Raw genomic sequence first — 72,089 nt, 5'->3', positions numbered from 1 at the left:
AAGTTGGTAACACTAGTATTATTTCCTCCTTTATGGCAGGGAATTATAAAAGCCTTTTTCCAGATTTGAGGAACGTGACTTTCTTGGATGGAGCGGTTGATTAGGATACTAATTGGCAGGGCGATAGCATCTGCAGCTATACTGAGGAAGTGTGAGGGGATGTTATTGGGGGCATTGGTGCAAGGTTTTAGCTTTTTCAGGAGTTTTTTGATAGTGGAAGTAGGGATTGGTTCCAGGGAGAATCTAAGTGGTTGGGAGGTAGTAGGATGACAGAGTGGAGGAGGAGGAGGAGTGGGGGGGGGGGGGGAGTTGGAGGTGGATGGTTGGAGGAGAAGAAAGGTTAGTTGGGAAGTGCAGTCAGTGAAGAGAGTTAAACTCGGTGGCAAGGTCATTGTCTTGTACACTTGGGTTGGGGTTTGGGTTTGGGTTTTCAGTTGTACCGGGTTTTAAGAGGGAGGTTATACCTCTCCAGAAGTTTTGTGGGTCATTTTTGTATTTACTTTGAAGAGAAGAGTAATAGTTGTGTCGGTCTGCTGCGATAAGCTTTTTTACTGAGTTACGAAGAGTTTTGTAGTCATTAAGAGTAGTGGGAGATTTGTGCTTCAGATAGCGTGCCCAGGCTTTATCTCTTAGTCGCATGGTCGTTGGTGTATTTTTAGTTAGCCAAGGGGTATTTTTTATTCTTCTGGTTTTTAAGGGAGCATGTGTATCCAACAGGTTTAAGACAGTGGAATTAGAGTGAGTGATAGCACTTTCCAGGGGAACAGTTTTTAGTGGGTACCAGTTAAGGCATTTTAGGGAGTTAGAGAAGGCTTCTGGGTTGAAGTTTTTTTGGTCTCTGAAAGTGATGTAGTTATGAGAAACTTGTAGGGAAGAAGAGAGGCATGTGGCAAAGATGGGAAGGTGGTCGCTTAGGGAGTCAGGAAGAATTCCACTATCAGGGTAATTGTGGGGGTGAGAGACTAATATCCAATCTATAGTACTGCCAGAAGAGAAGCCTTTAGAGGGCCTAGTAGTGGAGTTGATGAGTTGAGTGAAGTTATACAGGTTGTTAATGGAGGGGATATGGGATTGAATGGTGGATCAATTGATGTCAGTGTCTCCCATGATGATGGTTTTGTTAGAAATATTGGAACAGAACCAGGAGAGGATATCTTCCAGTGTGGGGATATTGTCGCCTGGGGGGAATGTAGAGTGAGGCTATGCATATATTTTTGTGTTTATTTAAGTCGAAGTAGGCCTATTATTAATTCTGCATTGTTAAATTGAGGAATAGCTCATCTTACTTAGTGTCGGATAGAGCATGTTTATGAAGCTGGAAATTGATGGTGTAATGATGAATGTTGTTGGTGCATATGCTCCACAAGTTGGGTGTGTGATGGATGAGAAAGAAACATTTTGGAGCGAGTTGGATGAAGTGGTGATGACTGTACCCAAGGGTGAGAGACTGGTGATTGGAGCAGACTTCAATGGGCATGTTGGTGAAGGGAACAAGGGGAATGAGGACATGATGGGTAGGTGTGGTGTTAAGCAAAGGAATGCAAAAGGTCAGATGGTAGTGGATTTTGCAAAAAGGATGGACATAGCTGTGATGAATACGTATTTTAACAAGAGGGAGGAACATAGGATGGTGGTTTGTAGGATGACACTGGTGATCAAGAAGAGGAGGATGAGTGTGAGGGCAGCACCAAGGATCAAATGGTGGAAATTGAAAAAGGGTAATTGTGAGGTGATGTTCAGGGAAGAGTTAAGACAGGCACTGGGTGGCAGTGAAGAGTTACTGAATAGCTGGGTAACTACAGCAGAGCTAGTAAGAGAGATGGCTAGAAAGGAGGACATAAAGACCTGGTGGTGGAATGAAGAAGTACAGGAGAGTATACAGAGAGAGAGGTTGGCGAAGAAGTGGGATTGTCAAAGAGATGAAAAAAGTATACAAGAGTATAAGGAGATGAGGTGCATGGCAAAGAGAGGTGGCGAAGGCCAAGGAGAAGGCATATGAAGAGTTGTATGGACACTAAGGAGGGAGAAAATGACCTGTACCGATAGGCTAGACAGAGGGACTGAGCTAGTAAAGATGTGCAGCAGGTAAGGGTGATAAAAGGATAATGAGAGAAACGTGCTCAAGTGAGGAGTATGTGTTGAGCAGATGGAGAGAGTACTTTAAGGGGTTGATGAATGAAGAGAATGAGAGGGAGAGAAGGTTGGAGGACGTGCAGATAGTGAATCATGAAGTGCAGTGGATTAGCAAGGAGGAAGTAAGGATAGCTATGAAGAGGATGAAGAACGGAAAGGCTGTTGGTCCAGATGACATACCTGTGGAAGCATTGAGGTGTTTAGGTGAATTGGCAGTGGAGTTTTTAACTAGATTGTTTAATGAAATCTTGGAAAGTGAGAGGATGCCTGAGGAATGGAGAAAGTGTTTTGGTACCAATTTTTTAAGAATAAGGGTGATGTGCAGAGCTGTAGTAACTACAGAGGGATTAAACTGATCAGTCACAGCATGAAGTTATGGGAAAGAGTAGTGGAAGCTAGGTTAAGAAGGGAGGTGATTATTAGTGATCAGCAGTATGGTTTCATGCCAGGAAAGAGCACTACAGATGCGATGTTTGCTCCGAGAGAGTGTTGATGGAGAAGTACAGAGAAGGTCAGAAGGAGTTGCATTGGGTCTTTGTGGATTTAGAGAAAGCATATGACAGGGTGCCTAGAGAGTTGTGGTATTGTATGAGGAAGTCGGGAGGGTCAGAGAAGTATGCAAGAGTGGTAGGGTAGTATAACAGCGGTGAGGTCTGCGGTGAGAGTGATGGATGCATTTAAGGTGGAGGTGGGATTATATCAAGGATCAGCTCTGAGCCCTTTCTTATTTGCAATGGTGATGGACAGGTTGACAGATGAGATCACACAGGAGTCCCCGTGGACTATGATGTTTGCAGATGACATTGTGATCTGTAGTGATAGAGAGTAGGGAACAGGTGGAGACGACCCTGGAGAGGTGGAGAGATGCTCTAGAGAGAAGAGGAATGAAGGTCAGCAGGACTAAGACAGAATTTGTGTGTGCGAATGAGAGGGAGGATAGAGCAATGGTGAGGATGCAGGGAGTAGAGGTGGCGAAGGTGGATGAGTTAAAGTACTTGGGATCAACAGTTCAGAGTAATGGTGAGTGTGGAAGAGAGTACAGGCAGGATTGAGTGGGTGGAGAAGAATGTCAGGAGTGATTTGTGACAGACGAGTACCAGTAAGAGTGAAAGGGAAGGTCTACAAGAGGGTAGTGAGACCAGCTATGTTACATGGGTTGGAGACATTGGCAATGACAAAAAGGCAGGAGTCAGAGCCCGACGTGGCAGAGTTGAAGATGTTAGATTTGCACTGAGTGTGAAGAGGATGGACAGGATTAGGAATAAGTACATTAGAGGCTCAGCCCAGGTTGGAAGGTTTGGAGACAAAGCCAGAGAGGCAAGATTACGCTGGTTTAAACATGTGAAGAGGGATGCAGCGTATATTGGGAAAAAGATGCTGAGGATGAAGCTGCCCGGTAACAGGAAAAGAGGGAGGCCTAAGATAAGGTTAATGGAAGTGGTTAGTGTGACAGAGCAAGATGCAGAGGACAGGAAGAAATGGAAACAGCTGATTTGCTGTGGTGACTCCAAACAGGAGCAGCCGAAAGAAGATGATCTTACTTAACATATCCTCGCACAAACAAGTCTAAGAAGGGTGTTTAGAAATAATACATCACTTCAATTTACATTTTAAAATGGATTATACAACGGATGGCAGACAGTCTAACAAAACAAATTCATTATATACACAAGAAAAAAATCAAAACATGTAAACAATACAAAATCTAAACAGTGAAAATCAAGACCACCACTCTACATCTACAGTAAGAAAAGCAGAATGCTAGGACAAATCCACGAAGCCCAGAAAAAAAGCACTGCAATAAGTATCCAATTTCAAAACATATGTGCCAAGAGACATGCAACACACCAAAAAAATGTAAAAAGAAAATAGCAATAACCCAACAAATTGGAGGGAAAAGAATGACAAAGTTGGTAAGGAACAGTAATAAGACAAGGAAAAGCACTATCAGAGGGAGGGAATGAAAGAAAGAAAACTAGTATTTTTAGCTGAGCAGACACGACTAGGTTAAAAAAAGAAAAAAAAAAAGACTTAAAATACCTTATTTTCTCCCTCTAGTTACTTGTTTTCACCTATAATTTTACCAGCAGAAAGTGCAATGTTGAAATTACCAGTAAATACATAAAAGTTTAAAATCTAAAAATTTGATTTTATACTAAAACTACATTTCTTTAAAACACTTTTTTATTATTTTACAGACAACAAAGCTATTCCACTAGTGCTCCTTACACTTTTTCAGTTATGACCTTCCTACAGTAAAGGAGGGAACCTACATACTACATCTCTTATGCATATGAACAGGCATGGGTGTTCTGTTTCTTGCACTGTTAAACACAGTAAAGTGCTATCCTTACACCACAAAGGATGCATTTTAACAACGTGCAAAACATTTGCCTTAGCATAAAATAACAATCAAGTTTCTATATAAAATAAACCTGAATTTGGCATACCCTTGAATGTAGTTTTTTCTTTTTAAGATACCATCCAACACACACCTTGAAAGAATATGAAAATTACTAACATGAACAGCCAATAATATATGAACACAACAGACCAAAGTTTCCTAGTACCCTTTTCAGTTTAAAGATTTGACACGGACACTTGCAAAGACCAACATTAATCTGTAAATCAAAACATCAAGTAGAATTTTCTTTGGGAAGATTGCTTAGTTATTTGACTTGCAGTTAAAGTGAAAAGATGCTACTTAACTCACTTTGAAAAGTATTCCAAGCATCTTGTACCAGACTGTAGGCAGTTTGCAAAGAACGTAGACAAAATATGTAGATGCAAATCAGTACCCATGCATGCCCTCAAAAACAAATCCGTATCATGCATGCCCTCAGAAACAAATCCCTAAGCACCTCAATGGTTCATGCTAAATAAACGTATAATGCCATTTTTAGACCATAAAATGTGTGCAATGAGAACATTCAATGAAAAAAAAAAACCTCATGGAAAGTAGCAGAATACAGACAAAGTTGATGAGTGCCAAGTGAAAGACCAGTTCAATTTTAGTCAAGTCTACAACAGAGCCTGCTATATAAAATGGATAATTAGTAGAATGTATAAAACACTACACGACGCCCACAAGAATCAAGCACAGGAGATAAAAGATAGTAAAAATTGCCTTTTCAGTCTCTCTACCCAAAGGAACAATGGAAGGACATCTGTACGTCTCTCAAGTAAAAAACAAAGTTCATAAGGTTTAGGGTCTTTGTAAAAGTATTTTATACCCCAAACTTCAGAGAATGTTTCCTCAGGTAGACAGGAAATACTGGAGGTGTGAAAGAAAGTGGGAGGCAAATGAGAATACGTTTTTGAGACTAACTTTTTTCTATATGTTAACCTGGGTAGTGCACTGATCTTCGTGAACCTTTTTCAGCCTCAGCCCAGAAACATTGTCTGGTTAAGTGATTTGATCCAAGTCCCAAAGTTAGACAGTGGAGGCAAAGGAAAACAACCCCTGGACCACAGGAAACAGCGTAACAGCTCCTTAATACTCTGTGCCATCTGCCAGATGAAATGATTTGGAACATTTTTAAAAAGTCCCTACAAAACACTGTCACAACTGCAGGGGAATCACATAGCTTTAACCAAGGAAATAAATTATTTTGAATTGGTCATAGTATCACGTCTTTTACCTGATCATAGTACTAGGACTGCCTTAATATCTTTCATAGGTTCATAGGTTCATAGGTTTATACTAGGCTATCTGCCCGAGGGCATTTACAAGCCTAGCCCATCGTTTTGTGGCTTACGCCACCCCTTTAGTATGGGGAACTATACCCATTATTTTGCTGTGCCTCTGTCGAGCAGTGACACTGAGGTAATCCCTGGGGTATATCTGCGATCTCCCATCCATTGGTCAAGATTTCTCTTGAACAAGGCCAGCGAGGTGCTCTGCCTCACATGTACCGGGATTTTGTTCCACAGCATAGTCTTTGGGTAATGAATCTATCCCTCCAGCACGTCCTATTAATAGCCGTGTCGAGGTTTAAGTCTCCGCCCTTGTGGCTCTGATGGATCTAGATTTTTGAGGTGAAGCATATTCATCAAATCTGGGTTTGACATGGCCTTGTATGTTAGGCAAAGGTCACCTCTGAGCAAGCAGTGGCGACTGAATAGAGCTGGAGTTCTTTCAGTCGGGCAGCATAGGACAGATTTTTGAGACCCTTTATCCTTTTGGTGAGGAACTTTGTGGCCTCTCCAGCTGCTGCAGGTGTCGGGTCAGATACATCCCAAATGGGGCATTGTACTCAATCATTGGTCTGATGAGTGATGAGTAAAGGGAGACTATGACCTCCCTTGATCTAGATGAGAATCCCTTCATGATAAGGTGGGCAATGTAGAAAGTCTTCCTAACTACTTTAGCTACATGGGTGTCGAATGACAGACTACTATCAACCTGGGTCCCCAGGTCCCTGATAACTTCTTCTGTGCTCAGTGGATTGCCACCTATTTGGTAGCTAGGGGTAACCTTGTTTTTCCCAAAGGGTATGACTATGCATTTTGGCATTTAACTTCAGGCCGTGGCTCTGGCACCAGTTATCCGTTTCTGTGAGACCCTTCTGAAGGATATCTGTGTCAGATGTGTTTTCTACTATGGCGCCAGTTTGCAGTCATCTGCAAACTTTGTCAGCCATAACCCTCCTGTGTTTGCTTGTACTTGGAAAAGTAGATGCCAAACAAGAGTGGGCCCAGGACTGAGCCCTGTGGGACACCACTTGTGACAGGTTTTGAGTCTGACATGGCGCCAGCAACTCTGACCCTGTGGGTTCTGTCACTCAGCCAGTTTGCAACCCATCTTGTGATGTATGGGTTAACATTTAAGCTGATGAGTTTTTCAATGATACCCGAGTGGGGTATTGTATCGAAGGCCTTAGCCAGATCGAGGTAGGCTGTATGGACTGCCTTTCCTCGTCAATGGCTTTGGTGACTGTTTCAAGAAGTCAACCAAGTTTAAAAGGCATGATCTGCCTTTGACAAAGCCAAACTGGGTTGGATCCAAAGTCTGCAAATTCCCTATGTCTTTATTTATGAGGTCCATTATGATCCTCTCCATGGCTTTGCAGATAAGGCTTGTCAGGCTAATGGGCGGTAATTTCCAGGGTCGGTGGAGGCACCGCCTTTGTGAAGTGGGACCACAGTTGCAGTGCGCCACTCCTGGGTGCGTATCCAGAGGTAAGACTTTGATTAAACAGCTGTCCTAGCTGTGGGTTTAATTCCTCATTGAGTTCGTGGAGCACACAGCCGGGGACACCATCAGGTCCCATGGATGCTGTGTTTGTTGCTTTGGAGAGAGCAGTTCTCACTTGGGCGCTGGAGATGTTTCGGGGCCTGCAATCGTTTGGTGTAGATATCTCTCCTTTTGGGGGAGGGGAGAAGTTTGCACTGAACCTGTCAGCCAGTATGTTGGCAATGCCTGTAGGATCAGTAATCTTCACATCATTTTGAACTAGTTCTGAGCATATCTGGGAGTTTCCTCCTAGGTGTCTAACATAGCTAAAGAAGGCCTTATGATTGTCTTTTGAGTCTTTAGCTATTTTTCTCTCGAAATTTGCTTTGGATGATTTTATGAGAGCTCTTAGTTTTTACTTATAGTGATCAAGGGTGTCTTACCTTTTAAGGATTTTGCTGTATCTTGTAGTAGCTTCCTCCTTTTATTGTAGAGTTTGTTTATGGCTGGGGTCCACCAGACTGGACGCTTGCCTTTGGTACTAAGAGTCTTTGTTTTGTTTGGGATTGCCTTATCCATGCAGTCCTGCAGGTGCTGGTAGAAGGCGTCTGTAAGTGATTCAGCGGCTTGAGTACTGTTTTCCACCAGCTCGGGGGCCTTAAAGGAGACCACACTAGTCTTTAGAAGTGTGAAGTCGGCTTTGAGAAGTTCTTTACTGTGGTCTTTTTATTTCAGGTGGGGTGGGATGAGGACCTCCAGCGAGATTAGTTTGTGATCTGATCTCACCAGTGAGGGTATACTTCGGTGTTGAACATTGTGCTCCCATGTTCGTGATGATGAGATCAAGTATGTTATCTCCTCTTGTGGGGATGGTGACTAGTTGTTCCATGGCATTTGAGTTTATGAATTCCAGGAACTTTTGGGCTAGGGTGTTTGGGCTTGAGTAGTGTTCCCAGTCTATATTAGGGTAATTGAAGTCACCTAGTATGATGGTGTTTGGTGATACATTTATCCCTCTAGTGTTTTCAGGAAGGCCATGTGAGGTTCCTGAGTTTGTGAGGGTGGCCTGTAACATGCTACAATTTGCAGAGCAGTCTTGCCTATGGTTAATTGCACCTGGATGGTCTCCGATGCATCGTGCGTTGCCACCAGTCTTGAGGTGTGGGTGTCCTTAATGAATATGGATACCCCTCCTTTCTTGGTATTGTCCGGATTTTGGGGCCGGGCATGATATGAGGTAAAACCTGATAGCTGGGGTGCTCTCAGGAGCCTTGAACCAGGTTTCTGTCACAGCACAGACATCGATGTTCTCCATACTGAGAAGGGCCTCGAGTGCGTGCATTTTGAGATTGAGACTTCTGGCATTGAGCAGCATTACCCTTAGTTTTTTTCCTTTTGTGTTCTAGGGTGGTAGGTTTAGAATTTGAGCCTTGCCTAAAAAGGCACTATGGGGTGGCAAGAGCCTTTGCCAATATCCGGAATCCCAGGGTGACAGGTGCAAGCCGTCCCTTGCGGCAGCGTGGCTTGTCCAGCATGTCATCCCAGGCAGACAGATACTGGATCCCCTTTGAATGACACCAGTGTTTAAGCCAATTGTTAAAGCTGATCATCTTATCTCTGTATTGTGGCATCACTCTTGGTGAAGGTAGGATACTGCTCAAGGTCAGGGTCATACCTGCCTGGGCTACATAGTCAGAGAGCTCCTCAATGTCTCTTACATGTAGTCCAAGGAGGTACGTCTCAGGTCGTTTACACCAGCGTGGACAATGACTGAGTCATATTTGTACTTGCTGTTGAGAGACCTGAGTGCTTGCGTTATGTGGCGGATTCTAGCGCCCGACAGGCAGCTTACTGTGACCTTCTCCTTACTCAGTCCGGTGAGCGGGACATCAGTGTGTCTGACTATGGAGTCACCAATGACTAGTGTGTCTGGCATTGTGTTTGGCCTTAAGGGCTGTGACTGTTTGACACTCTGACTGTGAGGTCTATGTGTTGCAGGTGTTGTGTTCTGAGGTGGTGGTTGTTTGGGTGTCTGCTTTGGTGGCCTCTGCTGTTTTGGTAGATTTTTGATCAGAGCCTCCGAGTATGTCTTTGTGTGTTTATGTGTATGATTTGAGGTTGTAATGGTGCTATGTGAGACTGGGTCTATAGTGTGTGTGGTAACATTCTCCTCCTGACTGGTCTTGCCAGTCCTGTGTTGAGAGAGCTCAGCCTCCAGTTTGGCCGTATAGTTGCATCTCTCGCATGTATTTGTGTTTTGTGGGAGGAGGAGAGGATTGTCTGTGTACATGAGGCAATTGTAACATTGCCTCAGTATTCCCAGGTTCACCAGCTGAGCAGGAGAGGACACTAGCAACTGATCCTCGACATCCTAGAAGGATAGACAAAAACTTTAAAAAAGATTCAGGGGGACGTGGGTGACCGAGAAATGGGGGGTTACCTTTTTTGGGGTACTATCTATGACAAGAGTGCCGTATCAAGGTAATAAGTACTGTAGGAGCAAGTGCTAGGTTTAACAGATAGAGAATAGTCTACTTGGAGTCAAGTGGAGATGATCTTTTAGTTATAGGATAAGCTGATTAGATCAGTAGTATAGTTCGAGGAAGGTAGTTTTAAGGGAAAATTTGAAGAGTGGACTTTAGGTAGCCGAATAGTTTAAACCTGCCTAACCGGGCTGCCCTAGTGTGCAACAGTGGCAGCTCCGCTAAATCAGCAGCTAGCAGCGTTTACCTTTATACCAGGGGCTGGAAAAAGCTAGAAACTGGCCCAAAACGACCAATAAACTACTAGTTACTGGCTGAAACCTCACAAAACTGGACAAAAGGCAGCTCAATGCTTCCCACTCCCACTGGTAAGCAAGGTAACTTCCTCTGCCCCAAATAAGGCAAGGAAACAGTACACAGGAACTACAACCAAAGCCCAGGAATCAGCAACTCTGAAACTGGACTAAACTAGTAAAGCATGAAAAACAAGAGATATTTTTTTTCTTTTTTTCTTTTTTTCACAGAACAGGCAGAAACAGGTACAGCAAACACTTATAAATGCTATGAATCAGCTACTACAGCTTACACAGAAGAATTTGCTACAAATACAGTCAAATAGTAACAAACAAGGATTCCAAGTGCAATATTAAGTTAAATGCAGTAAAAACAGCTTCAGTGTAACAGAAAGGCAGGCGAAATACAGTCGCTAGGTATTCAGATGTGGAAAGCAACAAAAATTATACTTAGTATCAAGAAGAGTCGCTTATTCAGCTCAGAAGGGCAGAGTCCAGCCTCTCCTCCCACAAGAGTGCAGACCGCAAACATAGATACGGTCAACAAAACCCAAGACTCAGGAAAAAAATCACCTGTTCCTTATTTCTTGACTTATCAAAAGCATTTGATATGGTCTCTCACCCCTTACTTCTAACTCAACTCTCAAATATTGGTTGCCCCCCCCCCCAACTGGTTCTCAAGCTACCTATCAGACAGACAGCAGGATATCAAATGGCAGAACTCCCTCTCTTCATAGGCAGGTACTAGGCTATCGGCCCTAGGGCCTATATAAGCTTATCCAAAAAGGTTCCCTGGCTTTCGCCACCCAAGAAAATTAATTTTCCTGTGCCCCTGTCAAGCAGTACCGCAAAAGTGATCCCCGGTGTGAATTTTCTATTTCCCACCAGTCGTCAAGATATTTCTTAAAGAGGGCCAATGAGGAGCTTTGCTTGACATGAATGGATAGTTTGTTCCAGAGTATGAGAAGTCTCTGGGACTTTGTTTTGTTGAATATTATAATAATACCTATTTTTAATTACTTGTATAAAATTGTTATGATATTTCTCTTATATGTTAAAACAATAAACCTGTTTTGAAAAAAAAAAAAAAAAAGAAGTCTCTGGGACAGGAATCTATTCCTCCAGCAGGTTCCGTTTACTGTGGTGACAAGGTTTAGGTCAGGTCCCTGGAGTGTGTGGTTCAGAGAGATTTGAATTTCTTAAAAGTGTAGCATGTCCAACGTCTCTGGGTTTGACATATCTTCACAACTCTACTGGAGTATCTGAAGTCTCTGTATTGGTTCTTCTCCTACTTAGCATCTTCATATGAACAGTCTTCAGCCTTCATCTAGTCAAGGATCTGTCATACAATATGCAGATGACTAATATTTGTTCTGCTGATTCTCTCTTTCACATTTAACATGTCAAGCAACCAGCCCTTGCCTCCACAGAGACTTGGCTCAGTAACAATCATCTGACACTTCATCCACACAAAAATCAAGCTAAATTATAGTTACTGCAAGGGAAAAAAAAAAAAAAAAACATCTCCTAAACAAAGCCCAGTTCACCATAAAATCTCAAAGTAATACATTAAACTGAAGTTGTTACCTACACTAAATTACTGGGAGTAATAATAGATGAACATCTAAATTACTGGGAGTAACAATAGATGAACATCTAAAATCTGACATGCACATACAACACAATATTAATAACACACACCAGAAACTAGGCACTCTCTACGGCATAAGCACTTTTGTAACCAGTCCACTAAACAAACCTTGGCTAACACTTCTTTACTTCCCTCCCTCATCTACGGTGCCCCATAAAAGTCACTAACCTACAATATGCCCTACAAACTAAGCTTGAAGCATACTATAATAAAATTCCCAAGTTTGCTACAACCATACCCGTAAGCCTAGCCAACAAGGTTCCCTGCCTTACACCACCCAAGAAAGTTATTTTCCTGTGCTACTGTCGAGCAGAGACAGAAATGATCCCTGGGGTGTATTTCCTATTTCCCATCCACTCAAGAGTTTCATGAAGAGTGCTAATGAAAACTTTGCTTGACATAGATGGGTAGCCTGTTCCAGAGTATATACTACCAATCACTGTACAGCTCTGCTCTCCCTAAACTAGTCTGAACGTCAAAACTACCCCTCCTACTTGCGAATGACAACTGCACATAAAATAATCTACAAACTTTACTCTGTCCTGCCCTTAATTCAGTATTTAACAAATACCTATACAAAACATTTCTCAGAAGTGAAAAATCAACAACTTTTGCAGGGGCACAAGCCCAACTTTCCAGCCGGTCAATTTCTATACTCTTGTTCTTCTTTTGCCAGAGCCTGGAATTCTATCCCTTTTACAATTAGAACTAATAAAAACCTGGCATCTTTCAAAACTTCTTTACAACAGTACCTCTTCTTCATCCTGTAACTGCACTTGCACCAAACCTCTATCCTTTAAATCCTGCCTACCTCTACAACATGTATATACTCTGACCTTTCACTCATCTACCATAATATCTTTTATCTATCCCAAATTAATGGTAATCTTCAAAATGTATTTGAGAACTTCATAATTTTTACTGGCATACATTTTATATGTTAGCCTTTTTTTATTATATTTACCTTAACATTTGCCAATTATTTTTTATAGCACTGTTTATTTTTATGCTAACCTATTTATGGAGCTTGCATTGACTGTTAAAACTTGTCTACTGTTATGTTTGTTATGGAGCTACTATCCTAGTATTGCTACTACTGGGAGGTGGGATCTTTAGAACAGGGGAGAGGCAAATTACGTGCAAATAAATGGAATTTATACACACATTTTGTGCTAAATAATGTTCATAAGGATGAGTAAGATTTAAAGGAAGGCAGAACTTGATGAATTTATGTAATGCAGAGATGAATTAAAATTGTTCAAGGAGAAAATGTATACTTTATGAAAATAATGTAAATTTTATGGGCTGGTTTTCTAATACTTTACTAATACCCATACCACTTTCTAAAAATGTCGTGTTTACTATAGATGTTTAAAAAAATCGTGGAAAGTAGTACAGCAATGAAATTATTTGTGAAGAGGAGGCCTCAGATACGGTTATACTTGAAGTTCAAGTGAGCAGTGTCGATCTAACACCACCACTCCACGCAGAAGTCAGCTATAGGCTCATTCAAGTTTAACTTTGGGAGAAAAAAATGCACAAAATTGCATCATAAAAGTTAGTCTATATATACACAAAACAATAAACTTATCAAGTGATTTTAGGCAAAAAAAGCCTAACATAATAAAGTGCTCAGTACTACCCACACCACACAACTGCTCTCTAGACCATCAAAAGGATATCAAATTGCACATCAAATCACATTCTTGTGCTACAGTTTTCACTGTAAGTCTCCTAGAATAATATAGCCTCACATTTTTCAGTTGTTCATACAAGAATAAAAAAGGAACAGGCAGCTGTAAACATACAGATGCTTACTACTGGCTGATGGCAAGCACACACCACTGCAACCTCCTAAAGAGCCTCATATGGCTTCCAGTTCCAAGCAGGGTCAACCCCGTCACCCTTTGCTTAACTTCTTTACTATTCAAAATAATAAAACTGAATTATTACCCACCACTAAGAGTTAGGCTTCATTAAAATAAATAAATAAATAAAATGCTCTCAAAAATAGTCAAAAGAACATACTCAAGCTAGCCCAGCTTCATTTCAGAAAGCCTACCTAAGACAAAGGCCTTTTCAATAAGGCACACCATATGCTACCTTACAGTACCACCTCCCAAACTAAAGGAAAAGACAGCAAACCATGGAAACCTTAAAAGAATGACAGAAAGAAGCCACATGCTTTTGTGATAGACAGTTGAGCAAGGAAACCATATACACCAACATAATAGTACATTTCCTTCAGATATCTACATATAAATTGAAATGTACATTTTTTAATGTATTAATTGCATATTTTGTGTTACATTGCACTTTTACTTTCGAACATGTAAAAAGTACAGAGTACCACACTGCTACAGTCTCCATACCATGTACTCAGTCTACAAGTACACTGTCAAAAGCAGGCTTAGTTTATATTATTTTACACTTGTTTAACAGGAAAGTCCGATTGGGCAAGAAGCCCATTTTCAGCAGAGGCCCAGGTTGAAAAGCTCCACTGAAATGTACTTAAGAATACTTACCACAATAATTATTAACCAACAATAGAAAAATAAGTAATGTTAAAGGAATAAATAAAATTTACACAGGAATAAGGAAAATTACACACTGGAACAAAAATACAGCACAGCATGAAAGGTCAATACTACATGCATTATTATATAATCCACAGACTGTTTTCACAGTAAAATCCATCACTGTTACTATCCTAAAAAAAGACGTTTCACCAAATAGTCCATTTCGGGAGTACTTCAGAATAGAGTACAGTAGTAATACCTAGGCTAAACTTAAGAGGGAGAGAGAAAATATAATGCACAGAAAGAAAAGCAGTGAGTTGTTTAGAAGGTGTAGAGAGATTAAGTATTGAAAGGTCATCCTTGCGTAGTGCAGGAGCATTGCCAGTTTGTTAGGTGTTCCTAAGAAGTGGTATTTTGAATATGTTGAGGAATGGAATTACATTTTTTGGGATATCTGGTTAGAAAAGCGAGAATCCCCAAAGCTATTATTCTTACAGACTTTTAGAAGAAGCCTGTCAGAAGATCTCTGTATTCTTACGTTACTGTATTCACGGATTAAGTTTGAGTGCAATGCAGTTATTCGGTTTATGAACTATGGAGCAGGCAAAAATTAGTTGGGTCAGGGACAACAGATTAGGTAGTTTGCGCCAGATTAGTTCGCGAAGGGCTTCTAAAATTGTAAAGGGAGTGAAAATAGTCAGCAGCCTAGTAAACAGACATCAGGGAAAAGCATACTGCTTTGTAATTCACAAAAAAAGTCTGCTATTAACTGCTCTAAACACATCTGCTACATACGTTTTCAAGCAACATTTCTAAATTACTCCCTCCCAAACACAACTCTGTATGAACTCCTGGTGTGGGTACCAGGACAAAATGTTATGGGGGGAAAAAAAGCATCCTTTCCATACAGGAAAATACAATACAAGGTTCTAGGAATCCATAAACATTATGTCTACACCATAAGCACACACAGGCCCTCTCAACTTGGACTTTTTTCTAATCAAATGTTTTACTATAATCCTAAGTTTCTGTACCAAAGTCTCCAAATAAGTCTTCACAGGCACGTAAACACAAAACTTTGGCAATTTATATTGCAGTATCCTGTTAACTACAATGTCTCGATCAACTAAAAAAAAAAAAAAAAAAAACTTGCAGAACACTTCTGATTCTATAGCTGACTTTAAAGTACATAATCCATACTCCTTTCAACTAAAAACACACTTCACTCTATCTTTAACAAAGTCAATATGACTGTTACAATTATTTTACCACCACCCCTGCAAGTCTGTTTAACGGATATATGCCCCAAAACTACCCAATCAGCATAATGCAAACAACAACCCCTGTGTTTACTTAAACAATCCGAAAAGTTTAATAAATCAGTATGAAATGCATCTTAACTATAAACCAGCTATAGAATGTGTCTACAAAAGAAAAAATTAAAAGAATACCTAAAAATCCTTCACGTTTGGCTGAAGTTTGCAAAACAGAAGATTTTTAGAAAACGCCCAAGTTCCAAATTTATTACAAAACGAACCATAAATCAAACACAACATAAACTGAAACTGTTCAGAGCTGAAGGCTTTTCAGTCGAAGTAAACCATCAAGTGTTTTTTTCTCATTTTGGCATGTTACTTGACTTCAAAGTCAGTTCCCTAATCAAAGGGCCTGCAACAACGACCCTAAACCCCTGTCCTCTCTGAACAGGAACCGCTTCAAACACTCCGGCAACAGCAACAGAAGCAACACCAGCACCCACCTCATTGACACTCAACAGCTTTTACTTCGAAAACAAAAATCGATTACTTTACTCCCACACAGAGATTCAATGAAACGGAAACTCCCTCTAGTCAGTGCGCTTCTCACTTGGTTAATCTCCTTGATTCCAAAAAGTTTCCAAATTTTCCTTTATGTTTTTCTTCTTTTTTTCCGAAACAGGCCACTAAGCCATCTCTCCGCCATTCGATGGAGCGTCACCCCGGTCACACTGAACCTTTACCCAATAGCAAAAGAAGATTCTCAACCAACCACAAAATAGTGCGCATACTCAGAGAAGTACACAATGTCATTGGACAAGACTAAAAGGGCGGAGTAGGAAGGGTGAAAGGTTCTGTCGTAAAATTGTTATGGAGGTGGGGAAATCTTAGAAGTTTATCCGGAAAATGTGTGGTGTAGGATAGTTGTTGAAAGTTATGGGTGAAGAAGTGTTTGTGTACATTTTGGTGATTTTTTTGGGATTGTTAGTGTATCGGATAATAGTAGGAGTGGTTTTGGTTGATATATTATGTTTTCTCCGAAGTAAATTTATCTGCTTACATTTTTCTAGTGAGATCTTATATAAACGAAACTGACGTGCATACGTAATGCATGTACTGATAAAAGCTGTTTTGCGTTTTTTGGGGGGGTTTTTGTAATTCGTATTAATAGTTTACGTATGTTTAATGGGTTACATACCTCTCAAGTGTACCTCATTTGGGGTTTTAAAAAGTTCATGCTCCTCGAAGTTCCCTCAAACTCCCACATTGAAAGATTCTGTCACACATTCAGTATTAGTAATTAAGTTAAATCCATTATAAATGGAAATGGATCATATTAATTCATTAAAAGATCATCTTTATAAGTAAAACCAGCATATTTTAACCATCGTGTGACCTTCCTAGTTGAAGTTGTTAGTAAGTCATTAGTATGTGTTACATATTTTGCCCATTTGTTCCACATTATGAGGGCTAGTGTTCCTCATTTTGGACATGATAGGTTGAGATCTATGGTGGGTTACGATCTCTTCTTTTTCTCGGTTGTTTTAAATGTTTCCGTGTTATAGGTAATCTCTCCTTAATATGTAGAATACGGCTGGCTTTACCCTTAAATGTATTGAGAAGAACCGTGAACGTTTGTTTAAACACGTTATTTGTTACGGGCACGTGAGTAGTATTTAGTGCTGGTGTGATGAGCATAATTAAGGTGATAAGTTTTGTGGTGGTCCCTGTTCTTTATTAATCCTTCTATGTAGTTTCTCAGGGGCGACCCCTAGTGGTAAGTAAACAGCTAATTCGTTCAGATTACGTCTTTAATATATGTGTGTGTGTGTATGTATATGTGTGTATATATATATATACATATATATAGATATATATAGATATATAAATTGTGTGTATTTATGTAAATTTATTAACGTCACTGTTTATGCAACTCCTAAACAACTGGGTGTTTCTGTTGAGGGCAGTAGTATTATTGATAATAAATCCAGGGATCGTCTTATTAGTCAAAGCAGCGGTAAATTATTGATTGACGAGGGTGAAAGCTTTATTATTATTTTTTTTTTTACACGCGAGGGAATACGTCGTAAATATTTAATGTCCGCATAGCTGTTGTATGAATATTTCTAAAGTAGGTAGGACTTTCTGCGGTTGGAGGAGAGGCTTGGCTAATGTGGAGCGAACCTTGGGCGGGGTTTACCGTTACGCATTTGGTGTGACTTTTCTTGAAATAAGGCTAGTACTTTCAAATGTTTCTTGGTAGCAGTAGCTGGTGGGAAAGCGGAGTTTAAGTGAAAGGCGAATTACAGTCGTTATTTATCGCATCCGTGTATTTCAACATGTGAGCATCCAATTTTATAGTAACGGGCTTTATTTATAGTAGGGGTGACTCTAGGGTTGCCACCTTTTCAAATGTCCAAAGTGGGACAATTGTGGTAGAAGCATCAGATTTTGCAGGCCAAAACGTACCCACGGCCAGTACAAAGGACAGAACTTCACTTTTTCTGCCTAAATAAAAGCTTATTCTTGTAGCATTTTAGTTGCTTTTTCTGTTTTTAATAACATTTGTGTTTCAGATACAAGATAACTGTTTTATGCAACTATTACATAAAATATAAGAAATTATTTTGCCCTAATATCGCAGGACATTTGCCAGTTTTACATTTTTTTGCAGGACGCAACTGCCCAAAGAGGGACAGGTGGTAACCCTAACTGGGGGTCAGAAAGCGGAGTTCGTTGCACAATTAGAAAGTTTGTTTGTTTGATCCTATATAGTTAGTACAAAGGAAGTATGTGTAAATAAGTTTCAACCTCTTAGCGCACAAAAATGGGGACCAATAATTAAATGTTGGTTTTAAAAAGTTGCTTGAATAAATCTTTTGTGTTGTCATGCATTTTCCGAAGGATTTGAAGTCTGCAACTTGTTTGATGAAACCAGTCTCGGAGATTTCCCTCAAAAGTCCCGAAAATCACAATTTTTGAGGAACCTACCTAAAATTAGGTGAAAATCTGTACAGTTGAGAAGTATGTTGTAAAAGAGTTTTCTTAGTGCTATACGTACCTTTTTATCTGCTTAACACTTAACGATATTATTGTTTTGGAAGCGTTCTTTCTGACGGCTGAAATAAACCATGAATTAACTACATCGTAAATAGGCCAGGCCCTCTTCCCCACTGGAATTTACACATCCCATTGTGAGTAAGTAGGCTATATTTCATTGGCTGAAAGGACTAGGCCCCTTCAAGCAAGGGATTCTATCCACGACCATTAGCTGCGTATTTGCACTTAAAACTCCTGCTCTGTAGTTGAATTTTGCTTCTCGAGAAATGTTATTTGGTGCCCTCTGCTGGGCAAACTAAACATGTTGTAACTTGGTATGTTTGAAACTTTAAGGGGTGAGGCAAACTAGCACCACATACTGTTTACCACGCAAATTTGTGGCGTGTCTTCCAGTTACTGACATTGGGAGACGTACAGTCATTGGAAATTTCGTACTGTTGATTGGAACGGAACCAAAAGCGAATCGTGGTATAGTGTATACTGTTGTACGTTATCACTGTGGTAGGTGGTAATATTAAAGCTGGGGGTAATTGGAAAGGGGGAGGGGGTGATGTTACATTATTCACAACGGTGATTAAGCAGTGCCACTCTGCCATATCTTCTTTATGCATACTGTCTTTGATTTTAAATCTTTTTTCTCTAACTCTCCTAAAACAAATCTTTATTTCTCTTGCAGATTACTGAGGATTAGGTACTAATACCAGACATTAGTTTCGTATTGCGTTTATTTAATCATGTAGATGCAAAACCTGTTCAGTTGACTCTCTTGTATGACTTTGAATAATATCTAAAAATTGTGCCTGTTTGGCCACCCTCCCCTCCATTACTTTTTGGCATTGTCCAGAATTACTGATCAAAAAGTTTGAGGTGGAGATATGGTTTAAGCAATGTGATGGATCTTTCACACACAAAAAATATATATATATACATACACACACACACAGGTGCTGAGTCCTGTAGCGAACGGCATCCGCTCTAATACGATGTGCAACACCATTTGGCAGGTGCGCGAGATTAACTCTCCCTGAATATGGAACATGTTTCATTTTCTGCGACTGTGCGATCTCGGAGTTAGTATGTATAATTAGCAGGGGGTGTGCTTGCAGAAACACGGTGTTAGCTTAGTCCGCTCCGTAATCCCCGAGCATGTGCAGAGTGTGTTAGCGTACACTTCGATGATATGGCGTCAATCTACTGAAAAAAAGTATAAATTTTTTATGTATTGTCTCAGGTGCCTCACTGCACTTAATTGGTTAGCCTTTGATTAAAAAAAAAAAAATCTTTGTGGGGCAATGGGTGTTGTGTACGAGTCCTCCTGCATTCCCGTGATCCTTCTCCCCTCCAATTTGTTCCCATCCCATACAAGTTTTTTGTTTGGCATTTCCCATTTAATACTTTAACTGGTCGAGACTGCATTGCAGGGGTGGCGGCAGTAAATTAATTAACTCATGGATTGTCTCCCTGAAGTAGTTGTTTTCCAGACGCCTTCGGGTTCATTTTGCATATTTTCCCAACTTTTTGAGGTAGTCATGGCCTGGCCTGAGTAAAAATCATGAATAGAGAAAAACTCTCAATTTCCTTGTAAATGAAATCACAAGCTGTGGACAAAAATGTAATGTTTATGTTCAAAAGTTTAAAAGATAGTAGTCCCCAAAAATGAGTACACATGCTTGTTTGCAAGGATATAACTATTTTATAGTGTAATATGCCTGCCTTCTTTGTTCAATAAGAGTCGATTTTTTTTGTATTATCTGATGATGGACTGCAAAATAAAGAACCTGTATGCATTGTATGGGTGAGGGAGGAATGCAGAACATCTAGATGACCCCCTCAGAGGTGGGGGTGCATACAGATTCCACACAGAAGGAATCTTATCCAGAAATTCACTCGGATGATGTGAGATGGTAGTGCTAGTTGTTGCACCACCATGCCAGTGATAGTTGCTTGCGCGCACACTGCCTCCTTATTGTGTACAATATGGTTTTCTGGGATGAAAAGTGTAAGAAATTACATGAAACTTGTTGCCTTTAGGTTTGTATACACTACAATACCTTCCCCCACAAAACCTCACTTTCTCTTCTAGTGGCAGTACCTTATAGCCCGTAATTGTTTCCTTGACTTTGCAGACTTCACTGTGACTACTTCAAACACCTATGAAGGTAGAACAAGTGTATTTCAGGCAGAATTGGGCATTTAGAGTAAAACAAGCACGAGAAGCATGTTGGGCATAATAAAGGGCTTAAACAAGCAACAAGAATATAAGGAAAGAGAAAAGAGCACAGTAAGCAAAAATAAAGCAAGGTGACTGCTTGTATTTCAGCAAAGTGCTGTATTTGGGCATAACTATGACTTCGTACTGTATCAAGGGCACAATTAAAGTTATTAAAAGTATGTGTGAAATTGCTTACAGTGCATGCTTATTACTGTGCATGTATTTGAGTTTACTGTATGCAGAGTGCATCTATCTCATAAAATTGAGTTGGAGTATAGTTCGAAGAAAAGTTCTTGTGCTTGTTGTGTCTATTTGCAAAGTGCTTGTAAGGAGTTTCATAGTAAGGTATCGCCATTTTGGGGACATTTCAGTGTACTGCATATGGTTGTTTGCCAGGTGCAAATACTTCAAAAGAGATTGAATTTGGGCAACAGAAGTTTATTGCATTGTACAATTGCTTGATATGTTTCTTGCATTGATAAAAGGTCTTTTTACAAAAGATTCCAAGAGTATTACAGTGCTCGTCAGTGGCTCAGTTGCAATTTAAAGTTCTCTGTTTCTTAGAGGCGACTTTAGCAATAGTGGTATGTAACTGTAGCATTCATCAATAAAGTCCCAAACATTTACTTAAGCATTTCAGTCTTTTACTGATTCCGAAAGTAAATGACTTTGGCATTTCTCCCTTTACTGATTCTGCAAGCATGGCCTGTGGTGGATAAATGATTTTAGCATTTTGCCTTTGCCGAAGGCAGAGAAATTATTCCACAAATCTCCGTAAAGTATCAAAGTTCAACGAGGTATTCTCTCGATGCTTTATGAAATTTTACAGATTATCAAAGTTCAACGAGGTATTCTCTCGATGCTTTATGAAATTTTACAGATTATCAAAGTTCAACGAGGTATTCTCTCGATGCTTTATGAAATTTTACAGATTTACACTTATTTTGCAAAGTACAGTAAAGCATGGAGAAATCTAAACGTTTATTTCACAAAGTCCAGTTATTCGAGAGTACAATGAAGTTGTTCATTTGCATAATTCCAATAATCTTAAAGAGAAAGTACAAAAGCATTGCACAAATAATGTTTGTGCCAATTATTTATGAACGTATGTGAGCATGTATTTGTGCTTGATTGCAAGACCCTTTACTGGAATGTGTTAATATGGCTGACTGATTTCGAAAACCTCAACCACTTCTATTTGATTAGAATATTGCAGAGAACTGGACAATATTTGAACAATATTTTCCTACAAGCAGCTTATGAAGATTGAGATGCATGTACCAGGGCATTCATTTTGCTAAATCTGGCAGGATCTGAGGCCATAGAAAGGCACCGTTCATTTGTGTATGTACCAGCAATGTATGAATATGAAGGTACAAGACCGCCTTATTGTTGTGCAAGCTGAGTCAGGGGAAGAACCCAAGCTTTTGAAGCACAAGTTGAGTGCTGTCCAACCACCCAGATGAATATTGCATTACAGAAGCATTTGTTATACACAAGGAATCTGAAACCAGGGGAAACATTTGCAGCTTATTTAATTGACCTGAGAAACAAAGCTAAAACATTGTTGGTTTGGTTATTTGAAAGATGAGCTAATAAAGGGCAGATTTGTGTGTGGTATTAATAGTGCTGCAGTGATTTTACTTCGTGGCCGTGATTTGACATTAAGTAAAGCAATAGAGATTTGTCAGATCCATGAGGTGACAGGCATACTAGTATGCTTATGAGTGACAAAAGCTTGGTTTCGATGAGCTCCACAGCAAACAGTACGCAACATGTGGCTAACAGGCCTAAGAAAGGGGCAGGCACAGGGTTTCCAAAGAAGGTTCCAAGCTTTCTAGAAAGTGCAAGCTCTGCTGCCAGCTCGGTGCAACACAAACTTGAGTCAGCAAAACTCAAGTCTAGCTTTAACTGTCGCAATTGAGGTGCAAATCATGAGTCTAAAAGAGAGATGTGTTTAACATTTTGGCAGCCATGCCACAAGGGAACCATTTCCAAAAGTTTTGCAAGTCGGGCAAACCTCACTCAGTTGTAAAGAGAGGGCGCACAAAAAATCAAGTTGATCAAGTAGAGCTGAAACAGTCAGCTTTCTACGTTTGGGAAAGGTTTGATGCAGTAAACTTGTTAACAAGGAGTGAAGTGTTTTGCACAGTCTGGGTTGATGGAAAATCCAGAGCTCAAAAGCAGACACTGGATCAAAGTTGACTGTTATGTCAGCAGACACATTTGCAAAAGTGAGAACTAACAACTCAATGTAACCAGAAGCGTGAGACTTGTGTATGGAGGTGAAGGAATTCAAACTGAAGGTTCAGTAATACTTTCCTATCAAACACAAATCCCCTGAATCTGGAAAAAAAGTAACCAACGATAAAACTATAATGTTCATTAAAGCCACCAACTCGTTGGAATACACACGGCAAAACAACACTTTAATAAAAAAATAGTAAAAATATATAAAACATGTGAGCGCTTTCAGAGTCCTCTCTGCTTCCTCAGACATACTCCAGTAACTGCTGCTCTTATTTAAATAATGATACATTTGTGTCAAATCCAATCAGTTGACAGTATCTTGAAATAAAAATTAAAAAGACATACACTATATAAACAAATCGTAAAAATAGTGGACTAAAATGTATGTAAAAACTTGCTTTACAAAGTTAGATAGTGTTAAAACTGTAGAATATATGTATAGATGTGAAAAGATGTGACTGAACATAATAATCAATGTTTCAAAGCCCTGTTCAACTGAGAAAAGGTTTCAGTGAAACCTTACTATTTAGTCCAGGTGGTCTGTCAGCCTGAAATCTAATTATCCATTCCTGTTCGGAGGCTTCGGTCTTATTGTTCATCTTCCCACTTCTTTTATTTTCTTGTATAATGCGTAACACTAGAAATTTGAAGGTGTGTGTGGCTCCCTTCTTTATAACATGCATCGCTAATGCACTTGTCTCTTTTTTATTTTTAATGTCCCTTACATGTTCTAGGACTCTTATCTTTGAGCAACCAATTAGTTTTGCCTACATAGTAGGCTAGGCATTTTGTATGGAGACCAAAATATACAACATTCTTACTATGACAGTCTGTATAAAAGCGTTGTTCAATGCTGAACTTTCTAGTCTGGTGTGTATACAGGCCCCCTCCAAATATGAAGGGGCAGGCTGTACACCTTCTACACGGAAAGGTACCTAGCCTATCAGACCTTGCATAGTGGTCTCCATCAAACTTCTTGTAGCACAACTGTCTTTAATGACATCATGTTTTTAAAGGTAAAAGATGGTGTAGCCCGTATAACACCTTCTAGTTCATCCACATTTAACAATATGCCCCAATTATTTTTAATTATATCACAGACTGTACTGATATTACTTGCAAATGTTAATGGGATATGTAATGCATCATTCTCTAGGTTACTGTGGTACTGGTGGCATAGTTACTTTGGTTATCTTGGCTGATTCTCGTCCTGTCATAATAGGGCCTGCCTTCTCTCATTCCAAGCCACTTTAATTTGTTTGTCTATCTCTCTGGCTTTATATCCCCTTTCAATAAATTCATGTTTTAACAGGGTAAGTGCCTGAGACAAACTCATCATCATTATATAGCCTCATGCATCTAACTATCTGTCCTTTGATCACATTGGTTTTAGTGTAGTTAGGATGCATACTACTACTATGTAGGACATTGTTCTTTCTAATGGGTTTCCTATACATGGAGGTATGAACATAATTAAGTGTGTCTATTGTAACCTTTACATCTAAAAACTCTATTTCACTATTTGAGTATTTGTATGTGAAATTCAAAAAGGGAGTAACGGTATTAATGAAATTTAAAAATTGCTGCAAATTATCTTCGTTATCATGCCGCAACAGAAAAATATCGTCCACAAAACGCTTGTACTATATAATAGACTTAGCAAACACGTTGCCTGTCAAAAATATTCTCAGTTTCTCATTGTACAAGTGCTAGGTTGACGTAGCTATTGGCACAGGCAGTGCCTATAGCCATGCCAACCTTTTGTATATAAAACTTGTCACCAAATACAAAGGTATTATTTTTAAGATGATCTCAATGAAGGGTTGGTATTTTCTATTCCTTTTCTGTTGAGTAGTTCCCTTACATTATCTATACCCCAAGAATGGGGAATAACTGTAAAAATGGACTCTCTGTCGAGAGTAACAAGCCAACATTGGTCATCTATACCCTCCAAATGTACACTTGGGTCTCTCAAAAAATCTTTAGTGTCCAGTAAGACAGTAGTACATTCCTTAAGTATAGGATGCAGGTTTTTCTCAACTCTATCCCTTTCTCAAATATCATTCAATATGCAGACGATTCTACTATTATCTGCTCTGCAACATCCCTTCCTATGCTACAAAAGCTAACACCAGACGCATTCTCTATCACAGAACAATGGATGAATCACAATCACTTTGCACTAAATGCTTCCAAAACCAAATTAATGATATTCACTCCCTCCAAAAACACCTCTATCAGTTCTAACACTTTTTTTCTATCACTAGTCATAACAACACATCTTTGGAATTGGTATCTTGAGACCAAATTACTTGGGGTACAAATTGATAATAATCTTAAATTCAACTCCCACCTACAACTAAATATAAAAAAACCCATAAAAAATTAGGCATGCTCTACAGACATAATCACTATCTCACACCATCCACTAAAATCACTCTCGCTACCTCATTTCTTATCCCCTCCCTTCTCTATGGAGCTGCACTCTTAACTAACCTTAAATCTTCCCTTAAAACTCAACTTTCCACATGCTACAACAAAATAGCTAAATTCGCTACTAGCCACAAGTCATCTAGTCACCACTGCTCTTCCCTCCACAAACTAAAATGGCTAGAACTATCCAATCATCTCACCTACACTCAACTAACTCTTGCACATAAACTCTCAACCCCCTTACTGTGTCCATCCCTATTCTCTGCCTTTAAAATGCACCTACCTAACAGAACACTAAGATCTAACAACCAAAATCTAATAGAATTATACAAACCAAGTCGTCCCTCTGGAAAGAATCTCCTATCTTATGGTCTAGCTCGTCTCTGGAACTCTCTTCCACCACTCATTCGTACCATCTCCAATCACTCTACCTTCAAAACATCTCTTCACTCTTACCTATTATCTAAGTGGGAACGCTCCTGTTCTTACCTATTATCTAAGTGGGAACGCTCCTGTTCTCACCTATTATCCAGGTGGGAACGCTCCTGTTCTCACCTATTATCCAGGTGGGAACGCTCCTGTTCTCACCTATTATCCAGGTGGGAACGCTCCTGTTCTCACCTATTATCCAGGTGGGAACGCTCCTGTTCTCACCTATTATCCAGGTGGGAACGCTCCTGTTCTCACCTATTATCCAGGTGGGAACGCTCCTGTTCTCACCTATTATCCAGGTGGGAACGCTCCTGTTCTCACCTATTATCCAGGTGGGAACGCTCCTGTTCTCACCTGACATAATCTTCACCAGCAAACTTATTCTCCACCTCTCTGGCCACTTCCATTCTACCTCTCCTACCACAATCTTTCTCTGCTCGTACTAACTGTACATCCTCTCTAAACTGTACCTTTATGTGTCATGTTTTAAAGTTTCATAAAAACTAATAATCCTCTGAATACTATATTAAACAGTTGAAATAATTGTATTCAAACTAAAACCTATTTGTAATCTGATACTAGAACTGTTCTAGTACACTAAATTGTATCACTTGTAAATTTTGTATCTTAACCAAAAACCTATTCAACCTGGTTTCTGGAACTACATTACTTGTTATGTCACTTGTAAATATTGTAATTATAATGTATAACCTATTGTAACTTGTTACTGGAGCTTTTCTTCCCAGGACTCCATTGAAAACGGGTTCATCTTGGCCCAGTGGACTATCCTGGTAAACCAACTGCAAATAAATAAATAAAATAAATATCGACAGTGGTTCTGTTGCCCACCCCCGACTAGATACTATAGGTTGCATGGGTGAACTTTCCATGTTTTTATGGGCTTTTAGTAGGCCATACATAATTGGAGTCACTGGGTACTCTATATTGAAGTATTCAAAAAGTGGCTCGGAAATCGTGCCTGTTATTAACATATCCAACAAAAAAACTTGCAGTCTGTGTAATGGCTTTAACATGAGTTGCAGAAATCTCACAATAGGTATCGGTGTTACTTAAATGTACTAACATACTTGCAATATATTTATCTCTATTTAAAATAACAATTCCTCCACCTTTATATGCTGGGCGTATTTCAACACTTTTAAAGCATTTTAAGTAATTTAACGCTTTCCTGTTTAGCTGAGAAGTATTAAAAAAAATGATTCTACGTAGTCTGGCCAGTGCAATCTGCTTTCTTTTGCTGAAGTGGCTCATGTGAGTGCAGTTCCCAGTTCAAGTTTTTCTGAGGTCATTTTCTCCGCGTATGCTGTTTTTGATGACAAGTTGGACAAACTCCCAGTTGTGGGCTCCATGAAGTTAGACCCAGAGGTCACACCAGTAGTCAGACCAGCAGGAAGAGTTCTGATTGCAGTGCAAGATGAAGTTAAAGCTCAGTTGGGCAAGATGGTGCAACAAAGTGTGATTTTTGTCTAGTCACAGAACCAACTGTATGGGTGTCTGTGATAGCTTCCCACAAGAAAGGCTCAGACAAAATCAGAATATGCATAAATCCTAGATATTTGAGCAAAGCATTAAAAAGACCATGCCATCCAATGCTCACAGTTGTAAGTTGTAGCTCTAATACCGAAGGCCACGTTTTTTTTTTTGGATGCAAAGAGTTCATTTTGGCAAGTGATGCTTGATCGCAAATCTTCATTTCTCACTACTTTTGGTACTCTGTTTGGAGATGCAGGTTTTGTAAGGATGCCATTTGGAATAAATTCAAGGAAAGACTTTCAGCATGCGATGGAACAAATTTTTTCAGGTTATTCTTGTGCCATAATAGTGGATGATCTATTAGTTGGAGGCAGTGGTAAAGCAGGGCATGACAGAAACCTGTTCTAGATAGAGCATGTGAAGTTAAATTTGAAGTTAAATCCTTTGAAGTGCAAATTCAGACTTAACAAGTGACCTATGTAAGACACTTGTTCTCAAGTAGAGGCTTAAAACCTGACCCTGCTGAACAGCAATTCTAGAGATGTCAGCACTGGACAATGTGCAAAGTTTACAGCATTTTCTGGGCATGGTCAGCTATTTAGGCAAACTTATCCCAGGCTTCAGTGAGTTGACAGCACCTTTGAGAGAGCTAACCTGAACAAATGTTGTATGGTCATGGTTAGAACGTCATCAGAAGACGTTTGACTTTAAGGAGAAAATTGCCACCCCACCTATGTTAAGGTACAATGATGTCAACAAACCAGGTGTTTTTTCCTGTGGTGTTTCAAAATGTAGTCGTGGTGCAGTTATTAAAGAGGTTAGACCAGTAGCCTATGCATCTAGGACATTAACTCAGGCTGAGATGCATTATGCACAAGTTGAGAAGGCACATGCAAAAATTATTGCCAAAGGCTCTAAAGTTTCATGATTATATTTATGGTTGGGCTAGCCAGACTGAAACAGATCATGCCCTTGTTACTATTCTAAAGAAGCCTATGTGTTCCACACCAGCGAGGTTACAAAGAATGATGCTCAAGTTGCAAAAGTACAATTTCAGAATGGTGTGCACTAAAGTCTAATTGCTCTGGCTGATGCCTTATTCAGATCGCCTAGAAATACCACAGAACCGCTTGCTGCTGAAGCTTTTGACTTTGATGTAATGTTGGTGCATAATTTTTCCACCACTAAACTTGATGAGTTGAGATCATTCTGATTAATCCTGTTTCACAAAAGCTTAATCACTACATGAATGTCAGATGGTAGTCAAAGCAATCATCTTTTCCTTACCGAGATGAATTGTTGATAGAAGATGGTATTATTTACAAAGGTCCTAAAATTGTTCCTGCTTTCTTACAGCAAGAATATGTTCAGATTTTGCATCATGGTCACCCAGGTTTGTTATTCACTAAGAAGAGCAAGAGAATTAGTATTTTGGCCTTCATTAGCCAGGGACATTTATAGAGTTCTTCTTGTTCAATATGTAATTGTACCATAGTGCATTTGCAAAGAGAACCACTTCAGGTGAATCCAGTTCCTGAACTACCTTGGGTCTACTGTAGCTATTGATATCTTTGAGTGGAACAGTCAAAGCTATTTGGTTTTGGTAGACTCTTTCTTAAATTAGTTTCAGATTGATCTGCCACCGAAATTGATCTCAACAGCTGTTATTACAAAGTTGAAATGTCATTTCTCATCATGGTAATCCACACAAGCTTTATTCTGACAATGGTACTCAATTTACTGGCCAGTTGTTTCAGAAATTTGTGAGAAATGGAACTTTGTACATGTCACTAGTAGTCCTGAATATCTGCAGTCCAGTGGTCTAGCTGAACGAGCTATACAGAGTGCAAAGCAATTACTTGAAGTTGAAGCGTGACATTACCAGTGTAGTCTTGAATTTACTTGGTCTCAGAAGCATTCCTCATGATGATAATCTTGACTCGCCTGCTCAGGGACTACTTTCCAGACAAACTAGAACTGCACTACCTATTTCATCCAGTTTGAAGCCTAATTCTAAGAACAATAAAACCATCAAGGCTCAGTTGTTTTAAGAAGTGTAATATCCAGAAAACTCATTATGACAAATCAAGCAGATTACTTCTTTGAGGGAGAGACTGTGAATCTAAACAATGAAAGGTTTTGATGGAATAGGACCAAAAGCAGGCATCTGTGCCAAGCCAAGATCCTATTTGCTAAGCTCTGAGGGTGTGGAGTATCGGAGGAATTGCAGTCCTCTTCTTCCTGTGCCAGAACCAGCATCATCATTGCAATCACAACATTGTATCTGTGATGCAAACTGAATCAAAGAAAGAGTCAGGCTTTGTTTCCAGATTAGAATGTGTTCAAAAGTCTGATTCTGTCCCAGAAAGTAATTTGAACATGCCACAGGTCAGCCATTTTGCAGAAACTCTTCCAGTTGCTAAATCTAATTCCCAGTTTTATGTCGCACTATATGAACTAGTGTCTAATCCTAGTGTGAAATAACACTGCAACGTGGACATGTCTTTAAGAGGCTTGCAAGCCTGTGTGCACGTATAAATTCCAGACGTGCAGTCCCTAGTGCCATTTTGTAGAAACAGCCAGTGAGTGAGCATCTATAATCACAGTAGTTTGTATACAAGTTAAGTCTTAGTCAATAAGCCTTCACAGTGATGTTTGTATAGAATAAAGCTGTTTAAACAGAACCCACGCAGACTTGTTTATACATGTACCAACACAAAAGTTACTGAGCATCACATGAAAACTGCTGTGCCCACACATGTATGTGTACTGTCAGTTTTTATTTAAATTTGAACAAACCTTCATATTGGATAGCTGCCATGTGTATAGTGCTTCTTGACTTGCTGCCATATTTCATATCTGTGGGTCTGTCCATTAGTTTCTTTTTTCATTTTTATTTCAGGGTGCTCCTTCACCTGAGGAAGTCGAGTCCATTGCAAGCTCTCCTTGCTGCTTCATGCAGCAACCCAGTTAATCATTTTGTGAAACCTGTTTCTGCAAATAGTAGGAAGGACCTGTGAGGTAACGCAAAATTATCAACCATGGGCTAGTTAAGGCTGATCTAAAACCAAAACTGGGTAAATTAATTGAAGCATCAAAAGGGAAAATGGCTAGATTTCAAGTGGGCCGCTGGCGTAGTACTTGCATATAAGGTGTAATCGCCTTATTTTTCTTTCAGAGTAGGTGTAATGCCTAGCTGTTTGGAAAACAAGTCTAAGGAGCAGACTAAGGTACTTAATTTATTAGTTGTTTTTGATTAAAGAACTTTTGATTTCAGAACATAACGTAGATCTTCTGCCTGGAGTCAAAGCTTCAAAAATGTATTGCTGACATGGAAAACGTGTGTATTATAGGACTGTAGGAAATGCGAGAAAACTGAGTTGTGGGACCATTGTCATCTTGTCGGTATGCAACTTTATACCATACAAAACCCCTGTATCAAGCAGGGTTAGGCAGGTCGAGCCTGGGATGAATTTATAACTGCTCCTCCTAGCTGAAGGAGAATAGTGTTATGCAGCTTAATTTGAAGGATAATTTGTTCTGGAGACAAACCTGTCTCTACATAATGTCTTATTTACCTGCTGGTTCTCGTATTAATAGGGTAATTTGATTTGTGGCGATACAGGCGAACCAGATCCACTGGGTCCCTAGTGACACGGAAGGCAAGGCATAGCTTATCTCTTGGGTGTCTAAAAGATAAAGAACTAAGGGATGGTGTTTCATGTCTTTTTTTTTTTGTTGTATTTGAGTTTTTAGGTGCTGGACGACTTTGGGAACTTCTGTAATCCTTCTAATGAGGTACATCCAGAAGGGGACATTTTATTCATTTGACCTAATTGATGAGAACTGTGATCCCCTTACACTTGGGTTTAGTCCTCAAATGATAGCTTAATCACTCCTCCTCTGGGTATATTCCAGGGTCCCAAGCAACATTCTTATTTTGAGATGAGGTGCTATATGCTGAAGAGAGGGGCTCTACCAATTATAACAATATTGCACTGTTTTGCATTTAGTTTGATCACACTTGGTATACCACGTTTATACAAATATAAATCCTTCCTGAAGGGTTTGAGTATTGGAGGAAGACTTGACAAACTCCCAGTTTGCATTCACTAAAACTTTAACCAGAGGTCTTCCTTCATTGTTATAGGTTCATAGGTAAGTACTAGGTTAGCTGCCCTTGCAGGCCATTTTAAGTCTAGCCAGTTTCCCTTTTTATTCTTGAAATAAGCTATTCCATTTGGTTATAGACTGGCCTTGCCTATCCCATGGTTGATAATTTATATGCTGCCCCTAAATGAGAAATACTGGTATCATACCGTAGATCATTGGAGATTATAGCATTAATAATTAGTGTGGAGATCAGAAAAGTAAGTACTGAACAGGAAGTAGTACTAACAATGATCTGTGTAGGACACCACTAGTCAATGTTCTCTGTCCGGAGATGCATTCTTGTGCTGTGTAATATCTTTTATCCAATTTTCATACTATAAATATGCTTATTTTTAAAGCTTTAAGCTTACCAGGTATGCTGATGTGGGGGAATGGTTTTGAATGCCTTGTCTAGATTGAGATGCAGCATGTGGATAAGATGAATGTTGTCAATGGCCTGTACTATTATTTTTATGACATTTCCTAAATTCAGTAGTCAGGATTTACTGTTGACAAAGTCAAACTGCAGTGGATTTAGTTTGAGATATTTTTATATGGTAGTTTAACAGGTCAGTTTATAGGTTCATAAGCCAGGCCCATAGAAGTGCCCTGACATGCTGCCATTAGTTTCCGGTGCCTCTCAAGTAGAGCCACTGGAGTGATCCTTGGGTTGAACTTTATATTTCCCATCCACTCATCAAGATTTCTCTTGAAAAGGGCCAGTGAGGTGTTCTGCTTGATATGTATGGGAAGTCTATTCCAGAGCATAGGCAGTCTCTGGGTTATGAACCTGTCCCTCCAGCATGTTCCTGTTGATTGTGGTAATGAGGTTGAGGTCCCTGGAGCGTGTAGTGCGGAGGGATTGGGACTTCTTTTCTAACAGGACTGGGTTAGACATGGCTTTAAGTCAAGCATAGATCACCTCTTAATAGACTACATAAGACCGAGAAAAGCTGGAGTTTGTGTCCATGTAGGGCATGTGTTAAAGGCCTAGGATCCTCGTCATGAGGTACTTTTGTGGCCTTTCCAGCTGTTGCAGGTAGTGAGATGCATGCCAAATGGGGCATTATACTCTGGTCTAATGAGGGAAGAGTAAAGAGAGAGATGATTAACTCTTTTTTTTTTCCTGGATGCAAAACCCTTGGTAATGAGATGTGCTACATAGGATTTTCTGACCACAGTGGCAATGTGGTGGTCGAAGGAGAGGTTGCTGTCAACGTGTGTCCTCAGATCTCTTATAATGTTTTCAGTGTTCAATGGGCTACCATCAGTGTGGTAATTGGTGGGAACAGAGCTTTTCCCAAAGGGAATGACTATGCCTTTTTTGGCAGTAAGCTTAAGGCCATGTTTTCGACACCGGTTGTTGGTCACAGTGAGGCCTTTCTGTAGGAAGTTTACATCACTTGGGGAGTTAATGACTCCTAGGTTGCAGTCATGGGTGAATTTGGTCAGCCAGAGTCTCTCTGTGTTGACCTGGACTTCTGAAAAGTAGATGCCAAACAGAGGACCTAGGACAGATTCTTGTGGGACTACACTCGTGACTGGTCGGCAGGCTGACTTGGAGTCTGCTACTTTCACACTGTGGGTTCTATCTGTGAGCCAATTTGCAGCCCACCTAGTGATGTAGGGGTTGATTCCTAGTTTAGTGAGTCTATCAGTAATTCCTGAGTGGAGAATTGTATCAAAGGCCTTGGCCTCATCCACAGCTCTGGTGACTTACTCAAAAGTCAGAGAGGTTGAGCAGGCATAATTTACCCTTTACAAAACCAAATTGCATAGGATCTGGAGTTTGGAGATTCCCTATAACCATGTTAATTAAGCCCGTGGTGATTCACTCTAGCCTTACATATCAGACTCATCATGCTAATGTGGTGATAATTCCCATGGTCTGTAGTCGCTCCCCCTTTATGGAGAAGGATGACTGTAGCAGTGTGCCATTCTTTAGGTACAAAGCCTGAGATGAGGCTGTGATTGAACAGAGCACACAGGTGCGGTGCTAGTTCACTTTGTAGTTCATGTAGAACACAGCCAGGGATATTGTCTGGTCCCATGGAAGCTGTATTCTTGTCCTTGGACAATGCAGCTTTAAGCTGTGCTGCAGTAATTCTGGGTGCCTGGCATTCTTCCAGTATTGTGATTGGTCCTTTTAGGGGGGAGAGCGGGGTAAAGTTGGCACTGAATCTGTCTGCCAATATCTGTTGGCTCAGTATAGGAGGTACCATTGTGTAGTAACTCTGAGCAAATCTGGGTAGTGTCGTGGAGATTCTTGATATAACTGTAAAAGGTTTTGTGGTTGTCTTAGTGTCTGCCACAGTTCTGCCTTCATAACTAGCGTTAGATGTTTTGATGAGGGATGTAACTTTTTGTTGAGGATAACGGAGTTTTGGGGACACCTTTTTCCTGCAACAGTTTCTTCCTTCTGTTATTTTGTTTAATGTCAGGGGACCACCAGATTGGCTTCTTTTTCTTGGAGAAGAGCATCTTGGTTCTGTTGGGTATGGCTAGTTCCATGCATTTATGTAAGCGTTCGTACTGTGCATTGGTGTATGATTCGGTGGTCATGCCCCATTTTCCATTTGCATGGGTGCCATGAAGTTAGCCACCTCTGTTTTTTAGGACCCCAAAGTCAGCTTTGGAGAAGTTTTTCATGGCGGTTACCTTCGCTGGTGGTGTGGGTGAGATGTGGATTTCCATGGTAACTAGTTTGTGGTCTGATCTAACCATGGAGGAATTGACTATTGGTGTTGAGCAACTGTTGCCCATGTTAGTAATAACCAGGTCAAGGATGTTGCTTTCTCTAATGCAGATAAGAATGAACTGGTCCAGCACATTGGAATTAATGAAGTCCAAGAAGCGTTGGGCAAGTGTATTGGTGCACGAGTAGTTTTCCCAGTTGATGGAGGGGTAGTTGAAGTCACCCAGTATGAGTGTTGGGTTGGACCGTAATAGTTTCCTGGGTGCTTAGGAATGTGGAATGAGTCTTGGGATATGGTTGGGGACATATAGCAGGCTACGACCTGAATCGCCGTCTTACCCACTGTTAGTTGTACCTGAAGTATCTCTGCGTTATGCTGGGCTACTAGTCTGGGGGCCTCCACATCCTTTATGAATATGGAGACACCACCACTTTTGGAGCTTTGGTGCATTTTCTGGGGCTGAAAGGTGTGGAATGAGTTATAGCCTGGTAGCGCAGGGGTGCTTTCGGCTGCCTTAAACCAGGTCTCCGTTACAGCACAAATGTCTATGCTGTCCATTTTGAGGAGTGCTTTGAGCGAGTGCATCTTGAGATTTAGACCTAGCATTGAACAGCATGACTCTCGATTGCATTTATTTATAGCCTTTTACGGTAGTAATTTGGTCTTTGGAACACTGCCTAAAAATGTCACTATAGGGGTGATGAGCCTTCGCCAGTATCCAGAAACCTAGGGGTGACAGATGCAGGCCATCTTTGGCAAAGCATCAAGGTCTGTCAGTTGTGCCATCCCAAGAAGACAGATGCTGAATCCCCTTAGAATGACACCAGAAACTTAGCCAATTGTTGAAGTCAGTCATTTTTTTTCTGCTTGTACTGCGGTATCCTTCTGGGTGACGGTAGGATGTTGCTCAGGGCTAGGGTCATACCTGCTTAGGCCACATAATCCAAGAGCTCCTCCGTATCTCTTTTTTTTTCTGTCTCCTCATGTAGTCCAGGGAGGTACATCTCTCATTCACACCCACATGGACAATGACAGAGTCATACTTGTACTTGTTGTAGAGTGACCTGAGTGCGCGTGTTGTGTCTGATCCTAACAGCTGACTGTTACCATCTCCTTATTCAACCTAGCAAGTGGGACATCGGTGTGCCTCACTATTGTCACCTATGATTGGTGTATTGGGCAAGCTGTTTTGTCTTGGGGCTTAGGTTGAGGGGCACACTGTGTAGGTGAGCTTTCTCTTGTGATTTGTGCTATGTTGTGGTAGTAGAGTGTGTTTCTGATTTGGAGGTCTCTGCTGTTTGGGTAGATTTCTTTTGGGAGCCTCTGCAAAGGTGGGTGTGGTTTGTGTTTTTGAGAGAGCTGTGATTGTAGGTGTTCTGGAGGGCTATGTGTTCCATGTGGTGTGGTGCAGGTGTTGACCTTATTTTGACCAGCTATTGCAGTCTTGGCTGGAGAGTGCATGTCTTCCAGTTTGGATATACAAGTGCATCTCTCACAAGTCTGAGTGTTGGGAGGTAAGAGGAGAGGATTCTGTGTACATGAGACTGTTGCTACACTGCTTTAGAATGCCCAAGTTCACCAAAGCACAGGGAACTGACCTTTAGACATGCCAGGAGGGATGGTCATTAAGTACTGGAGCAGTTTCCTTATAGGACATTTAAATCTGTTAGCACTTGTATACTACAGTAATTGCTACAAGAAACCAGATGAAGTGCTAGCGAATAAGCTAGTTTAAATGCAAGAGAAGAGAACTAGCAAGATCTTAGGGAAAAATTAAAGACCAGACTTTCTGGCACCAGTAATACTGTACCCTAGCATAGTGGCGTTGCACGGTGTGCAAACACAGGGTTTTAAAGCAGAAAGTTGAAGGAGAGCTAGAAACCACTCCTCTTGTGGTAGATGGGCTACCTAGTGCGTAACACTCCCACTGATAAGCAGAGAGGCTCCCCTCTAACACAGAAATGTCTGGGGAACTCAAACTACAATACAGTCCTGAATACAGCAAATCTGTATCTGGACTACTCCTAGTTGATTTGTTCCTGGCTTTGCAAATGAGACTTGCCAGACTAATGGTCCTGTAATTCCCACTGTTGGTGGTAGGGCACCCTTGTGGAGTGGCATTGCTGCTACTAAGTGATGCATCTTGGGGGCAAAGCTTATAGCCAAGTTCAGGTTAAGTAGTTTATGGAGTGGTTCTGACAGGATTTGTTTAGCATTGCTTATTGAGCATCTTAAGGATGTTATCAGTTCTCATGGCGGAAGTATTTTTGTCTTGAAAAGTACAAATTATGTAGTTCTGAAAGTGGGGTTGATAGATTATGGCTGTGTCTGTGGTAGTGTGTGCATTGAGTTGGTTTGTTAGCTATGCTTATTGGATCATAATAGGTGGCGACATTTAGAATTTGAGTTCAAAGTAGTTTCTTATGATGGTTAAAGACATGTAATTTTAATTAGTTTCAGATGCTAACCTAAGTTCTTGGTTTGCTTTAATAGACCTAATGGTATTTTTTCAAGTTTTAAGTTAATATTTCTTTTATCATCGCCATTTTTAATTTATCTACTTTCTTTTTAAAGGAGATGTTTTAGCCTTGCAGTTTATTTGTTAGACCATTCTGTTAAACTTTTTGATGAATTTCCCAGTATTTTTATTTCTGGTTGGGACTTAAAGTGCTATACTTTGAAGCTAGATGGGAGTAGCACACCTTTGTGAAACTCCTACTGTTCTAGTGTTACAGGTGATCCTGCTATAAGTGAATTTTGAAAATTCGTTATAAAAGTTGAGGAGACTAATACTTTTGAAATCCTTTAATTCCAAGATTAGATTCAAGGTGTTTAGAGATTTTTACGGTAAACATCTTTGCGCTTGTATCAGCTCAGCAAGATCCTGCCCAGGTGTACTGCAGAGTCCTACAGCACCAGAGAGAGAATTGAGAGACTTTGGAGTGTTTAAGTACCTTTTTTTCTGTTTTTTCTTGCTGTTTGTTAATTTCGCCTAAACACTCTTTCTTGCATTTACTGATACTCTAGAAGCTCGTTTTCAACTCCATTTGTACTTATTTACTGCCTGCACTTTAAAAAAGTCGTTGTTGTGTTGTATTGCATTATTTAATTGTATTTGGCTTCACACTCAAGTGCAATAGCTGTTTCTGTACTTTAAAAGTGTTTTTTTCTGTTTGTATTTCTTATATTTTTGAAAAAAAAGCCTTTCTAAGCTAGAAAAGTCCAGTTTTCAGATATTTGCTGGTACCTGGACTGTGTTTAAGCTTCTGTGTTGCCCATACCTTACTTGGATAGAAGGAAGTTACTTTGTTCACCAGTGAGAGTGGGGAGCTTTGAACAGCCTACCTGTCCTTGGAGGTGTGGTTTCAGCCCAGAAATTGTAGTTTTATTTGCCATTTTGGGCTAATTTCTATCTGTTTTTATCTTTCTGATATAAAAAAACGCATTTGTGCGGTTTTGCTCATAGCGCAGCAGCTAGTTAGCTAGGGTTAAACTATCTGCTCCACAGAGTCTGCTTTTCAGTTTTTCCCTTAGTACTAGCCAGTTCTTTCAGTTTTAGCACTCAGATGAGCACTTTCAGACCCACACTTGCTCAAGAAGTGACAGAAGCACTAATAAACTACAGTAATCGATCCCCCACATTTGTTGCAGGGAACAGTCAAACTATTCGTTCCTCAACCCATTCAGACAAACTAGAAAAAGTTCCTCAACCCATTCAGGCAAGTCCAAAGGCCAGTTCCCAGTATATTCTCCTGTCCACCTGATGAATCTGGGCATCCTGAGGCAACCTCACAACTGCCTCATGTACACAGACGACCTCTCCTCCTACCACATGACACCAAAATCTGCGAGAGATGCACTTACACAGCCAAACTTGAGGCAAAGCTCTCTCCAGCCACGACTGAAATAGACAGTCAAGAGGAGAAGGTAACCTGCAATACTACACATAGACCCACCACACCTGCAATTGCAAATCCTACACATAGATACACAAAGACATACTCAGAGGCTCTAAATAAAAATCTGCGGAAACAGAGACCTCCAAAGCAGACACGCAAGCAACCTCCACCCACAAACACCGCAACTGACACATAACCTCCAAAACCAGTGTGCTACACAACCACAGCCCATAAGGCATAACATCATACCTAACACACTTGTAATAGGGGACTCCATAGTCGGGCACAATGATGTCCCACTCACCAGGCTGGACAAAGAGAAGGTTACTGTCAGCCGCCTGTCGGGTGCCAGAATCTGCCACATCACTCAGGTCACTCCATAACAAGTACAAATATGACACTGTCATAATCCATGTTGGTGTGAAGGACCGGAGATGTACCTTCCTGGACTACATGAAAAGAGACATGGAAGAACTCTCTGATCATGTAACCAAGGCAAGTATGACCCTAGCCCTGAGTAGCATCTTACAGTCACCAAGAATGATACCTCAGTACAAGGAAAAAATTATACATTTCTACAGTTGGCTAAGCTTCTGGTGTCAAAGGGGATCCAGTATCTGTCTGCCTGGGGTGATATGCTCTACAAGCCACAATGCTTCGCCAGAGATGGCTTGCACCTGTCACCCCTGGGATTCAGGATACTGGCCAGGGCTCTTGCCACCCCCATAGTGCCTTTTTTAGGCAAGGCTCAAAAGAGAAACCCACCACCGTTATAAGTTCCAGTGACAAAAAACTGAGAGTAATGCTGCTCGACGCCAGGAGTTTAAACCTCAAAATGCACTCACTCGAGGCTCTTCTCAAAATGGAGGACATCGATATTTGTGCAATAACAGAGACCTGGTTCAAGGCTCAAGAGAGCACCCCAGCGATTCTAGGCTACAACTCATACCACACATTTCGGCCACAAAACCTGGACCGAAACACTAAGGGAGGTGGCTTATCCATATTCATCAAGGATAACCACATCTCCAGACTAGTTGCAAAGTACAATGCCTCAGAGATCATCCAATTGCAACTGACAATGGGCAAAACTGCAATCCAGATTGTAGCTTGCTACAGACCACCTTCCCTGCCCCAAGACCCCCACTCCTTGTTCCTCGAGGTACTGGAAAACAGAGTCCAACCAAATGCCCCAATACTAGGTGACTTTAATTACCCAAACATCAACTGGGAAAACTACTCTAGCACAAATACCTTTGCCCAACGCTTCCTGGAATATATTAACTCAAATGCCCTGAACCAGCTTATCAACACCCCCACAAGGGGCAACAATGTACTGGATCTGGTCATCACCAACATGGGGGACAAGTGCTCCATACCTGAAGTAAATTTCTTGTTGGTTATTTCAGACCATAAAGTCATCGCCCTCTATATCCACATACCACCCCCCCCCCCCCGGAAACCACAGTGAAAAACTTTTCCAAAGCAAACTTTATGCTACTTAAGACAGAGGTGGCAAACTTCGTTACTCCCATGCAGAATGACAACTTGTTTGAATCTGCTGTAGCCTACACAGAAGCAATCTGCAAGCACTTCCATGAGTGCATGGACCGTGCTATCCCGAACAAAACCAAGACCCATTCTTCCAAAAAAAAAGGAAACCAGTCTGGTGGACCCCGGCCATAAACAAGCTCTCTAATAGAAGGAAGAAATTATTACAAAGAGTAAAAACCCAGGAAGGAAAGGGCTTCCTGACCAACCTCAGCAAAAAGCTAAGATTCCTTATTAAATCTTCAAAGGTGAGCTTTGAAAGAAAAATCACAACAGTCACAAAGGACAACCACAAAGCATTTTTTAGCTTAGTCAAGAACCTAAATGGCAACTCTCAGGTCTACTCTGGGCTACAACACAACGGTTCAAAATTCACTGAACCAACTGATATCGCCAATATACTGGCAGATAGGTTAATTGCAAACTTTACCCCTCACTCACCCCCTAAAGGGCCCATATCTATACCAGAAGATTGCATTGCCCCCATAATCTCAGTCACCCAGGTGAGAACGGCACTTTCTAAAGCAAAAAACACAGCATCCATGGGACCAGACAGCATGAACTCCAAAACGAATTAATCCCTCACCTAAGTGCCATGTTCAACCACAACTTCGCCTCAGGCTATGTGCCCACTGAGTGGCGCATGGCAACAGTTGTCCCACTTCACAAGGGAGGAGCCACCACCGACCCCGGGAACTATCGCCCCATCAGCCAGACGAGCCTCGTCTGCAAGGCCATGGAGCACATTGTCATGGAACTCGTAACATTGGGAACCTACAGACCCTGGACCCTACTCAGTTTGGTTTCGTAAAGGGCAGGTTAAGTCTTCTAAACCTGGTTGACTTCTTCGAGACAGTCACCAAAGCAATTGAGGGAAAGGTGGTCAACATGTCATACCTTGACCTTGCGAAAGCATTTGATACCATTCCCCACTCAGGAATTAGACAAACTCACTAACCTAAATATAAACCCCTACATTACAAGATGGGTTGCTAACTGGCTCATGGGCAAAACCCATACAGTAAAAATAGGAAATGCTAGGTCCGACTCCAAACCGGTGACAAGTGGAGTACCCCAGGGCTCAGTCTTGGGACCTCTCCTGTTCGGTATTTACTTCTAGGTACAAGCAAACACAGGGGGACTATGGCTAACAAAGTTCACAGACAACTGCAAACTGGGTGTCATAATCGAGACTCCTGTGATGTAGATATCCTTCAAAAGGGTCTCACTGAAACGGATACATGGTGCCAAAATCATGCCCTCAAGCTAAATGCCAAAAAGTGCATTGTCATCCCCTTCGGGGAAAAAAACAAGTACCTTCGAATTACCACATAGGTGGCATCTCAATTTACACAGAGAGTGTGATAAGAGACCTAGGAACCCAGGTGGACTTTAACCTCTCCTTCGATAACCACATCGCTAAGGGTTAGAAAATCCTTCTACATGGCCCACCTTATCACAAAGGGGTTTGCATCTAGAAAAAAGGAAGTTATTGGCCCCCTGTACTCGCTCATTAGACCCATTATTGAGTATGATGCCCTATTTGGGATGTACCTTACTAGACACCTGCAACAACTGGAAAGGCCTCAAAAATACCTCACCAAGAGGATAATGGGCCTAAAACAGATGCCCTATGCCACCAGGCTAAAAAAACTTCAACTGTATTGGTTTGCATACCGGCTGGTCGGAGGTGATCTTTGCCTGACATACAAGACTATGTCAAACCCCGAATTGCTGGAAATGCTTCACCTAAGGAAAACCCATTCTACCTGAGCTACACACTCTAGGGACCTTAACCTGACCTTTACAATAAACAGGACTCGGAGGGACAAATTTGTGTCCCAGAGACTCCCCCTGCTCTGGAATAAGGTCCCCATATATATGTGTGAGGCAGAGCCCCTCATTAGCACTCTTCAAGAAGAATCTTGAGTGGATGGGGAACAGGAAATTTACCTTGGGAATCACTTCTGTGGCCCTGCTCGACAGAGGCACAGGTAACGAAATCACATGGGAAGTGCATGCCAAAACATTTTGGCTAGGCTTAATTATGCCGTAGGGCCAATAGCCTAGTACCTACCAATAAACCTATCTCTAGGTTATGATTAGACTTCCCTGGGGAAGGGGAATAGCGCATGAAGTGGGTATATGTTTAAGGGCCAGATCTGGAATTTTCTCTAGTGTTAACCAATCTGGTCCAGTGAATTTCTGTTTAACTTCTAAGAAGTTTTGGGCATATCATTGCTCATTGCATAGGTATTCTAGTTTTTTAAGAGGTAGTTTAAGTCCCCAAAGTAGTTAAGTACTTGTTAATAGGGAGTTCTTGTACTAGTTGGAGCACTGCTTAATTTTCTGGGGACATGGAGTGAGTTTTGTAACAGGCTGTGAGCCGGTATTTGTTCTGTTTTACTGTGATTTTGAAGTTCAGCAAGTTCTTGAAATCTGTCATCTCTCTGCTCTCATTTTGAGAGGGAGAAGTCCATTCATGTCCATTGTCTTGTCTGGATTTGTGATGTACAAGGAGAGACATGGGACACGGCCCTGAGGGATATGCTAAGACAAGTCTTCAACCATGTCGTAGCTGGGTTCGTTTTGTGAAAAGGTCTTAATAGCTCTTGACATATCACGGCTCCTGGCACCAGAGGGGAAATAAAATAAGGCTATGATTCCTTCCTGGGTGGGGGGGGTACAGCTCAGCAACAAGTTGCATGTCCCCATGTTTTCATAGTTAATTGTGTAGTAACGAAATGACAGTTTACCATTGTCTTCTTTTTTAGTATTGCCTAATTATGATGCCAGAGTCCAGCAAGGATGCTACCTGCCAGACAGCCCCTGCTGTAAAAGGGAACCTTTTAAGTAACAGTTTCACAATATTTAAAAAAAAAATATGGATGAAACTGCATTGTAGACTTTCTATTTTTTTCTAGTCTTTTGTATATTATATGGAGACAGTGTATGCTTGTCATTTCAAACTCTGGGTGTAATTAATATAAATGTATGGGTTGAGTTTGCTGTGCTCCTTGACATCCTTGTGTTTAGTGATGATATCTCAAATTCATAAACGAAATTCCATCATTGTATTGTAGAGTTGCAAGAACAAATGGTTATTAGTCTTGCTGTGTGTTTCACCAAAGTGGTTCTTTCTAGGCAGATGCATAGACGTATTGCTAATTAAAACACCTACATTGTAGTGCATATGCCCTTCACAGGTGGTGGTCATATAGTTCCTTAACACATCATTGAGGTTCATTTGGCACATGCTGCTTTTCATTGCTTCAGTAAATCTCCTGCCAAGTGTGTGCGTTTGACTTGAGGGGAAGAGCAGTGATGGTGGATGTCTTTTCCTGAGTTGTACAGGGAGTATTATTGCTAATGGATGGGGGTGAAACAGTACATAATAGAATCTTAACTGGAACAGTAGCTGCTTGGCTCTGATCATAAGAAGTTCATGACTAAGTCTTGTGACTATTATGCCTTGCCAGTTCCCACTCTAGACTGTACCACCCTTTCCAGGAAGGGCTAGGCATGTCATGCCTGAGGTGTAAACTTGTACCCATCTTATTATCTGGTTTCTGTTTGAAGGAACAGAGTGAGTATATCGCTTCTTTATCTGCAGGGAGAGTTTATTCTAGAAGTGAGGGAGATGCTGAGTAACATCTGTTTTATTGACATGTTATTAGTGGGACTCTCTTGTGAAAGTACAAGAGATCTTGGACTTTCCTTACATTGCTCAGAGGGCAAGGCAAAGATTTCCAAGCAGCGTGTAAGACTCCAAAACAGGGATTGTGCTAGTGTCTTCTAGTAGCGTAATGGTTTTAAGCCTATGATCCTCTGTTGGAACTTCTGGAAGCTTTTCAGTTGTTTGACATATCTGAGGTACATCTCAGAGGAGTATTGACCTACAACTGGTCTGATTTTTTGTATTGACTTTTGAGGGAGAATGAACATCTTGGATATGGGTGATATTCCCTTGATCAATTCTATCAGGTGCAAGAATTACCTGAATGCTGTTGCCATGCTATTGTCTGTACCAATCACTGGGCATGCCAGAAACACTTAATGTTGCTAGTCTGGTGAGGGGGTAAGCCAAGGACCTGTACAAACAATTTGCACTGTTAGAAGTTAACTGTTATATTTATTAGTGATCACCCTGCTTGGATACTGTACAGTTAATTTTAATCAGGGTGTGTGAACTTAACTTTATCTTCTAAGGAAGACTGATGTGTATGAACTGGGGGACGGGGGGGGGTCACACTAAACAGTTGTGAAACAATAGCTTGAAATGTAATGTAGGTGCTCATCCTCCCTACTTGTTAGTATGTCTTGCCCCCAAGCCTGCTACTTTTATAGTCCCACGTTGAAGTTGCCCAGTTTTGGAACAAGTGAAATTTGGGCTACAGCTAATCACTGTTGTAGGTTCTTGGGTAGTTACAAGGTATGTTATACAGTAGACCATTGATGAGACTGTCCCTATTTTCAATTCCCCTGGTTAAGTGACACATTAGGTAACTCTCTTGTGTTTTGCAGCTTTGTGGGAATCTTGATGTAGTAGGTGATGTGGGGGAGCAGTCCTTCATATTGGGGCTGGAAGGTGTTTTGGCTCCCCCATTGGTGTGCCATATTTCTTTTTTCAAGCTTTATGCACTTGGCTGTCCTTTCTCTTGCATATTAATGAGATTTCCAGTGATGGAAAGGAGCTTGCACAAGACATTAAGATGGTTGTGTCTGTTCAGACAAGCTTGCACAAGACATTGTTAAAATGGTTGTGTCTGTTCAGGCAAGTGCACTGTATTTCATTGTTTGGCTGAGGAACATAATGCAGATTTGAGGAGGTCTGCCTATACCTCTTGTATTTTGGACAGCAGGCCATTCATACAAGGACTTCACCAGTACTTCTAGGAGCTGGAAGCCATCTCTGTGATGACATTGGTAAAACACTTGAGGCCCTTTGATTCCCTAAGGCATAGCTGAAATCCACAAAGAAGAGGGGGTGGGTACCTATCACTGGGATGGAGTATGATTACTTCAGTGGGTCCAGTTTAGGTTAATTTCATGAAAGATGCTTTGCAGAAAAGTGTAGAGGGAGGAATTTGTTTCTCTACGTGATCCTTGGACCTTCTACTGGAATGAAACAATAGGCAAAATAAGTATGAAGGAGAAAAGAAAAGAAAACTTTTTTTTTTCATTTTCTATGTGACTATAACTGAAAAGTGAAAGCAATGGAAACCAAACTTCCTGGACAAAATATGCAGGGGCTCTTATGGGATAGATGGTGACTTGTATAAGTTACTAAAGTTTTATCTTTAACTGCAGAGAAGCTGGATTCCTAATCATTTAACTGAATAAGGCTCAGTTGTTTTGCAGTGTATTGCACTTTGTCTTGACTACATAACCTTGTGACTTTGCAGAAAAGTAACACCATTTCCATAGGTTGTCGCAAGACAAAGCATGGCAGTTTATTGCTGCCTGTTTTGAACTAGGGTTTTAAGACTTCATAGAGAAGCCCCTCAGCTTCCTGTTGATTTACTGTAGCCCCCACTTCCCATTATGTTGTGGCTCAGCTGTCATATGCTAGTCTCCAAATGCAGTGCCCTTGCAGTCACCCCAACTTAAAGAATATGGGAATTTGTTTTTCCCTTGTTTGAGTTTGTTCAGTATTGGAGGTAAATTATGTTGTCTCCTAGATGCCAAGCTCACCCTATGGTACATCATGAGTGCGACCTTCCTCATGGCTAACTAGGCCTCAGAATACTAGTTACAAGTTTAGTGTGCGTAACACTTTTTCAATGCTGTGGTCTTGTAGTAGTTAAATACTGTATGTTGTATTTCCCACCCATAGTAAATTGTCGTATGCTACTGATTTGGAATTTGTTATGAAAATTGCCAGACTCCAGCCAGCCGCTTCACCCTGAAACAGACAAATTCAAGTAACATTGTTTAGCTAAAACAGACAAGCATGCCTCGTCTGTGCCATCTCTGTTACACTTTTTTATAAATTCAAGTGACTAAAAGCATGGGATAAATTAATACATTTTCTCTAGCTAACCATTTCAAGTTATCCATTCAGTAAAGTGAAATTACGATCGAGCAATACAACAATGTAGTTTTGTCATTGGCATTCATGAGGCACTAATTTGTCTGTTTGAAGAGCTTGAGCTGCTAACAAGTGCATATGGATACCAAGCTTAGAAAAAGCCACATGCAGACTGAATTAGTTATGCCCCAGTTGCTACATACTGAGATAGTTGAATAAAACCTGTAAAATAACTCTAGTCAGTGTTTATGGTATGAGAAACTTAAGAAAATGTGGATTTTGTATGGCAGTTGGGAAAAAAAATACTTGTACAACTGACATGCTCTGTCTGGGTCTATAACTGAGAATACATTAAGTACAGCGAACCAATGGGGAAATATCAGTTACACCTGCATCCAGCAAGAAGGGAAACATTTGTTTGACTGCATTGGCCTCCGTGGAAGCGAGAATATTGTACATGCTGAGTTTAGTTTATCTTTGACTGGTATCTCTTGGGCTGAAGCACCAATGCTTATTTTGTGGGTAAAATGTCATGCTTATCTACATTGAATTTCTTATTTATGTGGTTGTGATTGCAAAGCTATACAAAATGTTAATGTACTGACTAGTATACATGCATCCTGTTTAAGTATTGTGTGTTAGGCTGAATATGAATAGCTCTGGGATATGTCTGCTGCAGTATTGTGAAAGTATTTGAGGAGTAATGCCAATAAACTGTTAATGGAAAATGTCCTGCATGAGTTGAGAACCAAAACTGGCTACTGTGCAGTGACTCCGTTAGATGGAGTAAGTATGGAATAACTTTCCTTAGTACACAGGAAGTGCTAGCGTGCTTCTGTGCTCCAAAGCTACCAACAATGCACTTTGTGCTCAGCCCCACTCCAGCCTTCTTTTATTTGACCAAACTCCTTCGCCCCATCTTTCTACAAAGTCTCAGTAAAGGGTAACAATGTTTTTTGCATGTGGTATTTAATTGGGTGGGCTGCTTTCTCCATCCAGCAACAATAGTGTCTGCTCTGAGTGATACATCCATGAAAAATAATTATGCTCTTGATGTTAATGCATGTAATTATGGGATTATACTGAGCATGAGGTTTTTATGAACTTTACTCCAGCATGTAAAAATAAAAAAGTGCAATATTTGTTGTGGCCTTGACGATCTACAACCAGTGACTAGGTAAAATCTACATTGGATCAGTGGGCTGAAGTATTTAATGCTTGTTAAGTGTGTTGGGGGGGCTGGTCAGATGCTTTCAGTTCTTAACTGGCTCACAAGGGCATGGATAAATTATGTAGGGATAATTTGTGTAGCCATGAATAAATATATGTAGGAATAGTTTAGTGTAGCTGAATAATTTTCATACTTCTTGATTGTGAGAGTAAACTTTGTGTACCTGGGGAGCAGCATGGAGAGCATGCTTAACTACATGAGGTGATGAAGTCAGAATTGAATTCTGGACCAAATCAAAGGAATGTTGAACTAATAGCCACCTGGAGGTGGCATTTTGCTCGAAATTGTACAGACAGTGCAATAACCTTAATACTCTATGCTAGTTACATTTGCAATTAACATGCTGACAAATCCTCTCTTAAGGTATGAGTGAAATCAAATTCATTGATAAATATTTTGACTTTACAAATAGAACATGCACTGCAGTAAATGATATACCTAGGAAATATAAGAATACTGTTCTTTAATGACCAAAGTTGTGGAACAGTAGATTCTGTTAATAAATTCTGTGGATGTTCTTTGTTTCACTGTTGCAGTCATCACACTTGGGTTATCTGCCTGCAGGTAGCCCTTTGTCGGCCCGAATACCAGAGTCTTAGGATTTCTGTGTCGGTTGCTGTCACTACTTCTATGACATCAGGGGTATAAAACAGACAGCCGACGCCATTACATCAGCTTTTCTTGCTCAGTGGGAGCCCGAACCAGAAGCAGTTCACAAGTGCCAGTCGGCCACTACCTGAAATTTTCGAGTTTGTAATCCTGAAGTCTTCTAAAGCTAAGTACCCAATTGGTGATCCTTTTTTTCTTGCTCTAACCAATGTCAGAAAAAGTTAACAATCATCTTGCCTGTGGAAGGCAAATACTTCTCAGAGATTTTCATTCTTACTGCATCACCTGTCTAGGCCCAGACCACGACGTTCCTTGCTGTCTGTTTTGTGCATTGTTTAATGCCCGAACTATTCATCATCGGGCTATCTTTGTCGCTAAATTCTTTCGCTCTTGTTCTTTGTATTCCAAAATGGCTTTGATAAGCCATCCAACTACTAATCTTCTGAAAAAATGTAAAGATAAAGACATCAGTCCAAAACTGCCGACGACTCTTCAGTTAAGATAGTTGCAAGTCTGTCGGTACTCGGTGAGGTGCCTTCATAGGCCTCTGCTGAGACCCATTTGGAGTCTGGTATGCCGCGAGATGCTTCAACTATGGAACCTGCGGATGTCTCTACCTTGGATGGATCTAGAGCCGCTGTGCAGGCACCGGCTTCTGAGGGTGTATTGTGACCTACCGATGTTCAAATTAAACTGACAACCTTATTTTTAGCTAAAACTACTGAGTTTCTGGGGCCCAGAGTATGCACTACGCCTAGAAAACTGATGTCCAAAGTGCATGCTTAAGCTCCCATGCCACAAAAATAAATGCTTAGAATGGTTAAAGACTTTATTACCCTAATTAGGGGAAGCCAGCCTTCCCCTGCTAAGAGACCAAGAATTGAGTTACTTTCTGATTCTACAGACCAGAAGTCCAATGACTCTGACCCTTCTGATGATCAGGACATGCCCTTATCAACCTATGAGGATTCTGATGCAGAGGAGTCCATTCCCTCTGTCTCCCCTCCAGAGGACTTTTCTTTTGGTGTAACCATGCATACTTTAAGAGAGCATTTCTGCTGGGAATGCCAGGACTACCCTCAGTCCAAAAAGAGACTTAGAGCATTTTTAGAGCTGCCTCAGCACAGGCCTCTAGCTATACCCCCTGTCCTGGATGTGGTAGATGTCTTTATGGATTCCAGTCTTACTCCAGATACTTTAGCCCCAGCCCCTAGGAAACCTGACAGGTACTACAGAGTACCAGATTCCCACAAATTTCTGTTGCTGCGGATCCAGGGACCATTGCCCAGGGACCTAAAGGTATTAAGACTACTACAGCCAAAAATCCTACCCCTTCACACAGGGATTCTAGAGCTTTTAGACAGATGGGGTAAAAAGGTTTATACTTCTGCTACTCTTACCATCAGAGCATTGAATTGCCAGTTTCACATGTTGAAGTACCAGCAGCATATTATGGAACTAATTAAACAAAAAATGGTGTTACTTTCAGATGGTGCAGATAATAAAGATTTACAAGAGCTAATGCATTCTGCAAACCAAGTAAGCAAGCATAATTTGAAGTGTGGCTTTTATGTCCTAGAAGCATCTTGCAGGGCTGCAGTCACTGGGTCTGTACTGAGAAGGCATGCTTGGCTGAAGGAACAGACCTTGCCAGATCATGTCAAATCCAAATTACTAGTCTTTTGGCTTTTCCCGGTTAGGGGTCGCCACAGTGGAACTCCAGTCCACTCATGATTGGCAGTGGATGTTACTGTGCCAAGTTGCCAACCCAACCTTCAACGAAGGCACGCCCATTACGCTCGCACCTACCTGCATGTCTCTAATGTCACTCAACCATGGGGAAGACATGCAGACTCCACGCAGAAGGTGCTCCAGCTGAGAATCAAATGAGAGAACCTCTTGCTGTGAGGTGCGAATGTTAACCACTACACCACTGTGGCTTTTTTCAAATCCAAATTACCAGATGCTCCTTTAAATAAGGACTGTTTATTTGGCACCAAAGCAGAAGAGGTTCTTAAAAAGATGGAAGAAAAAGCTAAATCCATGCAAACTGTAAAAGAATTCTTACAAGTGCAACCACCTAGATTCAGTAGGCATTGACCTTCTAAAAACTGGTCCTTTCCAGCCCCTTTCAGGCCTTCTCAGACCAAACTGTGGGGAAGCAGGCCACCCAGAGTACTGTCTCTGGGTATGCAGAGATCTAAACAACAATGAAGTGTTCCAACCTCAAAAACAAGGAGTGGTAAGCCGCCCCTTATGGAAAAAGTTCACAATGACTTTTCAATTATCCTTCCCAGCCCTGCCCAATTACCTGTGTCCTTATGAGGAAAACTTGCCCTTCATGCAAAAAACTGGATGTCCATTACGCAGGACAGATGGGTCCTAAACATTGTACTCCAGAGGTACAGATTCTACTTCCATACTCTGCAGGATTCCAGACCTTCCTCCAAATCAGTGGGCAGAGGCTCAAAAGCAAGTACTTTCCCTGCTCAACATCAAAGCTATTCAGCCTGTTCCAGTAGAACAAAGGGGCAGGGTTTCTATTCCAGACTTTTTCTGGTGCCCAGAAAAGAGGGCTCTTGGTGCCCAATCCTGGATCTATCAACTCAACACCTTTCTGGTAGTCCCAAAATTCAAGATGCTTACCCTGAAACAACCTCTCCCCATGGTAGCTAAGGATGCATGTTTAGTCACTCTAGACTTACAAGCTTATCTGCACATCCCCATAAGGGAGTCTTGTAGAAAATATCTTTGCTTCAGGGCAGGCTTGATGCAGTTCTCTGCACTTCCCCTTGGCTTATCTACTGCGCCTAGAGTATTCACAAAGTGCCTGGCTCCAGCCATTGCATACTGCAGGCAGAGAAATATCCAAATGTTCCCGTACTTGGACGACTGCCTGATTCAGGTGGACAGTCAGGAGTTGCTACTTTAGCACCTGGCATTTGTAAAACACCTTCACACTTCATTGGGGTACACAATCAATGAAAAGAAATCACAACTGGTACCCAGTCAAAAGATTGTATTCCTGGGAGCAAGCTTGGACACAACTTCCCAGGTGGCATTTCTCACCTCAGAAAAATAGGTCTGTCTGACAAACTACTTCAAACAAATGGCCACCAGAACCCAGCTGTCTGCAAGACAAATACTAGTCTTTGGTGCAAACATTCTCAGGACCTGGAAACAGTCATTCCAGTCATACTTTGTCTAATGGCAGAGTTCATTTGGTGGGCAGAAGCATGCAACCACAACAAGGGACTGCTTTTCACTTAACCCCTTGCTGCGCAAACCCCGACAGCAAACTCGTTAAGACTATGCATGGGGAGTTCACATGGCAGAAAAATACATTCAGGGACAGTGGAGCCCAGGCAGATTCTCCTGCACATCAATTAAAAAGAGATGCTAGCTGTACAGAATGCTCTGACAGCCTTCACATACCTAATCCTCCCAGGACAACTGCTCATAAAAACAGACACCACCACAGTTATGTCGTACATAAACAAGTAGGGGGAACCAACTCTTACCTACTCTGCAGGTTAGCCATGGCCCTGTGGAACACAGCCTTGAGCAACCAAGTGCATGTACAAGCTCAATTCCTGCCAGGAAAGCAAAATTCACTGGCAGACTTAAGCAGAAATCTCCTGGACCCACATGAGTGGAAATTGGAGCCCAACACCTTCAACTTCTGATCCAGAGGGGGATACTGGAGGTTGACCTATTTGCCTCCCCTGAGAAGCACCAGTTGAGCAAATTCTGCACCGGAAACCCTCACAGCAGGACCTGGAAGGTGGATGCCTTATCCTTTTAATGGGAAAACCTTGCAATTTATGCCTTTACCCTATCTGCCCCTCCTCTCAAAAAGTACTACTCAAGATAAAACGGGACAGGCCAAGGGAAATTCTTATTGCCCCAGACTGGCTACACCAGCACTGGTACCCACTCTTGTGCAGTCTGACAAGTGCCACACTGGCACCTTCACCAGACTCCTACCCTGCTCTCACAGCAGGAGGGACAGATTTTGCATCCACAATTGCAATCCCTACAACTAGCAGCCTGGCTTATCCCCTGAATACTCCACCAGCAACCCTCAGCAAACAGCTGCTGGACATCATTCTTAGGTTCATAGGTTCATACTAGGCTATCTGCCCAAGGGCATTTATAAGCCTAGCCCATAGTTATGTGGCTTTCGCCACCCCTTTAGTTTGAATAAAAACTATGCCTATCATTTTTCTGTGCCTCTGTCAAGCAGTGACACTGAAGTAATCCCTGGGGTATATCTGCGATCTCCCATCCATTGGTCAAGATTCCTCTTGAACAAGGCCAGCGAGGTGCTCTGCCTCACATGTACCGGGATTTTGTTCCACAGCATAGGGAGTCTCTGGGTGATGAATCTGTCCCTCCAGCACGTTCTATTTATAACCGTGTCAAGGTTTAAGTCTCCGCCCTTGTGGTTCTGAGGGATCTAGATTTTTGAGGTGAAGCATATTCATCAAATCTGGGTTTGACATGGCCTTATATGTCAGGCACAGGTCACCTCTGAGCAAGCGGTATGAGACTGAATAAAGCTGGAGTTCTTTCAGTCGGGCAGCATAAGACATATTTTTGAGACCCTTTATCCTTTTGGTGAGGAACTTTTGGGGCCTTTCAAGCTGCATCAGGTGTCTGGTCAGATACATTCGAGCGGGCATTGTACTCAATCATAGGTCTAATGAGTGATGAGTACAGGGGCGATGACCTCCCTTGATCTAGATGTGAATCCCTTCATGATCAGGTGGGCGATATAGAAGGTTTTCCTAACTACTTTAGCAACATGAGTGTCAAGCGAAGACTACTGTCAACTTGGGTCCCCAGATCCCTGATGACTTTTTCTGTGCTCAGTGGATTGTCACCTATATGGTAGCTAGGGGTAACCTTGTTTTTCCCGAAGGGTATGACTATGCATTTTTGGCGTTTAACTTCAGGCCATGGCTCTGGCACCAGTTATCCGTTTCTGTGAGGCCCTTCTGGAGGATATCTGTGTCAGATGTGTTTTCGACTATGGCGCCCAGTTTGCAGTCATCTGCAAACTTTGTCAGCCATAACCCTCCTGTGTTTGCTTGTACTTCAGAAAAGTAGATGCCGAACAAGAGTGGACCCAGGACTGAGCCCTGTGGGACACCACTTGTGACAGGCTTTGAGTCTGACATGGCTCCAGCAACTCTGACCCTGTGGGTTCTGTCGCTTAGCCAGTTTGCAACCCATCTTGTGATGTATGGGTTTACATTCAAGCTGATGAGTTTTTCGATGATACCTGAGTGGGGTATTGTGTGAAGGCCTTTGCCAGGTCGAGGTAGGCTGTATGGACTGCCTTTCCCTCATCAATGGCCTTGGTGACTGTCTCGAAAAAGTCAACCAAGTTTAAGAGGCAGGATCTGCCTTTGACAAAGCCAAACTGGGTTGGATCCAAAGTCTGCAAGTTCCCTATGTCTTTATTTATGAGTTCCATTATGATCCTCTCCATGGCTTTGCAGATAAGGCTTGTCAAGCTAATGGGCGGTAATTTCCAGGGTCTGTGGAGGCACCGCCCTTATGAAGTGGGACCACAGTCGCCGTCGCCACTCCTTGGAGTGTATCCTGAGGTGAGGCTAAGATTAAACAGCTGTCCTAACTGTGGGTTTAATTCCTCGTTGAGTTCATGAAGCACACAGCCGGGGACACCATCCGGTCCCATGGATGCGGTGTTTTTTGCCTTAGTGAGGGCAGTTCTCACCTGGGCGTTGGAGATGTTTGGGGGCTACAATCCTCTGGAATAGATATCTCTCCTTTTGGGGGGGGAGAAGTTTGCACTGAACCTGTCAGCCAGTATGTTAGCAATGTGTGTAGGTTCAGTAATTTTCACATCATTTTGAACTAATTCTGAGCATATCTGGGAGTTTCCTCCTAGGTTTCTAACATGGCTAAAGAAGGCCTTATGATTGTCTTTAGAGTCCTTGGCGATTTTCTCTCAAAATTTGCCTTGGATGATTTTATGAGAGCTCTTTTTTAGTTATAATGATCAAAGGTGTCTTACCTTTCAAGGATTTTGCTCTATCTTGTAGTAGCTTCCTCCTTTTGTTGTAGAGCTTGTTTATGGCTGGGGTCCACCAGACTGGACGCTTGCCTTTGGTACAGAGAGTCTTAGTTTTGTTTGGGATTGCCTGATCCATGCAGTCCTGTAGGTGCTGGTAGAAGGCATTTGTAAGTGATTCAGCGGTTTGAGTAATGTTTACCACTGGCTCAGGGGCCTTAAAGGAGACCACACTAGTTTTTAGAAGTGTGAAATCGGCTTTTGAGAAGTTTTTCACTGTGGTCTTTTTGTTTCAGGTGGGGCGGGATGAGGACCTCCAGCGAGATTAGTTTATGATCTGATCTCACCAGTGAGGGGTATACTTCCGGTGTTGAACATTTTGATCCCATGTTCGTGATGATGAGATCAAGTATGTTTTCACCTCTTGTGGGGATGGTGACTAGTTGTTCCATGGCATTTGAGTTTATGAACTCCAGGAATCTTTGGGTTAGAGTGTTCGGGCTTGAGTAGTGTTCCCAGTCTATATTAGGGTAGTTGAAGTCACCTAGTATGATGGTGTTTGGAGATACATTTATCCCTCCAATGATTTCAGGAAGGCCATGTGAGGTTCCTGAGTTTGAGAGGGTGGCCTGTAACATGCTACAAATTGCAGAGCAGTCTTGCCTATGGTTAATTGCACCTGGATGGTCTCCGATGCATCGTGCGTTGCCACCAACCTTGAGGTGTGGGTGTCCTTTATGAATATGGACACCCCCCCTCCTTTCTTGGTGTTGTCCGGATTTTGGGGCGGACGTATGATATGAGGTGAAACCTGTTAGTGCTGGGGTGCTCTCAGGAGCCTTGAACCAGGTTTCTGTCACAGCACAGACATCAATGTTCTCCATATTGAGAAGGGCCTCGAGTGCGTGCATCTTGAGATTGAGACTTCTGGCATTGAGCAGCATTACCCTTAGCTTTTTCCTTTTTGGTGTTCTAGGGTGGTAGGTTTAGAATTTGAGCCTTGCCTAAAAAGGCACTATGGGGGTGGCAAGAGCCTTTGCCAATATCCGGAAGCCCAGGGGTGACAGGTGCAAGCCGTCCCTTGCGAAGCAGCGTGGCTTGTCCAGCATGTCATCCCAGGCAGACAGACATTGGATCCCCTTTGAATGACACCAGAATTTAAGCCAATTATTAAAGCTGATCATCTTATCACTGTATTGTGGCATCATTCTAGGTGAAGGTAGGATACTGCTCAAGGTCAGGGTCATACCTGCCTGGGCTACATAATCAGAGAGCTCCTCGGTGTCCCTTTTCATGTAGTCCAAGGAGGTGCGTCTCAGGTCGTTGACACCAGCGTGGACAATGACTGAGTCGTACTTGTACCTGCTGTTGAGAGACCTGAGTGCTTGCGTTATGTGGCGGATTCTAGCGCCCGACAGGCAGCTTACTGTGACCTTCTCCTTACTCAGTCTGGTGAGCGGGACGTCAGTGTGTCTGACTATGGAATCACCAATGACAAGTGTGTCTGGCATTTTGTTTGGCCTTAAGGGCTGTGACTGTTTGACACTCTGACTGTGTGGTCTATGTGTTGCATGTGTTGGGTCGTGAGGTGGTAGTTGTTTGGGTGTCTGCTTTGGTGGCCTCTGCTGTTTTGGTAAATTTTTGACCAGAGCCTCCGAGTATGTCTTTGTGTGAGTATGTGTATGATTTGAAGTTGTGATGGTACCATGTGTGACTGGGTATGTATTGTGTGTGGTTGCCTTCTCCTCCTGTCTGGTCTTGCCAGTCCTATGTTGAGAGAGCTCAGCCTCCAGTTTGGCCGTATAGTTGCATCTCGCATGTATTTGTGTTTTGTGGGAGAAGGAGAGGATTGTCTGTGTACATGAGGCAATTGTAACATTGCCTCAATATTCCCAGGTTCACCAGTTGAGCTGGAGAGGACACTAGCAACTGATCCCTCGACATACTAGAAGTAGTAGATAAAGAACTTTCAAAGGACTCCGGGGGAAGTGGGTTTTGGGCTGGTGGGGTACTATCTATAATAAGAGTGCTTTATCAAGGTGCAAGTACTGTAAGAGTAAGTGCTAGGTTTTACAGATAGAGAATAGTCTACTTGGGAATCAAGTAGAGATGAACTTTTCAGTTATAGGATATGCTGGTTAGATCAGCAGTACAGTTTAGCGTGTTTTATAGCAGGGGGCTGAAGGGAGCTAGGAATTGGCCCAAAACAACCAATGGACTACTAGTTTCTGGCTGAAACTTCACCAAATTGGACAAAAAGGCCGCTCAGTGCTTCCCACTGGTAAGCAAAGAAACTTCCCTCCTTCCTAATAAGGCAATGGATCAGTAACAGGAACTAAAAACAAAGCCCAGGGATCAGCAACTCTGAAACTGGACTACTCTAGTTCAGTAAAGTGGGAAAACAAGAGATTTTTTTGTTTTATTACAGAGATAAGGAAAAAAACAGACAGTAAATGCTATAAATGCTGTAAATCGGCTAGCGCACTTTAGTGTGTAGCCTACAGAAACAATTTGCAACAATTAGTAACTTAAAGTGCAATAAACAGTGTAAAATGCAGAAATCACTTAAAGTAGCAGTAAAACAGGCGAAATGCAGTCGCTAGCTTAACAGTGGGAAAGCCACAAAAAATACTTATATCTGGTAGAAAGTCACTCTTTTAGCTCTCTGCTGCTTGGATCACTCTGCAGGCCACCACAAGGATCTGTGCAGAGTTGGTACAAGCTGGAAAACACGTGTTTAGCGTGTTTTATAGCAGGGGGCTGAAAGGAGCTAGGAATTGGCCCAAAACGACCAATAGACTACTAGTTTCTGGCTGAAACTTCACCAATTCGGACAAAAAGGCTGCTCAGTGCTTCCCACTCCCACTGGTAAGCAAAGAAACTTCCCTCCTTCCTAATAAGGCAATGGATCAGTAACAGGAACTAAAAACAAAGCCCAGGGATCAGCAACTCTGAAACTGGACTACTCTAGTTCAGTAAGGTGGGAAAACGAGATTTTTTTTTTTTTTTGTTTACAGAGACAAGGAAAAAAAACAGACAGTAAATGCTATAAATGCTTTTAAGTAGCTAGCACACTCGAGTGTGTTAGCCTACAGGTAAAACTAAGCAACAAATAACTTTTAAGAGTGCAAAACAGTTAATCAACACAAAAACAGTTTAAATAGAATGCAGAGCTGTATAAACAGGCTAAGATGCAGTCGCTAAGCAGTAAATATTCAAAAGCCAGAAAAAATACTTAAATCAGTTATAGCAAATACAATTATAACAAATGCTCTGAAATATACTGTATATTTCCAATATGTTTGAGAAGGACAGTCAGAACACAAGAAGGTTCAGGCGAAGAAGAAAAAAAAGTTTTGTTTTACTTTTTGAAAAGGTAAAAGGAGGAACAGAAGGCCTTATCAAATGTTCTCTCTGTATTAAGAAGAATGAGCTAATGACACTAGACTGGGAGGTGTGTCACAGTAGGGGCGGGCAACTGCAAAGCCACCAAGTATAAGAGCAAGACACCAACAGGGAGGGACGGTGGGACAAAATAGCCTAAGACAACAAGCTATGAAAGTTTTTAAACAGAAAAAGATTTCTGAAGATTCTGAATAGACAAAGTGCTTTATATATATTAAATTATAAAAACAGTAATCTGTTAAAATAATCAAAAAATACTTATATTTTGTAGCTCAGTTGCGGTCAAACAACTTCTCCAGCCTGCACCAAAGACCAGAACAACAACTTTTTTTTTACAAGAACACAAAAGAACCAGCCCCCACTAGCCAAGAGATAATTACACAGAGTAAATGTTTCAGTTTATACAATAGCCTAAGACAACAAGCTATGAAAGTTTTTAAACAGAAAAAGATTTCTGAAGATTCTGAATAGACAAAGTGCTTTATATATATTAAATTATAAAAACAGTAATCTGTTAAAATAATCAAAAAATACTTATATTTTGTAGCTCAGTTGCGGTCAAACAACTTCTCCAGCCTGCATGGAAAGGATATTGTTCTTGGAATCTGTCTCAAGGGAAGGACACAGCTGTGCCCTCCTTACCTCTATTCCTGGATTACCTAGCAGAGCTACTCAACAGAGGCATATCCTTCTCCATTAAGATGCATGTCTCTGCCATCTCAGCTCATTATAATACTGAGCCACCTCTATTTTCTCACCCTCTCATCAAACAGTTGCTGAGAGGGGCTAGCAACTTAAGGCCCCCTAGGAGAGCACCCACCCCTGCCTGGGACCTTAACTTTGTACTGGAAAAGCTCACGCTACCACCTTTTGAACCTGCAACTTCAGCAGAGTTAAAATTCCTCTCTTGGAAAACAGCCTTGCTTTTAGCCATAACTTCAGCAAGAAGAGTGACCGAGTTACAGGTACTAATGGCTGTGGAACCCTTCAATGTTAAGTTGTCTATCTCGCCTTCATTCTTGCTGGTTGGGTTTGGAACCGATCCTCGGCTCCGACTCGGCCATCTTCAAAAGCTCGGGAGCTGCTTACTGGCTCGAGGCCACCCCCTGTCCCATGATGCCTGGCGCTAGATACCCAGATCTCATTTGCCGCTTCTGCTGCGAGGTTGTTCTGCTGGCTCAGGTTGTATAAAACTTATTACTAGTTTTTTCTGTCATAAAAACTGTTAGTTTAGTGTAGAATTCCCTTTTTAATTATAACTATTGTATTTTAGTGTTTTCAGACATCCTTGAGATGCTTAGGCAGAGGGGGAACTGGACTACCCTAGCCCCTTCTGAGGACGAGTCGGTATTCCTGGATGCGTTTGGCTCCCAACCTTCCACCTCCTGGGTGTCTCTGCCATTTGACCCACTGATGGCTGTTGTGGCTCGAAGGGCGTGGTCAGCTCCAGATTCCATGGAACCAACCCCTAGGAGACCTGCTAAATTCATAACGGCTCCAGAGGACAAACAATTTTTGATGAAGGGCATCCCCGTTGATGCCATGGTGGTTGCAGCGGCCACGAAAAAGGAGTTAGCTGAAACTTCTTCATCTGTTCATCCTCCTAATAAGGAGTCTAGGACGATGGACAGATACGTGAAGCGGATGTTCGCTTCAGCGACCTTCTCCATGAGGTCCCTGAATTATTTGTGCCACTTCACCTGTCTTCAGAGGGATCTCCTTAAAGAGCTTGGAGATGCCCTACACGATCCATCAGCTGAGGGGGCTCAGGCTAAGATGGCTTCCCAGCTGGTGACTCTAAATTCAGTGGTGAACTCCTCCATGAGGCTCATATCTTATGCTGCCAATGGTGCGAGTAGAGCCGCAGGCACAGGCGTTGCCCTGAGGAGGCACGCTTGGATGCAGCTATGTAACTTTGCGGAACCTTTAAGAGCGTCTTTCACCAATACCTCCTTTGATGGATCCGCCCTTTTTGGATCACAGGTGAAGGATACCCTTACAAGGTATGAGCAGGAAGGCAAGACTCTCTCTCTGCCATGGGAGTCCGTTTTTTCCACTCTGTCCAGACCCTATCCCAAAGGTCAGAAGAGTGGAAAGATCTGGTTCCAGAAATCCCAGGGAGCCTTGCCGGACACACATGGTGAGTTCCCGTCCAGGGGCAGAGGAGGGAACAATAACGGACGCTGCCCCCATGGCAGAGGGGGTCCGCAAAACCAGGGCAGCAGAGAATCCTTCTGTGACTAGCCCTTTCAGCATCACTGAAGGGTTGCCAGGCTGCCCACCTCTGGAGGCAGTCAGGGGAAGATTATCACTGTACCCAAAAGCCTGGCAAGAGATAACTTGAGACAAGTGGGTACAGTTCCTTTTATCCGGAGGCTACAAAATCCCTTTCCTGTGCCCTCCCTTACTGTCAAACAAGTCCCTTCCAGATGTTCCACCCAGTCTAAGGGATCAAGCAGTTCAAGAAATTTCAAAACTGCTAAGAAAGAGTCATCCAGGAAGTCCCAGCAGACCAGCTAGGATCCGGAACTTACTCAAGGTTCTTTTTGGTACCAAAAAAGACAGGGGACTGGAGACCCATTCTAGATCTCAGCAGACTAAACATGTCTGTTCGAAAAACCAAGTTTTGTATGGTCATGCTACAGTCCATTCTACCCTTTCTGGGTCAGGGCAATTGGATGTGCTCTATAGATCTTCAGGATGCGTATTACCACATCAAAATGGACAAGCGCTCCAGAAGATTCCTCCGCTTCTGGCTGGGAGCCAGTCATTATCAATTCAGAGATCTGCCCTTTGGTCTCACCACAGCCCCCAGGGTGTTCACCAAATGTATGGCAGTAGTTACCGCTCATTTCAGACGGTTAGGATTCCAGGTGTTTCCATATTTAGACGACCCCTCACTTCTTCCACCAGGCATCAACTTCGGCTAGCCAGAGACTACACTATCCAGACTTGCTCCAGGCTAGGTATCACAATAAATTTTGAAAAATCTGCATTGTCACCCTGTCAGTCTATCACCTTTATAGGTGCAAATTTAAATACAAAAGACATGTTGGCGAGCTTCCCACCAGACAGAATACAAGTAATTCGCCAACATGTGCAGGTCTTATTAGCATGCAGAAGAATTCAAGCCAGGTTCATCCTCCAATCTCTAGGTCTCATGGCAGCAGCAATCGTGCTCGTTCCTCTAGCTCGTTTTCACATGAGGATTCTCCAGTGGCTTCTCTTCACCCAGTGGTCCTTACAGCAGCTTCCTATGTCTCACATGATTATGATCACAGAAGCATGCAAAAAGCACCTTGCATGGTGGATGGTCTCCACATCAGTACCTCAAGGCAGACCCTTTGTCCCATCACCTCCAGTTGCTACGGTAACCACGGATGCCTCCCTGATCGGGTGGGGGGGGGCATTATCAGAGCAGGACAGTCCAAGGCATCTGGCAACCTCACGAGTACCATCTGCATATAAACGTCTTGGAGATGAGGGCTGTGCTTCTAGCGTTGCAAGCTCTTCAGGACTCTCTTCCTACCGGGACCATTGCAGTTCAAACGGACAATATGTCGGTAGTATGGTACATCAACAAGCAGGGCGGAACCAGGTCCTACCCCCTGTGTCGAGAGGCACTCACTCTGGCAATGGGTGATCTCTTCCCAATGGTTTCTGATCGCAGCGCACATCCCTGGGAAGTCCACCGTCATGGCAGACAGGCTCAGCAGAGCAATTCTCATGCCTCACGAGTGGTCTCTGAATCAGGTAGTTGCACACCAAATCTTCCGCAAATGTGGTCAACCTTGCTGCGACCTTTTTGCAACTCCCTTCAATAGCAAGTGCAGCAATTTCTTCTCTCTCCGTCCACTTCCCGGACATTCCCCCAGAGACTCTGTAGTCCACGATTGGCCTCAGGGACTTCTTTATGCATTCCCTCCAATTCCGTTAATTCCCAAGCTAATACAGAAAGCTACCACATTGGGTTGCAAAATGATCCTCATTGCTCCGTACTGGCCTCAACAGATATGGTTCCCATTCCTGCATCATCATCTTCTCGAGCAGCCTTGGACTTTGGGCTTAGTTTCAGACCTCCTGATCCATCACTCAGGCAGGCTGCAACAATCCCTGCAATCTCTCCAGCTCACTGCTTGGTTGCTCCACTTCTGACATTAGCCAGGCTTCCTGATATCTCCCCCTCTGTGCGCGAAATTATCTTATCGCACAAGTCTACCACTAGAAAAACTTACACTAGTAAGTGGAAACGTTTTTCTTCCTCTGCAGAGGCCAAGAGTATAGACCCTTTTTCAGCCCCTGTACACCATATTTTGGAATTTATTGCAGAACTCTTTCATGCTGGTTCCGCTTCTGCTACAATTAGAGTTCAGTTAGCTGCAATCTCAAATTTTCACATTGGCTTGTTGGAAAACAATATCATGTCTCATAAGCTATGTAAAGCCTTTCTCAAAGGGACCACCCTGCTCAGGCCCCCAGTGAGAGATCCTCCCCCTCCGTGGGATCTAAATTTGATTTTAGCTTCTCTAATTTTGCCCCTTTCAAACCTGCAGCATCCTGTTCCTTGAAGTTTTTATCTTGGAAAACCCTCTTTCTGGTAGCTATTACTTCAGCCAGAAGAGTTTCAGAACTTCAGGCTCTTTGTACCCATCCTCCGTACCTAGTGTTCCACAATGACAGGGTTACTCTCAGGACTAACCCCTCCTTCCTAAGGTTTCTTCAGAAAGTAACTTGAATCCGTCCATAGACCTTCCTGTGTTTTTTCCCAACCACTCCCACCAGGGCGGAATATAAATTGCATCAATTAGATGTTCATAGGCAACTACGCTTTTATTTGCACAGAACTAAGGACATCAGGAAGTCGGACCAACTTTTTCTCTTATGCTCAGGGTAAACAAGGCCTTCCAGTCTCAAAAGTAACCTTATCTAGGTGGTTGACTTCGATTATCACATTTATCTATCAACTGAGGAACAAAGAGTTGCCTGTCAAACCAAAAGGTCATTCCACCAGAGCTTTAGCCACTTCTGTCGCCTTTCAGGCTAGGTTGCCCATGGAATCTATTTGTGCAGCTGCTACATTGGCCAACCCACATTTATTTATTTATTTTATTTTATTTTACATTTGTTAACCGGGAGAGTCCGACTGGATACATGTCCATTTTCAGCGGAGGCCCGGGGAGAAAAGCTCCAGGTACATAACAGACATATGAACATTGTTAATGCAAAAAAAGGAAGATAGTTGAGTTCTAAATACAATATAAAGATGCATCACATCTTGGGAAAAAAAAAACAGCAGCAGCATATAAAAAAAAACATAGGTCAGTTACAAAGGCGCCTTGTTAAAAGCGTTAAGGATAGTGAGGTAAGAGAAGGGTAAATGATAGTGGTTAATCAGGTTTGGAACAGGGACATTGCCAGAGAGTATTGAGATGGGGTTTAAGCTTTTTTGAATTGTAGGAGTGAGGGTTCTGAGGTGAGCATGGTCGGTAGGGAGTTCCACATTTTACCTACAAAGTTTGAGAATAGAGAATCCCCAGCAGAATTATTGGCTTTGGTAGTTTGAGCTAAGATCTTATTGGAGGAGCGTAAAGATTGCAGGTTAATATAGGGGTGAATGATGTTTTCAGAGCTGGTGTTTTCTCTGGGTGATACAGTATCTGGTGAGCCGTTTTGAGTTGGTTGAAATGGAGTTGGCTGGAAAACTCTAACCACCCTAGTTGCTTCAAGTTAGTGCAGTGGTGCGTTCTAAAGGTGGAATTTGTGGCAAATCTAGCTATGTGATTGTAACAAGAAGCAAGTTTAAGGGTTGTCTTGTTTAGGTTTGTAAAGGGGGGGGGCATAGAAAAGAGTTGATAGTAGGTGTGTGCTGGCAATTGTAATTTTAGCATGAGGAGTGAGAAAGTGTTTTACTTTATAGAGAGCCAAGCTTTTATTGACTGTTTTGATCGTAAGATTGGAATGGGTGTCAAATTTAAGGGAGTTATCAATGGTAACACCTAATAGCTTTGTGTGAGCTTCTGGTGATATAGTGATTCCATTGGAGGATGTAATAGAGAAGGTGGGGGGAAGAGTCTTGTTAGTGGGTGAGAAAGTAAGTAGTTTTGTTTTTGGGGTTGAGAACTAGTTGTCGACTTGAGAACCATCATCTATTAGGCTGAAGGTACCTTGGGTTGAAGCAGTGAGGTCTGCCAGGTTGGAGGCAGTGCTGATGATAGTCGAATCATCTGCATATTGAATGCATGTGGCATGGGGGTGATTGTGGGCAGGTCATTAACAAAGATGGTGAAGAGAAGAGGGCCAGGAATAGATCCTTGGGGAACTCCAAGTGTAACAGGTAGGCATGTAGATAATTTGTCCTGCCATAGAACAGCCTGTTGCCTATTGGACAGGTAGGATTGGAACCATTTCAGCGTGGAATTGCTGAGTGATAGTTTTTAATGTATGGAGGAGTTGAATGTGGTTCACCATATCAAAGGCCTTGGAGAGGTCTAAGAAAAGAGCAGATGATAGTTTATTATTGTTTCTGAAGTTATTGATGGTATTAGAAAAGGATAGTAGGGCTGATGTGGTACTGTGATTTGGCCTGAAGCCATGTTGGGAGTTGGCTAGAATTTTATTTTTGGTGAGGTGTTCCATCAGTTGTTTGTGGACACACTTTTCCATAATTTTGGCCAGGGGTGAGAGTATAGCTATAGGTCTGTAGTTGGTTAGCTCTAGTGAGCTACCACCTTTATGGAGAGGAATAATGTGGGACATTTTCCATATGGAGGGGATGAAGGCTTCTGACAAGGTATGGTTTATGATTATGGAGACGGGATAGGAAATGGCCTCAGCTGCTTTTTGCAGAAACTTTCATTTCACATTATAAAGTGGATGTGGTCTCCAGGAGCAGAGCTGATTTTGGTTCCATGGTTCTGAAGAGTTTGTTCCGATGAGCCACCCAGGTTTTTAGGTGCTAGGGACGCTGTCCCAACCAGCAAGAATGAAGGTGAGATAGACAACTTAACATAACAAAGTTATGTACCTACCATAATGTTCCATGTTAGTTGTCTTTTTCTTGCCTCCCACCCTCCATCCCCCTATCCTAGTGGACCGAGAAGAGTTCTTTATGGTTTTTCACTGGCTGAGTCTTCTCTGGCCGTTCCTCTCTACCCAGTAGCCTCACTGGTAGGCTTTATATATTATAGGATAGGATTCTTTCCTTTTTACATTGGCAGTAAGACTTACCAAACGAGATATGGGTATCTAGCGCCAGGCATCATGGGATAGGGGGTGGCCTCGAGCCAGTAAGCAGCTCTCGAGCTTTTGAAGATGGCTGAGTTGGAGCCGAAGATCAGCTCCGAACCCAACTAGCAAGAAAGAAGGTGAGAAGAAGACCACTAACATGGAATGTTATGGTAGGTGCATAACTTTTTATTTTCCATGCTGACAGCGTTTCCCTCAGGACTAACCCATTATTTATGCCTAGGGTAGTGTCCAGTGTAGCTCTAAACCAGTCCATCCATTTACTTACCTTTTTCCCTAACCCTTAGAATAAAGGGGAAAGGATTCTGCACTCCTTGGACATGCACAGACAGCTCAGGTTCTACCTTGACAGGACTAAACCCTTCAGAAAATCTGACCAGCTGCTAGTCAGCTCTGCTACAGGGGCAGAGGGTAAGGCCATTTCAAAGCAAACTATTTCAAAATGGATAGCTCATTGCATCCATTTCTGCTACAAGCACCATGGAAAACCTACCCCACAGGGGATCAGACCACATTCCACTATGGCTACTTCCACCTCTACAGCATTTCTCAGGGGCGTCCCTACCAGAGAGATCATGGAAGCTGCAACCTGGAGTTCTGTTCTCACCTTCACCAAGCATTACCATTTTTTTTCCAAATCCAGAGCATGATTTACTTTTTAGTGGTGGAGTCTCCCACCATCTAATAGCTTCCTATTTTGGGGGGCTCCTGACATTTGGGCAAGAAAAACTGATGTAATGGTGTTGGCTGCCTGTTTTATACCCCTGACATCATGGAAGAAGTGACAGCAACTGACACAGAAATCCTAAAACTCTGGTATTTGGGCTGACTGAGGGCTACCTGCAGGCAGATAACCCAAGTGTAATGACTGCAACAGTGAATACACTCTTAACATCTACATTTATGGTAAGTGTTCACAACTGTACTTTATTTGAGTTCTATAGTCATGAATACACAATGTTAAATTACATAACAGGTAAAGTTTAAAAAAAAATCGGTCATAAAATTAATACAGCATGCAACAGAGTAATTAACTGTCTCTCAACATGCACAAAACAAGTGTAGATAAAATGAAATCCCAAAACGGCCCCCTGAAAAGTCACATAGAACTGCCTCCCAAAGAAAAAGGATCCTGGCAAAACAAAGTTTCCAGTGTGAGCTTTATAAGCAAATGACCCCATAAAGCTACATGCTGTCTTCTAGATGCCCACTGTCTTAAGTTTTGATGCATTCAGGCTAGTAAAGCCAAATGCCTGTAGTCGCAGAGATGACATGTTTTTTCTTCTTGTTTTATAAGTTCATCACTTCAGCATCAGGCGATAATTTGGGTATTCTCTGGAAATGCACATCATCTAAAGAAAGTTTGATGCCCATAACAGTAGGGTGACTGCAGAGTATTCCAAATAAGAAACAAATAAGTGAGAAGAGATTGGGCAAGTCTTGTAGATCTGCCAGTAACAGCAATAATATATTCTAATTGCATCAGAAAAGTAGAAAGGAAGCCATTGGAATGAAATTTTATCATTATTAAATTACAGTAGCTGTGAACTAGGTGTGCAGCATTACAAAAGTTAAATATGGTAATATGTTTCATTGTTTATATGCAGGTTCATGTTTTTAACTGCTAACATTAAATCTAGCATAACATAAATTGCTCAATTCCCGTTCTTCTTAAACCTCACTCTTCCTTCTGGGCATCGTTCTTTATGGATTGCTGTCACATAATTTCGTCCTTCGCTTTGCTAAAGATCCTACCTTCAGTTCTAAGATCCTTCCATTTAGTTGTTTTTATCTGAGCCTGTAAACCAGGTGATGCTCCATTGCAAGACTAAGTGAAAATACTGGCTGAAAACTTTTGTTGATTTTTCACAGGTAAGTTTGACTACAAAAGACCCCTTATTACAGATGAAGTAACTGCTGCAAAAAAAAAAAAAAAAAAAAAAACTTAAGTTCTGCGAGATTTCATGCTGGTAACAGCAGCCAAGTTGAAAAAATGGGTATTTTCTGAGAGTGGGCAAGACCCTAGGGCCCCCATATGGAGGCAGGTTATACCACAACCCTCTTCTGAGCACCTCAAAGACAAAACAGACACTTGAACATGGACATAATAACTTTAATTGGACCAACATATGTTTTGCAGTTACTCAAGCTGGCATGGGTCCTTTGTTAGGAGTTAAGTTACTTATGTTAAATATTGCTTAACTATCCACTTGTGCCTAGAAAGGCAAGTAGATATATATTTTTTCCAAACTGGCCAAAAATACTGTGCCTAGAAAGGCAAGAGTAACATGCGTATTCTGACAGTTAAATGGGGAATATCAGCTTGTCATAATGGTTCACATATCCACAGATTAAGTGGAAGACTACTACTGTAGGATGTGTTGGTTTGCTGAAATGACTGTACGTGAAAGCATTGATTTGAATTTCAGTGGTATTTTCCAATGTTCACATACACAGGCACATTTCTGCAGTTATATGAAACTCAAGTCTTGTGTTTTTGCATTTTTAATTACAAGTTAGTGTACCTCCTTTGCATAAAGCCTGTTATGTTCTGTGCATGATCTTTTTCCATTTTTGACCTGTTTGACCAGATTTTCACTTTTGCACACTTAACACTTGCTCAGTCATAAGTTTAAGCTAGATAATTTGTTTGCTGTATAGATAATGCTTTAACAAGTGTTTGATATGTTTGGTAGCCTTCCTCTGTGCCTGCATTTAGATAGCATTTGTTTTCTGCTTATTCATAGCACTACTGTTTAGTCTTTTGCTGTTTGCTTCAGTCCAGTTACATAACCAGCTACTCTGTTTTGAAATACTTGATGGTAACAAAGTAAATGCCTTGTGTTTTTAGCTTGTAAAACTCAAATTGTTGAAGATGAAAGGAGCAGTTGCTCATTAAAAAGAAACACTAGTCTGATGTGAAAGCTTCAATTTTTTTTTCTTTTCAGCAAACCAGATTTTACCCCAACTAAAACTCATTGCCTAGAAATGACACTGGATGCCAGGAAAGAAGAAATTTGGGGAAAGAGAAAATTTAACCAGAAAAGAAGGAAGAAAAACTCTTGTCTGGGGAGAATATTTGAGCTGTTCAGCAGGAAGCCATCTATGTTTCAAACTTGGTACAGGGAATGACTTAAAGTAATTTTAGAGGACTAAAGTATTTCACAGTTTCTCTCATTTTAAATATGGGCACTTGTTTAAAGTCACAAAAGGTTAGATGAAGCTTTACCCATTCAGATGATGAACTTGTAAAGCTGCTAAAGTTGAAATAAAGAAAAGACTAGCTGAGCAGGAATCTTCACAAGAAGAGTGGTTTCAAAAGAAGTTGTGGAGTACTATGATTTATCCCAGATAAAAATCACTTTAGCTAGGAGATCTAAGTGATTCCTTCTGATGCCCTACCTGTGGAAAGAATAAAGATGACTTGTTGGAAGCTTTAAGTAGTTTATTTAGTTAAGGTTGTAGAGGGATGGGTGAGTGTTCTTGTTCTAATACATTATGTTCAACATGTCTGATTGCAGACAGTGGCGGGAGTGTACAGAGTAGCTGATTGGGGGAAAATTTGAAAGATGGAAAAACCAAGGAGCTAATCCCAAAGCTTGGAGTGTAGTCCCTTATTTGAATATTCCCAAAGGCCCTGTGAGGGTCTACCAACTCAGCTGCCAATGAAACCTTATTCTTTGTTAAAAGATGTTCATTTTTTTAACAAACAAAAGTGAGTTACTGCTATAAAACTGTATTAAAATATGCCTGAGCTTTGATCAGGTCCATCTAATAGTGGTTTACAGTTTGTTCATTAAAAGTGCATTCTTTTACAGGGCTGTCACCAGACCTTTATTAGCCTGTTAGCATCAAATATAACATAAGAGGGTGTATGTGCTGTTTAGGCTCTTATTTCTTGAAGTAAATTATGAAAACTTTATTATAGAACTTTTGCCAGTCTGACTTGGCCTTTTCATTTGTATGTGTAAAATGAGACCACCTACTTTTATGGTGTTCATATTTCCAGAAATAGATTAATCTTCTCTTTGGTAAAAATAATTGCAGCTGCTGCTTGAAAGGGGCTTGTATACATGATTTAATGTCACCAGTCTGCATTCTTTAGTGAAGACCGACTCTGTTAATATGCAGGGGAGGTAGTCACTTAGAGCCATACCAGGTGACTACCTTTTTTTTTTTTTTTTTTATAAACAAAATGTGCATCCAGAAAACTAGCTTACAGTGGAAACATGTTACAGTACTCACGGATGTGCACAAGTAAGCTGAAATTACAAGTAGAGTTTGAGACCGCTGAAACTTCCTTTAGTATAGGTGTTTTGTGACCATGGAGTAAAAATTCAACCAAGTGGTAAACAAAAAAACAAAAAAATAATCCTTGTTTTCCCGCCTCTCCTCGACTAGTTTAGACCAGTTTACAGACATTGCTGTATTCTGGGCTGTGGTGTAGTTCCTGTGTTGTCCATTACCTTACTTGGATAGAAGGAAGTTTCTTTGCTCACCAGTGGGAGTGGGGAGCCTTGAGCAGCCTACCTGTCCCTGTAGGAAGTGACCTCAGCACAAGAAGCTGTAGTAATTGGTTGTTTTGGACCATTTCTAGCTCTTTTGTAGTTCACTGTTTAAAATCCGCCTCTGGGTGTTTTTTTCTGACTATACTGCTCAGACAAGCTCCTCGTGGTTCTGCAGAGTGGTCCTAGCAGCAGGGAAATCAGAAAAGCAACTACTTTCTGGATTTAAGTATCTTTGCTTTTTTTTCACTTGGAATAGCTTCTGTAGCTTACCCTGAACTAGCTTGAACTGTTTTTTAACTGTTTGCTGCATTATTTTAAAATCTGCACTTAGTTACATTTTAGTCGAATTTGATCGAAAGTTTGTTTGTTTGTTTAATTTAACTGTGGAGGCTGCCCACTAAAGTGTGCTAGCCTGTGTAACTAATTTATCACTGTTTCTGCATTTTCTGTGTGTTTCTACCAAAAAATCAAAAAAAAATAATCCTTGTTTTCCCGCCTCTCCACGACTAGTTTAGACCAGTTTACAGGCATTGCTGTATTCTGGGCTGTGGTGTAGTTCCTGTGTTGTCCATTACCTTACTTGGATAGAAGGAAGTTTCTTTGCTCACCAGTGGGAGTGGGGAGCCTTGAGCAGCCTACCTGTCCCTGTAGGAAGTGACCTCAGCACAAGAAGCTGTAGTAATTGGTTGTTTTGGACCATTTCTAGCTCTTTTGTAGTTCACTGTTTAAAATCCGCGTTTGCACGGCTTTGCACATAGCCGGTTAAACAAGGTTAAACTTTTTCTGGCTCCGCCAAGTCTACTCTTCAAATTTTCCCTTAAGGAAGCTCTACTATTAGTATAACCAGACTACTCACTATATTATAAGCCTAGCACTTGTTCTCAATACTTTTCTACTAAGTAAAGCACTACATCTACTTACCACCCCTGTGAATATCCACTTCCCTTAAAGGTACAACACTCCCTTATACTGTTCTAGCATGTCGAGTGGTAGATTACTGGCGTCGTCTCCAATTCAGCTGGTCAATCTGGGTATCTTGAGACAGTGCTACAATTGTCTCATGTACACAGACAACCCTCTCCTCCTCCCAACAAACACAAATACATGTGAGAGATGCAACTATATAGCCAAACTGGAGGCTGAACTCTCTCAACTCAGGGCTGGCATGACCAGACAGGAGGAGATGGCAACCACACACACAACAATCCCAGTCCCACATAGACCTACCACAGCTGCAAACCAAACACATAAAAACACAAAGACATACTCGGAGGCTCTAATAAAAAACTTACCAAAGCAACAGAGGCTCCCAAAGCAGACATCCAAAAATCCACCACCTCAAAACAAAATGCATGCAACACATACTTCAATAAATCAGTGTCAACCAATCACAGCCCTTAAGGCCAAACACCTTGCCTGATACACTAGTAATAGGTGACTCTATAGTCAGACACACTGATGTCCCGCTGACCAGGCTGAACAAGGAGAAGGTGACTGTGAGCTGTCTATCGGGAGCTAGGATCTGCCACATAACACACGCACTCAAGTCACTCCAAAGCAAGTACAAATATGACTCTGTCATTGTCCATGCTGGTGTGAATGACCTGAGACGTACCTCCCTGGACTACATGAAAAGAGACATAGAGGAGCTCTCCGATTATGTAGCCCAGGCTGGTATGACCCTGACCCTGAGCAGCATCTTGCCCTCACCAAGAATGATACCACAATACAAAGACAAGATGATCAGCTTTAACAATTGGCTCAAGTACTGGTGTCATTCTAAGGATCAATGTCTGTCTGCCTGGGATGACATGTTGGACAAGCCACGCTGCTTCGCAAGGGATGGCTTACACCTGTCACCACTGGGCTTCTGGATATTGGCTAAGGCTCTTGCCACCCCCATAGTGCCTTTTTTAGGCAAGGCTCAAAAGACAAACCCACCTCCTTAGAAAACAAAAATGGAAAAAAAACTAAGGATAATGCTGCTCAATCCCAGAAGTCTAAATCTCAAGATGCAGGCACTTGATGCACTCCTCAGCATGGAGAACATCGACGTCTGTGCAGTAACTGAAACCTGGTTCAAGGCTCCTGAGAGCACCCCAGTGCTACCAGGCTATACCTAGTATCATGCTTTTTGGCCCCAAAACCCGGGCCAAACCACAAAGGGAGGGGGAGTGTCCATATTCATCAAGGACACCCACACCTCCAGGTTAGTAGCAACACATGAAGCATCAGAGACCATACAGGTGCAACTAACCATAGGCAAAACTGCTATACAACTGGTAGCATGTTACAGACCACCCTCCCAATCTCAAGAACCCCACTCAGCCTTCCTGAAGACATTGGAGGATATGAATGTATCACAAAATACCATCATACTGGGAGACTTCAACTACCCAAACATAGATTGGGTACATTATTCTAGCCCTAACACCCTAGCCCAAAGGTTCCTGGAATTCATAAATTCAAATGCACTGGAACTAGTCACCTCTCCCACTAGGGGAGATAATATACTAGACCTGATCATCACAAACATGGGGACAAAATGCTCCACACCGGAAGTATACCCCTCACTAGTGAGATCTGACTACAAACTAATCACCCTGGATATACATATCCCACCTCCACCCCCAGCACAAAAGAGCACAGTGAAAAACTTCTCAAAAGCAGACTTCACTCTTCTTAAGACTGAGATGGTATCCTTTTAAGCCCACTGTGCCATGGATACCACATCCCACAATGCCGAATCTTTCACAAATGCTTTCTATGGACATCTCCAAGAATGCATGGGTCATGCAGTCCCAAACAAATCCAAGTCCCTCTCCACCAAAGGTAAGCATCCTGTCTGGTGGACCTCAGCCATAAACAAATTGTATAACAAAAGAAGGAAGCTACTGCACATCAGAGCAAAATCCCATGAAGGGAAGACATCTCTGATCAACATTAGCAGAAAACTACGTTCTCTCATAAAAACATCCAAGGCCAACTTTGAGAGAAAAATCGTTAAGGACACTAAAGATAACCACAAAGCCTTCTTCAGCTATGTTAGAAACCTGGGCGGAAACCCTCAGATATGCTCAGAGTTAGTTCAAAACAACAAAAAATACACTGAACCCACAGATATTGCCAACATTCTGGCTGACAGGTTCAGTGCAAATTTCTCCCCTCCTTCACCCCCAAAAGAAGAAATACTTATCCCAGCTGAATGTAATCTCCCTGTCATCTCAGATGTCCAAGTGAGAACCGCCCTAAACAAAGCAAAAAACACAGCATCAATGGGACCTGACAGTATCCCGGGTTGCGTGTTACATGGACTCCAAGAGGAGC

At 41.7% G+C, this 72,089-nt stretch overlaps 1 long non-coding RNA gene across 1 annotated transcript; it reads left to right on the top strand.

Moving 5' to 3' along the window:
• The first annotated feature begins 17,403 nt into the window (after positions 1 to 17,403).
• On the top strand, positions 17,404 to 68,029 carry LOC122789284. The gene is made up of 2 exons (XR_006362799.1): positions 17,404 to 17,852; positions 67,203 to 68,029. It is a non-coding gene; the product is annotated as an uncharacterized LOC122789284 (long non-coding RNA).
• Positions 68,030 to 72,089: the final 4,060 nt, after the last annotated feature.

Source organism: Protopterus annectens, chromosome 14.part0 (assembly GCF_019279795.1).
Source record: "Protopterus annectens isolate FY-2018-M chromosome 14.part0, PAN1.0, whole genome shotgun sequence".
NCBI classification, from domain to species: domain Eukaryota; kingdom Metazoa; phylum Chordata; order Ceratodontiformes; family Protopteridae; genus Protopterus; species Protopterus annectens.
The sequence above is the reverse complement of the archived record's forward strand: the minus strand, read 5'-3'. Positions and strand labels throughout refer to the sequence as shown.